The 72,089-nt window shown below is 35.2% G+C and overlaps 2 protein-coding genes and 1 non-coding gene across 3 annotated transcripts; 1 reads left to right on the top strand and 2 right to left on the bottom strand.

The window, feature by feature from the left end:
* Positions 1-24,228: 24,228 nt before the first annotated feature.
* Positions 24,229-24,335, bottom strand: LOC112416174 (small nucleolar RNA R71). Its single transcript, XR_003006481.1, has one exon. It is a non-coding gene; the product is annotated as a small nucleolar RNA R71 (small nucleolar RNA).
* An 8,390-nt stretch (positions 24,336-32,725) lies between these two features.
* Positions 32,726-42,841, bottom strand: LOC25496553 (methyl-CpG-binding domain-containing protein 4). The gene is made up of 2 exons (XM_024785624.2): positions 42,792-42,841; positions 32,726-33,214 (listed from the first exon to the last, which is right to left on the bottom strand). Exons 1-2 carry the CDS (start codon positions 42,825-42,827, stop codon positions 32,726-32,728), a joined length of 525 nt encoding a protein of 174 aa, XP_024641392.1. The 5' UTR covers positions 42,828-42,841.
* A 7,090-nt stretch (positions 42,842-49,931) lies between these two features.
* Positions 49,932-51,394, top strand: LOC11442881 (methyl-CpG-binding domain-containing protein 4). Its single transcript, XM_003619464.2, has 2 exons — positions 49,932-49,967; positions 50,773-51,394. The coding sequence occupies exons 1-2, from the start codon at positions 49,932-49,934 to the stop codon at positions 51,259-51,261; spliced, it is 525 nt and encodes a 174-aa protein (XP_003619512.1). The 3' UTR covers positions 51,262-51,394.
* Positions 51,395-72,089: the final 20,695 nt, after the last annotated feature.

Here is a 72,089-nt window from a genome sequence, read left to right as displayed (position 1 = left end):
ATATGTAGCTCATGTTCCTCCGCTTCCTGTAAGAGCTCCTCCAGTTGTCATGACTTATTCAACACCTATGATGCATACCATTCCACAAAATGAAGAACCCATCTTCCATTCAGGGAACATGGAGCCCGATGATAGAATGAATGACTTACGGGAAAAATATGATGAAATGCATCGAGAAATGAGGGCTCTCCGTGGGAAAGAAAAATTTGGAAAGACCGCTTATGATCTCTGTTTGGTGCCGAATGTCCAGATACCTCACAAGTTCAAGATCCCAGATTTTGAGAAGTATAAAGGGAACTCCTGCCCCGAGGAACATTTGAAAATGTACGTAAGAAGGATGTATGCATATGCTCGAGACGATCAGGTCCTCATTTGCTACTTTCAAGAAGGTCTGGCTGGTCCCACCTCAAAATGGTACACGAATCTAGAGAAAACGAGAATCCAAACTTTTCGTGATCTATGTGAAGCTTTTGTGGAGCAATACAGTTATAACATGGATATGGCGCCGGACCGAAGTGATCTTCAGGCTATGACTCAAGAGAGCAAGGAAACGTTCAAGGAGTATGCCCCGCGATGGAGGGATACCGCTGCCCAAGTCAGCCCGCGTGTAGAAGAGAAAGAAATGACCAAGCTCTTCTTAAAAACTCTCAATCAGTTCTACTACAAGAAGATGGTCGGAAGCACGCCCAAGAACTTTGCTGAGATGGTTGGTATGGGTGTACAATTGGAAGAAGGAGTCCGAGAAGGACGATTGGTCAACAATACCCAAGAAATTGCCGACTAGGTGGAGACAGGATCTCTCTTGCACCTTCCATCAAGGGGCACAAGGTCATGACGTTGAGCATGTTTCTCCTAGGAAATTGAAGTCCAGAAGCTGATCGACGACAATGTGTTGCATTTCGAGAAATTGAATCCGAGTGTGTAGCTGCAATTGGATCGACGTTTTGTCTTCTGCTATTCAATTTGTTTCCAGTGGTGTGTTTGTTCGTTTATTATCTTTTCAAAAAAAACATCCTTTCATCCCACCCAGGATGAAAGTGAACTAGTGTAGGGCTTTTTGTTTTAAGATTTGTCATCATTAATAAAAAGGTCGTTTTGATCCCGACTTTATTTTCTTGGAAAAATGGTAATACAAAAAAACCAAAAAAATTCTTCTTTAATCATTCTCAAATATCTGCATAATCATAACTTGTACTTACTTGTCAAAATCAATAATCAAATCATGCATTAATAAACCCGTTGAACACATTTACCATGTACTCTCTTCCAACTTTGAGTTCCTTGTATCCGAAGCTGAAAGAGACATGAATGAAGAGACTCATGACAAGATCTCTCGCCTACTGGGGCATCTAGCCATCAAAGCTACCAAACAAAAATCATGAAGATAATCCAGAAGATGGCACTCACTTACAAAGACTAGTTCGAGGTGCTACCATTCGCTTTGCTCGGATATCGTGCTTCAGTACACATTTCAACAGGGGCATCCCCCCTCTTTCCCTCAAGTATACAACAGGGAGGTGATGCTTCCCGCACGATCAAAGTCCCAACAATAGGAGTTATGTCAAAGTCCAAGCTTGAACAAACTTAAAATGCATGACGACCTTGTACAATCATGTCAAAAAAAGTTTGAAAACAAACTTCCAACAAGAAGGTTCGTCCCCGTGAAATTCAAGAATGAGACTTTGTGCTCAAAAGGATACTATATTTCCAATCAGACTCCAGGGGCAAGTGGACGCCTAACTATGAAGGATCGCGTGCAATAACTTCTCCAACTATGAATGACAAACTCGCACTTCCTATGAATGCCGGTGCGGTCAAGAAATACTTTGTCAAAAAATAATAAAGCTCGATAAGTCGCAAACCTTAAAGTACGGCTTAGGCAAAAATGAGCGTCTCGGTGGACTGAAAACCCAAAAGGGCGGTCCGGGCAAAAGTTAGAGACATGAACAAAAATGATTATCCTGATAGATTGAAAACCCGAAAGGGCGATCTATGCAAAAGTTAAGGATCAAAAAGACAAAGTAACTGCATCCGGCCAAGCACAATCCACTTGGGGCATCCAGCTGTCAAAAGACCTCCGACTCGAAGCATCTGCAGATCAAAGACTCGGAACAGGGGCATTCAAAGTTGTTAGGGAGAATAATGGTTACTGTGTTCAATGTACCCTCCCCATTACATTTACCATTTTTCCAAAATTTTCAAAAACTCCGTGGAGCCATGCCCTTGGCAGGTCACCACTCAATTCATCAAACTTGAGCCTGTGCCCATTTATTTGGAACTCTCATTTATTCTATTTGCATAATTAAAGCAAAAAAATTTCAAAATACAAAACTTTTTTTTACATCTCTTGAAAAGTGTGAACAACAAACACATTCTCTTTGAACTCGTGAGTAGGTGAAGTATACATCAGCATCCGCCTCGATAACGGTTACACTCCGGAAGAGAAACATGACTAAGTACTATGGAGAGGTCCTATACTTTGAACAAAATGCTGTCACAGTCAAAAGATACAAAAAAATAATACAAAGAAGCTCGCTAAGTTGAAAACCTGAAAAGGTGACTTAGGCAACAGAGAGCGTCCCGGTGGACTGAAAACCCGAAAGGGCGGTCCAGGCAAAAATTAGGGGCAAAACAAAAAAATATTCCCGGTGGACTGAAAACCCGAAAGGGCGGTCCAGGCAAAAATTAGGGATTTTTCAATAAAACAAAAGGCATGACTACTGAAGCATACCAATGGAAGGACACTCTGTGCCGGTTTACAAATGGCGACTTCTTCCAGACTTCTTTCATCAACAATGGGCTCACCCCCCAGGAGGCATCGGTGGCTACCTAGTGCCAGGTTCTTACACCATCAACGGCTCGATTTGCTCACAATAATATCATCTCCAAGGAAGGTTGCCGAGTGTTTGTAATGCAATGTCGGTCCGACTCCCATCTTACCTGTCTTGTCTCGGTTCATCGATTCACGTGTCATGTACATTCATATATCCATACATTCATACAATCATGCATTCACCAATATTTTCACATAATCATACGTTTATGCGTACGCGACATATGCATAACATCAATTCACACATAATTGCATCAGTCAAAGCTTACCATTGTGTCAAGCCGCAAGTTTCTACAAATGAGCGTCTTCCATTTCAACTTCAAATTCAAAAGTGTCATCCCCGGCGAAAAAGCCGTGCTAGTTATGTCACTAATCAATGTCAATTTCAATTTCAAATTCAAAAGTGTCATCCCCGGCGAAAAAGCCGTGCTAGTTATGTCACTAATCAATGTCAATTTCAATTTCAAATTCAAAAGTGTCATCCCCGGCGTAAAGCCGTGCTATTTATGTCACTAATCAATGTCTATTTCAATTTCAATTTCAAAGTGTCATACCCGGAAATAGCCGTGCTAGTTATGCCACTAATCAATTCCAAATTCCGAAAACGTCATCCCCAGCGTAGCTATTCCAGAGATGTCACCAATCAAACATTTCAAGCGACCAAGTTGCAACCAACGAACAGCTTGTGTCTTTATTTTAAGTAACCAGTTCCAACCAACGAACAGCTTATGTTTTTATTTTCAAGTAACCAGTTCCAACGAACGAACAACTTGTGTTTATTTTTTTTCCCTTCTTTATAACGAATGACCAGTTCCAACGAACGAACAACCTATATTCACCTTTATCAAGTCACCAGTCCACAAACGGACACTTGAGTTTACTTTTTATATTGTTTCAAGTCACCAGTCCACAAACGGACAATTGAGTTTACCTTTTATTTTGCTTCAAGTCACCAGTCCACAAACGGACGCTTGAGTTTACTCTTCATTCTCTCGCAAGTGTCATCCTCATTATGTCTAATCTATGTCATTTTGTCTTCATACAGCTATCTTACAGATAGTAGACAACCCTTTTCCCCAGTGAAACTGTATTCCCCTAGCAGAGTCGGATCCCTTTCTTCAAAGAATTTGGGTATCCCAGTGTTTTTATTCCAGCCAAGTCACCGTTGTCATCATGCATTCATAATTACATCATGAACATTCATAGTATCTTAGGTCAAAATTGGTGCACTTTTGTATTTAAGTCTCTTCGGCTCATCGAATCAAAGATTCCATCTTCAAATCTCCGAACGAAGAAACTTAAATAGGGGCATCTGTCATACCCCAATTTTTGACCCAAGATCCCACTGACACGCGCCATTTAACCCTGATCGGTCTCACGTTTCAATGAAAAATTCGGCAGGAAGGTATTTTAAAATACCTCATTTTGTTCCGAGTCGGGCCCTCTTATCTCAGTCTTTAAAATTATTTCCATCTTTTAAATTTTTATTTTAACTTTAGTCTAAATTTAATTTAATTTCTTTTTATTCCCATTAAATCCAAATTTCATTTTTTATTTTTGTTTTTATTTTTTTTTTATTTTTATCAAAAAAAAACCGAAAATGTAAATTTTATTTCCTTTTTATTTTATTATTTATTTCATTTTTTAAAAAAAATTTAAGAGATAAGTCCAAAAGTGTCAAAAAATCCAAAAAGTGGTCCAGATGCATAAACACGTTTTTTTCTTTTCAATCCAAAAAAAAACAGTATGTCACGCCAGTGCAAACGCGTTTCCCATGCTCATTCAATCCAAATCCAGTCGTGTTCTTCATCTCAATCCAAAGCCACATTTATCTGCTCTTTTAACAAACCCTAAACCCAAATCCCAGCACTATAAATTGCAACCTGCCAAACACAATCAAAAACACACAGGAACAATAGAGGAAACGGAATCGCAACACAGCATCAACACGCAGCAACACAACAAAACACACACGCACAGGAAGCAACACCACAACACAGAGAGAGGCGCACAACCCAACAAACACACACACACAGAAGCGACACAACCCCAAACACGCAGCAGCACAAGCCAAACACGAACCAGGAATCAAAACGAATTAACACAAAGCTGAACCGAAGCTGTAACCAAAGGTAGTTTTCCTCTTTTTTTTTAGATCTAGAAGCCTAGGCTTAGTGTTGGGAAATTTTAAGGCTAGAAACGGATAGAGAAGAGAAAATAGGTAGGAAAACCGAAAATTTAAAAAAAAAAGGGGAGATGTTTTGTCTCCGGCGCGGCGGCGCCACCACCCTAGGCCGGCGACCACCGCGCCGGAAAACTCATGCTGGTCGGAGAAGAAAGAAGGAGTAAGAGAGAGGAGAGAGCATATGAGGGAAAGAAAAAGGGAAGAGAGAGAAAGGGATGTAGGAAATGAGTGAAAAAACCGTTACACCCTTTATATAGCCCCCTGAACCGGTTTGGTTCTCCTGAACCGATTCAGGCCTGAACCAAACCGGTTTAAGCCCACTAAGCGCGCCCAAGCCTCTCCATGAAGCCCAATTCTTTTTTTACTTCCTGCACCCCCCCTGCTTACTACCTGCACCCCCATCATCTTTCTTTTTTTACCGTTTTCATGCGTTTTTAAATTTCCCTTGCATTTATTTTTTCTTTAGCATTTTTATTTTCTTTTATCTTATTATTTATCAGCATTCACATATTTATTTTATATCTTTTATTTACTTGCATTGATTTAGAATGTACAATAGGCATTGATGTAAATAATTTATTTATTTTTCTTGTCATTTATTTTCTGCAGACCTTAGAATGTAAATTGGCTTTTATGTAATAGTCGTAGGTGCATGTGTGTGTATGTCTCTTATCTGCTTTGTAGTTTAGGTCAAAGGTGGTGGTCCAATACCCCATGAGGTACCTACGTTTTTTTATTTTTATGCTCCGTTAGTTTAATTTTTTAGTCCAATTATTCAAAAACAACAAAAACATGCAAATAACAAAAATCACAAAAATATTTTCATAAACAAACCTTGATCCTAAATCAAGTGATCGTCTCTTTTTATTTTTATCAAATTTCAATCAACTTTAATTCAAATTTAAGTCATTTTCTTTAATATAAAAAACACAAACAAATTCTTATTTGCCACTAGGCTTTTCATTTTAAAACCTTTTTCAAAATTAATAAAAAACACTCAACAAATCAAACGTCAATTTCTACCCCGAACTACGAGGTTTTGATCCTTCACGGGTACGTAGGCAGAGGACCATGTCCTTTCAAACAATAAAAAATGTAGATAAATTAGGTCTCACTTTATTTTCTTTTTCATCACATTAATTCCTTCTTTTCAAAAGCAAGCAAGTTATAGCACGAAAATTAAATAAAAACCAAGAGGTTCCCGTAGAGTACTACGGACATAAAGGGTGCTAACACCTTCCCTTTATGTAACTAACCCCCGAACCCTAAATCTTTTCAAAATGGGGTAGTTTGAACTTTTTTCCCCTTTTCTTAAAAAATTAAATGTTCAGTCGTGAAATAATTAGTGAGTCAAAAGCTAATCAAATAGCCTTGATCTCCAAAAAATGACGCGACAACCACCTAAATACTTTTCTAAGTTATGAAGGGTTGATGATTCTTGGTGTTGGGGGGTTTCTGAAGTAATTGCTTCTGAAACTACTTCGGAGGCTTTTTGTGGAGATTGGTTATTTTGTGGGTTGGTTTCAGGAAATTGTATACTAACAGCTTCTGGAATTTGTGGTTGAAAAAAGTGATCATGAGGCAAATTGAATTTTTCATAGATTTTTATCCTCTATTTAGAGAATTCAATTTGTGTCTGCTCATAATCAATTGTTCCATAGGTTGTTAGTTTGGTAGGTTTGCGATTTAGTAGTTTTTCAATGTGTTGACTAAGGGGTTGGTCATCTGATTCAGTGGATGATGATGAGGGTGAAGAAGGAACGTCAGGAATCTGAGTATTGATATTAGCTTTTAAAGAAGTACCTGAAGAGTGAGCTTCTGGATGAGCTGCTTCTGGAGCTTTAGATGCTGGTTCTGATGAAGTAGCTCCTGAAGCCTGCTTGTCTTTCAAAGCTTGAGATAGCAGTTTTACTCCCTCCTGGACAGTTTCTTTTTCAACTTCAGCAGCTAAAGCAGCAAACTCAGCAGCCTTCTTAGGAGCAAGCTTATACCTTGCAGCCTTGAGTTGTTCCTCTCTTTTCTTCTGCTGTCTCAACTCCTTCCTCCTAGCCATCTCAGTTGCAGTATAATTTCTAGCATATTGCCATTATTCTTCTGTAGGAACAAACATTTGCATTACACTAGGCTTACTCTTAGCCTTCTTAGCACTTGGCTCTTCTTCCAATACTCCTGGCTGTTCAACATGATCTTCAGTGCTTCCTTCAGAAGTTTTCAGATTTCTTGTTCTCTTGTTTCTGATGGTTTGAAAAGCAGCTTCCCTAGCATCAGATTTCTTGATTTTCTGCTTCTGAACATCTTCTTCAGAAGCAGAGACAATTGTTTTGGATTTCTTGGGCTTTTCTGCTGCAACCTCAACCTTGGTTTCTTTTCTGGTCCTCTTGGAAGGTTTCCTTTTAGCCTCTTCTTCTTCCAAGTATTCTTCTTTTGAAAGGGGCCTGCTCTTTGATTTCCTGCTCTTGGCAACAGGAAGAACACCTCCAAACATCTGTTCAGGCACATCTTTCAGACTGATCTTCTCCCTTGTCCTTTCAAAATGATCTCTGATAAAGTTCATCTGAACATCCAGTGGATCTTGCTTACAGATGGGGGGAAAGTTGGGAATCAATGCTGATTTGGCATCAGATGCCTTCATATCTGTGGGTAGCTTCTTAAGGTCTTTTACATCAATCAGATGCATGGACCTCAGTGTTTCTCCATTAATAATCTTTCGTCTAACAGTTCCCAACTGTTCATCTGTGAAGAATTCTGCCTCCTTCAGCATCTTTGATGATACCTCCTTGATGAAGAATCTCAGAGAGTAGCCTTCCATAGGGTACCCAACACCTATTCTTCAACTGGCTCTCTCTGAGCTGTTGTACCATATGTCTGAAGATGTATCTGGGCACATTAGCCTTTACACCAGTTATGAAAAAGTGTAAGAGGATTTTGTGTTCCAGAGAAGGTTGATCACTACCACCACCTTTTGGTAGTAGGTTGTCATTTTGAATTTTCAGCATCACTTTGGTCTTGGCATTCATATCTGCATAGGCGAAGTCCTTGACCTTGTTGTAGAGTGTTTTATTCACAATATCATTCCAAGGGCTATCTTTGGGCTTAGTGATTCCAGCTTTATAATCTCCTTCTGCTGGTCTTCTGAGGACGAAAGCAATCACATCCTCATTGATCCATATAGGAATCCCCATGATGCTTGATCGTATCTGGGTTTTAGTAAATGGTTCCAAGCCCATTTCCTGTCTGGATTTTCCCTTGAGTTCTAGATAGAGAAGAACTTTTTCATCTTCTTCCATCTTAGCAGCATCTCTATCAAAGATACTGGCTCTAACCCAGAAATGTCGTACCAAAGTTTGATAAGTTGGACCGTTCAGAAAATTGAAGTAGCTTCCCAAGCCTTGCGCTTCGTAGAAACTTCCAATATCACAGTTGTGAGCGGCCAAAGAAATAAAATCCACTGGATTTTCTGATTGAATCTTCAAATCCCATTCCTCCAAGGACATGGTTCTTCCTTTAATCACGTAGGCAAGAGCCTCTTCTTGTTGCATGTTTGATGATGAACCAAGTGCAGAGCTTGAAGAAGCCATAAGATTGATTGAAGAAGAAAAGTGTTTCCAAGGTTTTTGGAGTTTCTTAGCAGAGAAGGTTTGAAGTGAAATGAGAGTGTGAGTTGTGAAGTGAGTAGTGTGTGTTTGTTTAAGTGTTTTTATCAAAAACGTTTGCAATTCAAATGAGACAAACAAACATAGCATTAATGACAAATTGGGGGCGTGTGTTAGTATGTTTAAAAGAAAATAAAACATCATTGCCCTTTTTGTTATACTCCAGTACAAATAGACCACGTCAGAAACTTTTCAGAAAACTAACCTTTGGGTAATGGGACAGCTGTTACAAAAAGTAACTGCAAACGATCCCACTAACCAGCTATTCAAAAGCAAAGAATACCGCTTCTGAAGTTTTAGTGCTAACGTCATCTTCAGAGGCACATTTTCCTCAGAACCTCAGTTAAGAGCTTCTGATGGACCAGATGCTTCTGAATGGACTTCAGAACCAAACTTCTTATTCAGAGGCAAGCAAATTTTCAATCAGACACAAAGTGCATGTTCAAATTTTTCTTAATAAAATCAAATCTTTCAACAGATAAAGGTTTTGTAAATATATCAGCCCATTGATGTTCAGTATCAATGAATTATATATCTAAAATTCCTTTTTGAACATAGTCTCTGATAAAATGGTGTTTGATCTCAATATGCTTGGCTCTAGAATGTAGAATTGGATTCTTAGACAAACAAATAGCAGCAGTATTATCACAAAAGATGGGAATACTGTTAGCATTAATCTGATAATCTTCCAACTGATGTTTCATCCAAAGTAGTTGTGTGCAACAACTTGCAGCTGAAATGTATAGCAATAGTTGTTTGTCTTTTGCTTGCCCAGGATATCAGATTCTCTCCCAGGAATTGACAATTTCCACTGGTTGATTTTCTTTCAATCCTGTCACCAGCATAATCAGCATCACAGAATCCAATCAACTTATAATCTAGGGATTTCCTATACAGGAGTCCAAGATTAGTTGTTCCTTTCAGATACCTGAAGATTCTCTTAACTGTAGTTAAATGAGATTCTCTAGGATCTGATTGAAATCTTGCACACAAGCATACATTGAATAAAATATCAGGTCTAGATGCAGTGAGGTATAACAGAGAACCAATCATACCTCTGTATAGCTTCTGGTCTACTACAGTTCCAGTATCTTCTTTGCTTAAGGTGCAGGTTGGATGCATTGGAGTGTTCATCACTTTACAATCTTCTAGCTTGAACTTCTTCAGAAGCTCCTTTGTATATTTTGTTTGATGAACATATACTCCTTCTTTACTTTGGTTGATTTGAATTCCAAGAAAGAATTTCAATTCTCCCATCATGCTCATTTCAAATTCATCCTGCATTAACTTAGAAAATTCTTTGCAAAGAGATGCATTAGTAGAACCAAATATTATATCATCAACATATATTTGCACAATCAAAATGTCTTTCTTGAGAGTCCTTCTGAAGAGTGTTGTGTCAACTTGTCCTCTTTCAAAATCATTTTTAATTAAGAAATTACTTAGCCTATCATACCAAGCTTTGGGAGCTTGTTTCAAGCCATATAGTGATTTCTTAAGTTTATAAACATGGTCAGGATGCTTAAGATCCTCAAACCCAGGAGGTTGTTTGACATACACTTCTTCTTCAATGACACCATTAAGAAAAGCACTTTTGACATCCATTTGATATAATATTATGCCATGATTAATTGCATAGGATAGAAGTAACCTGATTGCTTCCAATCTTGCAACTGGAGCAAATGTTTCAGTGTAATCAATGCCTTCTTGTTAACTGTAACCTTGTGCAACAAGTCTAGCTTTGTTTCTGGTTACTTCTCCTTGTTCATTCAGCTTGTTTCTGAATACCCATTTTGTTCCAATAATGTTCTTCTGACAAGGTTTGGGTACCAGATCCCACACATCATTTCTCTGAAACTGATTTAGCTCTTCTTGCATAGCTAATATCCATCCATCATCTGAGAGAGCTTCTTCAACAGTTTTAGGCTCAATTATTGAAAGCAAACCTATCAAAGATTCTTCTTGTCTGAAATGTGATCTTGTTCTTCTAGGACTATCTTTGCTTCCAATGATTAGCTCCTCAGGATGTGAAGATTTGTGCTTGAATTTTGGTTGAATAACCTGCTGAGTGTTATCTTGAATGTCCTCAGAAGCATTATCATTCTGTATTACTGGACTAGGTTCTGCTTCTAAAATAGACTCAGCTTCTGGAGTATGTTCAGCTTTTGGACTAGATTCAGCTTCTGAATGCTTTTCAGAATCAGAAGGTTGATCAGATTCTGATGCATCTTCATAATCAGTTGTACCTGCGTTACTTTCACTTTGCTCTGGAGTTTTACTTCCAGGCTCTCTATCATCAAATTTAACATGCATAGATTCTTCAACACAATGTGTTTCTGAATTATATACTCTGTACGCCTTTGACCTTTCAGAGTAACCTAAAAAGATTCCTCTTTGAGCCTTGGCATCAAATTTTTTCAGATTGTCTTTAGTGTTTAGAATGTAACAAGTACATCCAAACTGATGAAAGTAAGAGATATTGGGTCTTCTTCCTTTAAAGAGTTCATATGCAGTTTTCTCCAACATAGGTCTGATATAGATCCTATTTTGAATATAACATGAAGTATTAACTGCTTCTGCCCAGAAATGTTTAGCTAAATTGTTTTCATGGATCATGGTTCTGGCCATTTCTTGTAAGGTTCTGTTCTTTCTCTCTACAACTCCATTTTGTTGTGGAGTTCTAGGAGAGGAAAATTCATGGAGAATCCCATGTTTTTCACAAAAAGATTCAAATGGCTCATTTTCAAATTCTCCACCATGATCACTTCTGACTTTCAAAATTTTCAATTCTTTTTCAGATTGTATTTGAGTGCAGAAGCTGCTAAACACTTCACATGCATAGTCTTTACTTTTAATGAATTTTACCCAAGTCCATCTGTTGTAATCATCAACAATGACTAATCCATATTTACTTCCATATAAAGATGCAGTGTTAACTGGTCCAAAAAGATCAATATGGAGTAATTCTAAGGGTCTTGAGGTTGATACAATGTCTTTGGATTTGAAAGTACTTTTCACAATTTTCCCTTTCTGACATGCACCACAAAGTGCATCTGAATGATAATCAATGTTAGGCAATCCTTTGACAAGTTGTAACTTGCTAATTTTAGAAATTAATCTCCAATTTGCATGTCCCAACCTTCTATGCCATACCCACTTTTTATCATTCAATGACAGAAAAGGCAAACTACCTTCTGATCAGCCAGATCAGAGAAATTAATTTTATAGACATTCTCAACTCTCTTTCCCTTGAATGTAATGGATTGTTCATCCTTGTTGACTAGTGTGCAGTTGGTCTTACTGAACATTACATCATACCCATTGTCACAAAATTGACTAATGCTCAATAGGTTATGCTTCAGACCATCTACAAGCCACACATTATTAATTGAAATGGAGGAATTACCAATAGTGTACCTGTACCAATGATTTTTCCAGTTTGGTTGCCACCAAACTTCACTTCTCATCCATCTTTCATGGTAAGGGTAAGGAACAAAGCTTTCTCTCCAGTCATGTGCCTTGAACACCCGCTGTCTAGGTACCATGACCTTTGTTTCTCTCTTGCCCTTAGGCACACCTGCAGTTTTAACCAATTCGGATTTAGGTACCCATATCTTCATGGGTCCTTTTGGGTTAGTTCTGGAGGTTTTACTTTTCCTCCCTTGTACCTTGGGGTGAGTGCTGAGTAGCTTCTGATCATTCAATACTTTAGGTTTAACACCTTTGGGTATTGTTTTCTCAGAAGCAGTAGCTGCTTTGTTCTTCTGATCCTTTGGCTTTGGGATTTTAGATTCTGGTTTAATCAGATTCTGAGGAACAGGTTCTGATCTTTTCAGAATTTTAATCTTTTGAGTCTTAGGATCAGATTTTGTCATAACCTTAGACTTGAGTTTTTCTGGCTTTGATGTGATCTTAGCCTTCGAACCAGAAGCTTCAGGTTCTGACTGAACAGCAGTTACAGCATCTGTACCTTCAGGCACAAAGGTGGATTTTAATCCATCCTTGATACAATGACAGTAGCTCTTGAGACTGTATTCTTTGGATTTCTCCTCAGAATATCCAATCCCTTTGCCATTGTTTTTGTATATGCTGTAGATCATAGAAGCAACTTTGCTTCTGTCTATGCCAGCCATAATAAAATCATCCAAGGCAATCTCATGTTTGTTGTCTGAACCTTTATCACATTTTTCTTGTAGCTTTTGACAAAGAATCTTGAGTCTATCTTCATATGTTGTTGATATGAGGTTAAACCCTTTGAGTTCTTCTTCAGAAGCTTTCAGTTCCAATAGAGTTGTTTTTTGTTGTTTCATTAAATCAACATATTTTTCTTTTAAATCTGTCAACTCATTGGTTCTGTGTTCAAATAGTGATAAGAGTTCTTTTAGAGAATCAACAAGTTCTTGTCTAGGAATTTTGGAATATACCTCATTTTCATCTTCTGAATCTGATTCAGCTTCTGATACTACTTCTGATGATACTGTTGCCACTAACCCCATGGCTGCTTTTGCATCATCATCTGCTTCTTCTTTATCAGAACCAGGTTCACTGTCCAAATCTTCCCAGGTCGCCATTAAGCTCTTTTTGATTTGCTTTCTGAATTTACTAGAGCTGAAGCTTGATTTCTTGGGTTTGCTTTTAGACTTCTCCTTCTAAAGATCAGGGCAATCAGCAATGAAATGACCAGGCTTCTTATAGTTGAAGCACCCCTTCTGATCTTCTTTTTTGGAGTTCTTGTAGCCACCTCTCTTGCTCAAAAATTTCTTCTGCTTCCTTGCCAGATACTCAAGCTTGTTGGACAGCATAGCCATCTTCACAGATTGATCTTCATCAGAATCTCCATCAGGTGATTCTTCTTCAGATTCACTGGCTTTGTAGGCTTTAGAAGATTTTGAAGACTTTCCTTTAGATGGTAAAGCAATGGATTTACTCTTCTTAGAGGATTCATGCTAATTTAAACTCATTTCATGCACTTTGAGTGAACTAACAAGATCTTCAACACTTAAAGTGTTTAGATCCTTAGCTTCCTCAATAGTAGTTACTTTGGGTCTCCATCTAGAAGGCAAGCTTCTCAAAATCTTACTAACATGATCAGAAGCAACATAGCTTTTCTTCAGTATTTGCAATCCAGAAACTAAAGTTTGAAATCTTGAGTACATTTCTTCTATACTCTCATCATCCTTCATTCTGAAAAGTTCATACTGATGAACTAGCATCAAAGCTTTAGCCTCTTTCACCTTCTTGCTGCCTTCAAAGTTGGCGCATAGTGACGCAAACATAGCTTTCGCAGTGGATTTGTCACTCATCTTCATGTATTCGGTGCGAGGTATAGAAGCCACAATGATTCCTCTGATCTTGTGGTGTTTCTTATAAAGCTTCTTCTGAGCAAGAGTATGTATTCTTCTGTCCACAGCAGCTCCTTCTTCATCTAAATCCAAGTCATCAACTCCATCTTCCAGTATGTCCCATAGCTCTTCATCCAATCCCATGATAAAACTGTACATATTTGTTTTCCACCATGAAAACTCTTCTGGATCTCCATTAAACTTTGGAGCTTTTCCAGAGTCTGTTTTCTTGTCAGCAGTATCATAGTCATGTTTGACGCTTGTGTATTTTGTAGTAGTTGATTCCTCTCCTCCAGACATGTTTTTCTTTTGGATCTTGAACTGTCACACGGTTAAGTGCTTATGATAACAGAGCAAGCTCTGATACCAATTGAAGGTGAGAAAAACACAAGAAGGGGGGGGGGGGGGGGGGTTGAATTGTGTTTTCTTTTTCTCTCTTGAAAAATACTTCTTCTGATAAAACTTCAGAAGCAGTTTGTGAATGCTTCTGATGAAATGATCAGAATCAGATATGCAGCGGAAAAGATCAAAGCAGAGAAAAGAAAAGCAAGACACAAGCAGTTATCCTGGTTCCTTCCACAAATCGGAAGTAGTCCAGTCCCCCTTGCACTTCCAAGGAGATTTCACTATAATCACAAAGATTACAAATGCTCAATACTCTCTAAGTATGAGACTTCTCAAAAATGCTCAAGCACACACGCAAGAGTCTTCCAATGCTCAAGCACTAAGCAAGAGTCTTCTAATGCTCAAGCACGCAGGCAAGAGGCTTCTGATCAAACAAAAATACTATGAAATAAGTTTGACTTGAACACTTGATATACAATCAGTGGTGTTCACAATACAATACGTTAAAGACTCTAGACTTTTGAATTTCTAAGATGTATCAAATCAGTGCAGAAATTCAGTGTGCTTTGTAGAATCAAATTGACAGAGTTTTGGCGCTTTTTAACTTGTACATCTCTATCTACAATCTTCAAGTCTTCACTCCTTTATATAGAGGTGTGAAAGAGACGTTGAGATGATTTGCACGTCTAAAGAGTCGTTTGGAATCCTTTGATCATTCACCAGTAATCCTTTGCCTGATTTGGGTGTAGTCCTTTGAAGAATTAGCTTCAAATTCATTCCCATCTTGAAGGCACAAATTCTGCAGGCATAGCTGTTGTCTTGTCTTGTAGCGTGGACAAAACAGAGTAGTGGAGGTAGTGGTTGTACACTTGTACTTTGTCAACTCTGTTAACGAAGGACAAATACTCAGTGCTATCCAAATGACCGTTGATACCTCCCTTTCAATTCTTCGTTCTTCTTAGATAATGTTGAAATGAGAAACAGCTACTTTGGATCTTCAGTTTGAATTTACGGATAAAATGTAGCTTCTGGTGATGATATCGCTTCTGATGAAAACCTTGCTTCTGATGAGCTTCTGCTTCTGATGACGTCATCACTTCAGATGCACTTCAGCTTCAGGAGCACTTCAAGCTTCAGACGCAGTTTTCTTCAGATGCTATGAATTCCTTTGCTTTCCATTATTCTTCCAAGACCTATTGAAATAACTTGACTAGCATTTGGTCCTGTACACTTGAACAATTATTAGCAATAACCAATTGACAATTTTTAGTACCTTGTTATCATCAAAACTCATTAAGGTTCATTGTAAAACACATTTTGTTCCAACAACCGAAACATTTTTTTATGAGGAATATATCTGTACAACCAATCCTATACAACTTTGGTGACAACAACTTTTCTTCTCTTCTTATTGGATATAAACAATAGAGAGAGAAAGAAGAAGAGAGAATAAAAACACATGTGAGTATGAGAGAGAAGGTTGTTTCAAAAGTTGTTAAAAAGTGGTTGTATAAATATCATTTTTCTTTTTTTAAAGATGGCTTTACATGCAAATCATGGTTTCATCACTTGTTTTTAGAGATCTTCTGATTCTTTTTTCCATTGCAATGTGCATTTATAAGTTGAAAAATGCAAAACCATAATTTTTTGCATGAAAAGAAGTTTTGTATTGCATGTGTGTGTACAGTAGTCGTTACAATTTCTTGGACAGAGCGTGGCAAGGAAGGGAAAACTTCTCCAAAACTGGCACATATGTGTCATAAATAATTCCACGATAGAACCACATATCATTATTAAGATTAGGATCTCAACGACCGGCTAACAGAATCAAATTCTAAATGAATGCATATTTTCTGAATATCCATGCGTTTCATGTTTATTCGAATTATGTTAGTCAAAGCCATTTTGAAGTTTTTAAATTACTACATCTGTCTTCAATTATAAGACATTTTGAGTTCTTTCAGTCTTTTTTATAAGATCCCATTCATAATTATTTTTCCTTTTATTTTTTTAACTAAATAAGTGTTTACACATATTTTCCGTCTTATTTCGTTTGTTTTTGTGATTTCGTCGTCTTTGCATGAATGACTCTGGTTGTTTTTATTTCGCATTTTTGTGCGGTGTGTTTTTTATTTTCCGTCTTAGTGTTGTGTTTACTTTAATCAGGTTGAAATATTAGATTTGAACAATGCAGATCCGATCAATAACTTTGACGTCCGTTGCAGATCCGGAGATTCGCGTATTTCTGGGACTTGAATATAGTCATATTTGTAGGCATATATATTCTGCCGTTTTATACTATTAACATTGATGTTGTAAAATTGTTCGAAATTCATCCTTTTTGTTATCAACAACTTTGAATTTGTATTGTATTACTATACTATATCAATTTGAATAAATTAAAATCTATTACTTTTTGTCAAAAAATACATATATATATATATATATATATATATATATATATATATTACAAAGTTGCTTATTGGTATGATCTGCTTTATATTTTCAATAATATAAAAAAAAAAGAGCAGTCTACATGTTCTAGAAAAATACCAAAATTAGCAGGTTGAATGTTGTGATTAAAATTCAAACTTCATTTTTTATATGTAGGAGTTTCCGATAGTTATTTGTAAAAAAAAATAGTTAATGTCATTTTGTTTGCCTAACACACAAAAAAGATACGTGCATCTTTTTTGTTAGGTAAAATTACGCTTTTAGTCTCTTAACTTAATTTCAGGTAACAGTTTGGTCTTTTATCTTTTTTTCGTTTCAATTTGGTCCTTTTTGTCCATTTTAATATACATTTTCAAGCTTCAAATCTAATATTCTTATGCAAACATAGACGAGGATCATAGATTTGAAGACTCAAGGACCATAAGAAAATAAAATCATGAATTTTAAGCTTAAAAATTCATATGAAAATGGACAAAAAGGACCAAATTGAAATGAAAAAAAGATAAAAGATCAAACTGTTACCTGAAATTAAGTTAATGGACTAAAAATATAATTTTTCCTTATTGTTAATAATGTTAAGAAAAACATACTCCCTCCGTCCCGTCACTTTAAGAAAAAGTGTATAAGTGAAAGAAATAGCAAAATGATTTTGAGTGTCTTTGTTAAGTATTGGTGCATTCTTCTTTATCATAAATATAGTGAATTGAGAGTGGTGAAAATAATATTAATATGAGTTATAATTGAAAAAAAGTAATTAATATTGTATTTGAAAGTGAAATTGGTCAAATTTTTTGAGACATTATTTTTTTACAAATGACTCAGTTATTATGGAATGAAAGGAACACTACAATGAAACAACTAACGTTTGAACCAAATCTTAATTTTGCATCCCAACAAGTATGGAAAATCGTATCGTTTAATGGGTTATGTTTAAAAATGTCAACAGTAATAGGTTTACATTGACATCAACAATATTTTGACTTTTAAAAAATTTAATTCATCAATTTTTATCATTTTGCAATACAAATACCTACTCTTATCCTCTTAGTCAATACCTTAAGAACACTCTTTAGCAAATATTTTCCTTTGTTTAATTAAATATTTTCCTTTGTTTAATTAACTAATTAACTATTCAAATGCATATATATAAATAAGGTCATATAGCTGACGCTTAGAAAAATACTTTATTTCCTGAATTTATAATTTTTCTATTGGACAATAACCGAGATTAAAAATAGTCTATTTTGGTGATTTAGGTCACCATGTAGCCAGAAGATTAGTCATTGGTACTGGATAAGGGTTTGGGGAGAAAGGGGTTTGCTACTGCAACCAAGCAATTGGTGCATACGCTCTACGATGAAATCATACAATGAAAGAGCCGACATAATTTATTGTCTTTTATGTCGATTCATTTACAACTTTATTGATATAACTCTTTTGTCATAACCAAATGATTCATTTAGAATAATATCCAAGTATCAAAATGACAAATACAAAAGAGGCCTCCCCAATCTTTTTTAACGCTAAACTTCTATTAGTGTTTTTTGTTTTGTTTCACATAATAAACTTATATCATTATTGACTAAATAATATCCAAAATCATATATATGTCCCTTTTTAGAAGGAATATTGATAGCGATTTTTACAAGTGTACGAAATCGTACAAGTAGTAAATTTAAACGGTAACTTTGAGTGTCAAACTTGAGGGTCGCGTTACACTACCCCATAATATTAAAATAACTTATTTGAACAAATAGCTTCTATTTCTTTGATAGCAATCAGGAAAAGTAAGCAAATTAAATTTAGTTAGAACATTATAACAATAAAACTGTAAGGGATGAGTTTCACTAAATGACTATCATCAATTATCAACTCGAGTGTGACAATTGAATCATTACCTTATTCTCTGAATTACTCTTGCCCTAGATTCCACAGTGACATAATCATTTCTACAATATCCCCTAATTCCATAATGAGTCTAAGAATAGAATGTGACATAATCATTATTTCTATAAGGGTTAATTAAGTTTTTAGTCCTTATAAATATTCACAGTTTTGTTTTTAGTCCATACAAAATAAAATCACACTTTTTAGTCCTTCTGACATTTTCCTTAAGCATTTTAGGGACCAAAACTATTGATGGAAATATTTGAAAGGGACTAAAAGTGCTAATGGAAAAAATTATAGGGACTAAAAATTCTGATGGAAAATTTTATAAGGACTAAAGAGTGTGCTTGTAGAGAATAAAAACAAAACTGTGAATATTTATAGGAACTAAAAACTTAATTAACCCTTTCTATAATAACCTCTAATTCCTTAGTTAATTTAAGAATAGAATTAAGCATGAATGAACATGAATTCTTAATTGGTTTAAGGGGTTTGAATCTATTCCTAGGCTACAAAGGCAATAATTTCTTATCTCAAGCGTTTATAAATTAAACTTTTGATTCACAATATAAACCATGAATCAATTTATATATATGGTCAAACGATAAAAGCATTAAGAACTGAGATAAGAACTCTCGTGCTCGTTTGTCCGCTCTTTCTGCTACGATAACGCATGTAACTCATTAACAATATGTTTTTTCAACATCAATGTTAGTTTACTTTTTCTTGATATATCTTGGAGAAAATTATTAGAATTAAAATAAGGATCAAGCTTGATTAAAAAAACAAGGATCAAACTTGATAAAAAAATGTAAGATATGTAATTCATGCACTTCTCTAACATGGAGTTACTTAATATATATACTTAGTTTTGTGATGCATACTCATCTATCTATGAAGGATGAATATACATGGAACATGAGTGACATTTATGGGTGTGGGTTTGATGAAGACATTAAATCTTTCTTATCTCTAACACAATTTACATACCAGTACGCATATGCTCTATATAATAACAAAGCTTTGATAAAACATCCAAGTCTTGCAAAGGACGAAGACATTTCAAAAAGAATGAAAGAATGTTTACACATTAGTCATATCACTTATTCATAGTTTGCGATATTTTTTTATTGAAAAAGTCAATGTAACATAGCAAATTGACTGTTAATTAAACTGGGGCATATAAGTGATATTCTTGTTTGAGAAATCTTGGAGAAATATAATGAAAAGCCCATGCCTACAACCACCCCTTCCATTTTTTTCATTCACGTACCTACCTTTCCTATCGTAGGATTCAAATTTCTCTCCATCTCTCTCTCCCTCTCATTCTCCCTCTCCCTCCCTCTATCTCTCTCTCCCCCTCCCTCTTCTCCGTCTCTGTCTCCCCCCCCCCCCCACCCCCTCTCTCTCATGGGCACACATTACACAACCATACAACTGTCCTATCGACATATCTCTCAAATCGTTGTTCGATTTCTTAGCTACATGGCCATACAACCAATTATTCAGTGAAATTTTTAGAGAAATTTTTGTATATAAATTTTTTTTATTCTAATTAAGTTTGTCCAGGAATAATTTTGTTCTATGTTCGCTTTGGAATTTTTTTCTTGTACAAGACAATAAATACATTTTGTAAGTAAACGGAGATAAGATTTTATGATCATCACTTCTGGCATAACAATAATTGTATAGTCTTGTATGTATGATAACATGTCGAGCTATATAAACATTCCATGATACTAATTACTTCCATGTAATTGTATTTGAAGAAGCGTTTCTCTCATCTTATATCGTTAAAACAACTTCATCACTTGGCCTTTAATCCAAAATGATCATCAAAATCTAAGAGAAAAATATATTTAAATAAACATTAGTCACTTAACTTGATAGAAACAATTATATGTAAATAGTCCAAAAATTGTGTTATGCGAGCCAGTCAATAGATTATGCACCTCTATCTGCCAATTTTGGTCCCTTTTCCATGTTTCCCGGTGACATCCATTTGCTGCGTTTGGTTGAGAATGTTTAAAAATAAATAGAATAAAATGATTATTCAAGAAACAAAAAAATGAATACAATCTGCAAGGCATTTTGTTATTGCTAACTGATATAAATGTTGACTTAGCATCATTGTACCCTGGATCCTTCACGACTATAAAAAAAAACAACATCATCAATAGCAAATAGAAGGCCCTTTTAATTAAAAAATTAGAAAATTTAAAGTGTGAGATGGACTTGGGCACCGCCGTATCGAATAGAAAGATACAACTCCATCTATCATTTGTTTGCATGAAGAAATTGAAAGTTCCAATAAGCTATATCAAAATTCCAGAAAATGAAAAAGAGAAATCATTCAATTGTTTGTATAATTTATTTATTCGTAACTGTTGTAGTTTCTATCATGAAGCCGTGAAATTGAAACTGGAATATGAAGAAAATTCTTAAGAGATCCACAATTTCAACCTAATCCTCTTCATATTATCTTTAATTGAATTCGGGGGCACTGCTTATCATTTCCCAAATAATTATAAGACCTCATGATCATTTCAATGAACATATCACTCGCACTATTCATTCCTTGTTCATTTAAAGCATGCCTAAACTTATTAAAATTTGAAGATATATTTGAAATTGAATATAATTGTATGAGATAAATTTCTATGCATTGTGAGTATAACATTTTTTACACTTGCATCCAATCAAATCACATGATATAGTCCCATTTTTGTTTGTTAGTTCCCAAAATATCTCCATAAATACTTCATAAAAAATATCTACATAAATATTTATGTGTCAAGGTATAATGATTGGATGTTTGTGTAATATAATTTTACACTATCAGTGCAGTGCACCCAAATTAAAGCCTGATTATATATGGCAAAAGAACAATCAATGATAAGAAATGGATATCTAAAAACATTTTAACTTTAAACCAACAGGAAAATGGTCAAAGAATAAGTAAGTAATGGGGCAAATGATGGACAAAGCCTGATATCGAAGTCGGGGAAACATGGCCAATCATGCATTTCCATCATAGCGTTTAGTGTTTGGCTGCAGCCACAAAACGCTAAGCACATTGTTGGCTCTACAATGGTGTTTGCAACTTCTCTATATCTTTGGTAGAGAGATATTTGTCAACCTCGAATAGTGTACTCCTTCCTTCTGCGAACAACGACCATTTTCTAGTAGAACAAATAAATATTTGAAGCATGATATATATAAACAATCAATAAAAGTAGAAGTAAAATAAAAATGAAACAATAATGATATAATAGATTGGTAAAATAGAAAAATTGTATAATATAATTGAAGAATACCTTCATTTTCTATGCGGCTACTCCATCACATGTCGGTCCTTGAAAAAAAATGAAGAAAATGAGGACCAAACAATGAGACAAATAGAATAAAAGGAATAAATTACCATAACCAAAAAGAAGAAATGAGCCCCCTCTCGTTGCTGCCGGTGGCATTCTAACTACCGCGATCGCCCCTTGCGCTTATGTCATTGTGAGACGACCACTACATCCCCCTTTTGCCGATGCTTTATCTCACTGCCATAACCAAATTTAGGAAAAACACTAATGGTTGGATTTACAATTTGATGATAAGGCTCATGTATTATCTCAAGTATTTTTATCCCTAAAAGAAATCTCAAGTATTTTGATAAAAGTCAAGAATAAGAGGAAATCTAGGCAACTCTGATGAGTCATTTATATGCTATTTTAATATGCTTTTTAGTTTAGTTTTATTTAGATTTTATATAATTTTATATTAGTATTATTTCCTTTTTAAGATAGTTTACTTTAAATTGCAATTTATTATATTTCAGGGAAGAATATTGGATGGATTGAGTCTTGGAGCAAAAGAAAGGGATTTGGAGCAGATTGGACACGAAAATACGAAGATTGGGAAACAAAATATATCTCCCACAAGTCAGAAGCCTGGCACGGCCCGTGCTAGCCTTGGCACGGCCGTGCCACCCTCCAGAGACCTTTTGCTGCTTTTGCTTGGACTCCAAGCTATTCTATTTTGGGGCACAATCTACTGAGGAATATTCTTGGAATATACTTGCTTAGATTTTAAGTCAATTGTGTACTATAAATAGAGTAGCTAGCCATCACAAATATTCATCTTTACTTGGAATACAATAAGTGACAATTGCTTTTCTAAATAAAGTTCTTTTCCTTTCCTTTATTTTCCTGTCTTTTACTTTCATGCTTTCTCTCTTCTCCCCCATGTCTACGATGAACATGAGTGAGTAGACTTCTTCTTGTCTTGGGATTGTTGGATAAGTCTAAATGACATAATCCTAATCAAACCAAGCCCTAAGCCTTAATCTTATGTAACCCTAATTTCTTATCTGAATTCACCGTCTTAACATGGATTAACCATTATCAAACTGTGGAAACGAAAGTGGAGGGTTTGATAATTGTTCGTCCATTATTCCAAATATCAATTCATAAAACGAAAGTGGAGCTTTGATTTTCGAACAAGTGAATTCAGACAAGGATTGCAAAGTCAGCGAAATAGGCTTTGCAATCTTTGAGACATATAGTTTCGATCTTCAAGGGAACTAATAACAATCAAGTCAGCGAAATAGGCTTGGTTGTTAGAGGAACCAAAATCCAATAGTAATCAAGTCAGCGAAATAGGCTTGGTTGCTAGAGGAACTTAAGAGAAACTGTCTTGAGAAATTAGGTCTAACATAACATTATAAGCTTATGGTTTTGGTTTGAGAAGGACTTGTTATTTAGATGAAACCAACGATCCCAAGGCTCTTTTATTATATTGCTTTTTAACCGTTTAAAAACCCCTAACTTACAATTCTTTTCTCTCTTCTAATCATCTCCAAAGGTTAATTAAATTAAACTACTCCATGTCGGAACGATACTCTTTTATACTATTTCGGTAAGACCGTGCACTTGCGGTTTTATCTCATCAAGTTTTTGGCGCCGCTGCCGGGGAGTAAACTAATTTGATTAACTCTTTCCTTGTGATTAGAACTCTCTTCTCTTCCTCTTTTCTTCTACTTCTTTCTTTTGTTTTACCACTAACTTCTTGGGTTCTCGGTTTCTTATGCGAAGAAGTAAAAGTCTCGAAGAATTTATTCCTGAGATCGAAAGATTTTTGCATAAGAAAAAGAGAGAGGCACAGAATAATACTGCTATGGCTGAACGCACTCTCAAAGAGTATGCTACTCCTTCAACGGAAGAGCCACAAGCTATTATCGTGTACCCAACGGTTGCGGGTAATAACTTCGAGATCAAGCCTGCACTACTCAATTTAGTGCAGCAAAACCAGTTTTCTGGATCACCCACTGAGGATCCAAATCTCCATATTTCTTCCTTCCTTAGACTCAGTGGCACCATAAAAGAGAACCAAGAAGCCGTAAGACTTCATCTCTTTCCCTTTTCCTTAAGGGATAGAGCTAGCGCTTGGTTCCATTCCCTAGAAGTCGGTTCCATTACTTCATGGGACGATATGAGGCGAGCATTCCTCGCCCGATTTTTCCCCCCATCTAAAACAGCTAAGCTTAGAGACCAAATTACGCGTTTCAATCAAAAAGATGGGGAGTCTCTCTATGAGGCGTGGGAGCATTTCAAGGAAATGCTTAGACTTTGTCCCCACCATGGCCTAGAGAAGTGGCTTATAGTCCACACGTTTTATAATGGCTTGTCAGATACCACTAAAATGTCTGTTGATGCAGCTGCAGGTGGAGCTCTAATGAACAAAAACTACACGGAGGCTTATGCTTTGATTGAGGACATGGCTCAAAATCACTATCAATGGACCAACGAAAGAGCCGTCACCACTCCTACCCCCTCTAAGAAAGAGGCAGGTATACACGAAGTCTCTGAATATAACCACCTTGCTGCTAAGGTTGAGCAACTGAATTACGCTCAATACAAGCAAGGAATGAGGCCAAATCAAAATTTTTACAAAAATCCTCAAGGTTCCTATGGGCAAACAGCACCACCTGGCTATACAAACAACCAGAGAGTAGCTCAGAAATCTAGTTTGGAAATACTGTTGGAAAATTGCATGATGAATCAAAATAAACAACTTCAGGAGTTAAAAAACCAAACAGGATCTCTGAACGACTCTCTCTCCAAGCTCAATACCAAGGTTGATTCCATCGCCACGCACACCAAAATGCTTGAGACCCAAATCTCCCAAGTGGCCCAACAAGTGGCCATCTCTTCTTAAACACCAGGAGTCTTTCCTGGTCAAACTGAAACAAACCCCAAAGCCCATGTCAATGCCATTTCTCTTGGGGGCAATAAGTTAGAAGATACCATTACCAAAGCCAAAAGTGTCAAGGGAGAGAGTGTTAAGCTTCTAGGTGAGAAGGATGCGATAAAGACACTGCTTGATAAGAACAAGGCCCTTAACCCATTAAGGCTCACTAAGCTCAACTTGGAGGCCCAATTTGCTAAATTCTTAAACATACTTAAAAGGATTTGCATTAAGATTCCCTTTGGTGAAGCCTTGTCTCGTATGCCTCTATACACCAAGTTTTTAAAAGAAATTTTTTCAAAGAAAAAGGCTATGGATCACAAAGAGACAATAGCTTTAACTAGGGAAAGTAGTGCAATCGTCAAGAAGCAACCCCCAAAGCTTAGAGATCCAGGTAGTTTTGTCATCCCTTGTGTGATAGGGAAAGAAACCGTTGACAAGGCCTTGTGTGACTTAGGGGCTAGTGTAAGTTTGTTGCCCTTATCCCTCTTCAAAAGGATGGGAATAGGAGAGCTTAAACCTACCGAGATGATCTTGAAGTTAGCGGATCGTTCTACTATCCCTCTCGTTGGCTACATCGAGGACATACCTGTCAAAATAGAAGGGATATATATCCCGACTGATTTCGTGGTGGTTGACATAGAGGAGGACCATGATGTCCCTATAATCTTAGGACGACCCTTCCTAGCTACTGCAGGTGCTATAGTAGATGTTCAGAGTGGTAGGATAGTTTTTCAAGCGAGTGATGCGATGATTGGATTCGAGTTAGAAAATGTTATGAAAGGTCCCGCTCTTTATTCTTGTAACATGATTGAAGTACATAATGTGAAAGAATGTTTCCTAGCGTCAACTACACAATATGATCTCTTTGATCCTTTCTAAGGACACTTTCTTAACGTCAAGCTAATGACAATAAAAGAGCGCTTCGTGGGAGGCAACCCACGCATTTAACTGCTTTCGTTTTGTTTGTTTTTGTTGTTTTTAAGTTATTTTGTAGGTAATTGTCCGAAGGTGATTCAAGAAAACGAGAAAAATTTTGAGGCCCCATGTCCAGAACCTTGGCACGGCCCGTGCTCACACTGGCACGGCCGTGCCAGACCTTGCCTATCCAAAACCAGCAAAAATTCCAGAATGTTGGCACGGCCCGTGCTAAGGTTGGCACGGCCGTGCCCGACCCAGGTAGGCTATTTGCTCGTTTTTCCCTCATCTTCTTCCTTCACTCTCAAACACAAACATCTCTCTACCTTCACCTTCTCTCTAAAACCTCCATAACCATACAACCTCAAACCTCCACACCCACCCCAAATCTCACCAATTCCCAAAATTTCCCCACCCAATCAATCACAAACACCATTCCAATCATAATCCACCATTCAAAAACCAATTTCATCCATCCAAACAACATCACCCAAATTCGTAACCCTCATAAACCTAACCCAAAAACCTAAAATTCTTCACCAATCTCATAACCCAACCCCCAAAACTCACTTAAACCTTCACCACAACACTAATCCAACCTTTTCCACCAAAACAACCCTTACCCAAACCACCACACCAAAGGCAAGGTCAAGGCAATGACTTCAAAGAGAAGTGGAAAGGAAGTTGCAAGCTCATCCGGAGGACCTCCCCCAAAGAAGAAAGCACAAGCCAAAAATCATGGCATCATCTTCCGGGACAACAAGCAAAGGGATAGGTACAAACTTCTAATCTCTAAACCTCTACAACCTTGCAGGTACCCTGATAACCATGACATGAATAAGCTAGGTATTAAAGATAATGTGTTTAATCTGCTAGAAAGGTTAGGATGGGTTGATATGTTGAGACCTATGCGAGGGTATGAGAATTTCACCTATGAATTTTTAAGTTCTATTGTTTTTACGAAAGATAGGTTGAACTTTGATAACCCTAACCATAGAGTTTCTTTCCGGCTTTTGAATATTGATTACGAGATGTCTCTTCAGCACTTCTGTGATGAGATGGGCTTCGCAAATGCGGGGTTCATCCACGAATCTTGGGATCAAAATTTAAAATCGGTTGACTATCAACCCGCCGCCTTTTGGGAGCAAATCACCGGTCTTGACCAATTTAACACACGTGCCAACAAAGCTAGCAACATTCACAACCCCGTACTTAGGTACCTTCAAAGGGTTATGGCTTGCACCATTAGGGGACGGAAAGAACTAGGGAACACTAGGAATGATGAACTCTTCATGCTTTGGGCTATGCTGCACAACCAACCCATTAACACTTGTTTTTACTTGCTTGACTACCTTTCCCTTATAGGAAATAGGTCCGATAGTAGGGGAGAAATAGTAGTTGGTGGTATCATAACATACATAGCTGGGCGATTCGGTGTGAGTGAAGACCTAGGGATAAACAAGATCGAGGGTAACAATAGACTAAACATAGAAACTCTCATCTCTATGAATTTCATAAAAACTCGAGTCCCCTTTGTCTATACACTCCAACTCAATGTGCCCATCTTGATTTTATTGCCTAACCCATCTCGAACTAACACCGAGGTGGAAGCAAATTTGTTGTATGTTGATGATGACCCACAGGTGCACATAGAACAGCATAATGAAGAAACAGAGGGTGCACACTTGCATCAAGAAGAGGAAGGTGCTCAACTGCACCATGATGAGGAACACCATGACCCTAATGAAGGTGAAACAAATGAAGATGCAAGATGGGCATGGATGACTACCGAGGTCGAAAGAATAAGCACCGAGCAACAAAGGCAAGGTGTTGAACTCATGAGCATAAGACACGATGTCCAAAGGGGCAACTGCATATCCGAAGAAAATAACCAAATGCTTCGGAACATGATGCACCACTTTCACCTCCAAGGTCCTCCATATGGACCTCAATGATAAAAATGTGAGCTTTCCTCTTCCACTCTTCCCTTCTTTCTCTTTCTTCTTCTTCTTCTTCTTCTTCTTCTTCTACCTCTCCTTCTCTTTTATTTTTCTTTTATCTTGAATCATTGAGGACAATGCTTCTCCTAAGTTTGGGGGGAGCCTAATAAAGTGTCTTTAGTCGTAGTGTTTCCAAACTCCCTTGAACTTTATTCTTTTGTTTTGTTTTATTGTAAAAGGCATGGTTAAGTAGCTACTTTTTATTGAAAACATCATGACACAAAAATTTTCATTGTCTCCTCTTATTTTGTTGATTCTTGTACATAAAAGCAAACTCTTGTGTTTTAAGTCTTCTTGATATAACCACATCTTGTTTTAAAGTGAATAAAATCTTCCAATGAGAAAAACACAAAGTTGCTTCCCTTGAGTAAATGTATGAATAGGTATTTTAAGGAAACGCGTTCTAATCATAGTGGTGCATTAACCTTTAAAGACTCTCAAAGCGCCAGTAGTATAAGTGAGTATAAGGGAGATCATAAAAAGCCAAAAAGCCAAATAAATTCCAAGATCTCATCGCCGAATCTAGATTGGGGAAGGAGGTAGGCCCTCCGACTTCCTACGTGAAGGTGATTGTTATCTTGAGAAAAAACTTTAAAAAGCATCGTTGAAACTAGATTGGGGAAGGAGGTAGGCCCTCCGACTCCCTACGTGAAGACGATGTTTTAAGGGATACCATTGAATCTAGATTGGGGAAGGGGGTAGGCCCTCCGACCTCCTACGTGAAAATGTTGTTCCTTAAATAAAGAACTTAAAATATGCATATGGCAAAGAACAAAGATTCTCAAAAACTCCCATCTCTCTTATGTGAATTGTAGAAGGAATCTTTCTTGGTTGTTTAGTGCTAGGATTAGACCATGTTTCCTCATAATACCTATCTTATACAGGAGCAAGAAAAGGGTCGGACTTCACACACACACTCACTTGAAACTTGATCGTTGGATAGAATAAAGATTTCAAGAAATACTTGAGTTTGCAATTAGTGTACATTTTGGGATTTAAGCCCTTTTGCTGCTTTTGCTTGGACTCCAAGCTATTCTATTTTGGCGCACAATCTACTGAGGAATATTCTTGGAATATACTTGCTTAGATTTTAAGTCAATTGTGTACTATAAATAGAGTAGCTAGCCATCACAAATATTCATCTTTACTTGGAATACAATAAGTGACAATTGCTTTTCTAAATAAAGTTCTTTTCCTTTCCTTTATTTTCCTGTATTTTACTTTCAGCTTTCTCTCTTCTCCCCCATGTCTACGATGAACATGAGTGAGTAGACTTCTTCTTGTCTTGGGATTGTTGGATAAGTCTAAATGACATAATCCTAATCAAACCAAACCCTAAGCCTTAATCTTATGTAACCCTAATTTCTTATCTGAATTCACCGTCTTAACATGGATTAACCATTATCAAACTGTGGAAACGAAAGTGGAGGGTTTGATAATTGTTCGTCCATTATTCCAAATATCAATTCATAAAACGAAAGTGGAGCTTTGATATTCGAACAAGTGAATTCAGACAAGGATTGCAAAGTCAGCGAAATAGGCTTTGCAATCTTTGAGACATATAGTTTCGATCTTCAAGGGAACTAATAACAATCAAGTCAGCGAAATAGGCTTGGTTGTTAGAGGAACCAAAATCCAATAGTAATCAAGTCAGCGAAATAGGCTTGGTTGCTAGAGGAACTTAAGAGAAACTGTCTTGAGAAATTAGGTCTAACATAACATTATAAGCTTATGGTTTTGGTTTGAGAAGGACTTGTTATTTAGATGAAACCAACGATCCCAAGGCTCTTTTATTATATTGCTTTTTAACCGTTTAAAAACCCCCAACTTACAATTCTTTTCTCTCTTCTAATCATCTCCAAAGGTTAATTAAATTAAACTACTCCCTGTCGGAACGATACTCTTTTATACTACTTCGGTAAGACCGTGCACTTGCGGTTTTATCTCATCAAACTCGAAGCATGCATACATGCATACAATCATAGTAATTTTCTTCTTTCTATATGGGTTGAAGCATCAGTATAATTCTCCTCTCTTTACATTTTTTCATTATATAGGTTGCTATATGGGAACCAACAAAGAGATTAAGGAACCGAATAACAAACAAATAGTGAAATATAAAGGAAATATTGTTTTTTGAAAGTTGCAAGAAGTTACCCAAAACTATCGAAGGTATTATTGGAAAGTAAAATAGGCCATACCAAAAAGACGGATTGCCTTCATTGCTGCAAATTAAAAGTATAAACAACATGATAACAGGATGAAAAAAATCCTAGATATCAATATTTCTCCTCTATATATTAGAACATGTGAAAGTTAATAAAAGAAAATCAAAAGAAGAAAAAGATAACTCAATAGTATCTATGAAAGAAAAATTGTTAATGAAAATTGCTACAATTAATGAATGTTTGTAGCAATTATGTGTTTATGAAATCAGATAATGAGAAGTAGTTAATGAAAATTTTGTGTGAAGAGAGGACAATGAAAAGTAAGTAACCGTAATTAAACTTGTGGTGAGAAGTTAACAGTATGTAAAACAAAACTTCAAAGGACAATTTAGTATTTAAAAAAATAGGCTACACCAAACAAAAGTATTGCCTTTATTAATAGGTATACACTAGTCAAATCTGGACTCGACCCTCGATCCAAAACCTCACGAAAAACCTTCATAGCACCATCCATATCACCCCTCCAAACAAAACGACCCAAAACAACAACTTCATTAGAAACCAAACCCATCTCAGGCATCTCATCCAAAACCTTAACAACAACTTCAACCTCATTCCCTTTACACAACGCCTTAAGAAAAATATTACAACTAACAACATTCGGCAAAACCTTAAACCTCTCTCCACAATTCTTAAACACCAAAAAAGCCAATCTATAACGTTTATTCTGAACCAATGAATTCAACAATGCATTAACTGATCTAACCAAAGGTCAAATCCAAAACGATTCGATCCTCAGAAAAGTCTTGAGAGCCCGTACGGGCTTTCCAGCTAATCTATAACCGTGAATAACGTTCATGCAATCGGTTCTATATAAACTTATGTATTATGCAAGGTTCATCTGTAAACGCCAAACACGTTCACTATGTATTATAAAACAGAAATATATTGTAGAATTTACACCTTATTAATGTTGATCAAATATATCCATCCAACCATATCTTAAAAATTGAAAAAAATTGTTAAACTTTTACAGTAATATTATTTAAAAAAAGTTGTTCAAAACCCCTTTATAATTTCGATTTTCATGCCGCTAAATTTATGCCTGTTGTTGAAGTTGCAAATGAATTTCTGTTAATGTTCATACCGCTAATAATGACTTTTCATTTTTTTCCTACAAAAGATTTTTTTTGAACAAGCAAAAATGGATTATATTAACACTGCCACAGTAGTCTCCACAACATAAAGTGTGCCGAAAAGATAACTAGAAAAGAAGAGTTCACAGGTCTTACAAAAAGAATCTATCCAATGCCTAAACACGACAGAGGATTAGACCACCACATGTGTCACCAAAAACAAAAGAGCCTTTTTGGCTTTCAACCACCACAACGAGTGATATTTTACTTTGTCTAAAATCTGCACTAAAGAGCATTCTTTCTATTTAAATAATCTAGCATTTCTTTCATTCCATAAAACCCAAATAGTAAGAAGCCAAATAAGTTGCACAAAGGACCTCCTCGACTTCAAGCCACATGTATAATTAATAAACTGAATAAAATGGGCAGAAATGTCATCATGGTCTACACCATCGAAACAAATCAGGACCGTACTAAAGGCCACAGTGACCCGAAGCAAGAGCACAACAAAAACAAATGACGAGCATCCTCCACCTGACCGCAACAAGAAACACACTAACATGCCTCAACATCAATAACTCCCCACGCCCTCAAATTTGATTTGGTATGTCTTAAAAGTACTTGTTGATCGTTTTAGTTTTCAATATTTTTACTTTTACTTTCATAATTAAAATTAGACAATGTATCGTAGTAAATTATTTCATGTCAATGTTTACACTTTTTTTTACTATATCTAGCGGTTTATGTTATTTTCATTGTCACAATTGAATCCTTTTTTTTTTTCATCAAGGGGAAAATATAAGAACTAAGCAATCCATTGTCTAAATGTTCTCGTGAACTTAGCTCAATTGGTAGGAATAATGCATAATATATACAAATTTCTGTGTTCAAACCCCGACCACCACAAAAAAAAAAAATTGTTATCTAAATACATCAAAGATATCTGCAAGCAGAGTGATAATTAATCGAGAAGGATGAGACATCCATATCTTTAAGAAATCAACATTGTTAGCACAAAACTAGGTCAACTAGTAAGCACATTTATTGTCTTCACTCAAAGTATGATTAAAGGAGACCACCCAAGAAAGAGAAGAAAGCCTCTTAACGAGAGAGAGCAAGTTTGCATAAGGATGAAAGTCATTCTTATTAGTATCCACAATAATATCCAAAGTTGTCTGAGAGTAAGACTCTATGATGTGTCACAATCGAATTCTTTTTTAAGTAAGCAAATCTACCCTAAAAAAAAGTACACACAGATCTAATAGTTTTCAACTGGTCATACCTACTATTAACCATTAACAATAAAAATTATAAAATTGACCCACAAACCAACTTATTTAACTTTTTTTTTTTTATAAAGATAGAGTACAACATGTATTTCGTTTACAACATAAAGAGCCTGCATATATATGTTTAGGTTACAATTACAATGGACCACCAGAACTAAAGTTAAATTTGTTTAAATACCACTGAATTGGTTTTCCCTAACACATTATCTAGAAATGATAAATTACAACAACAACAGCATCAACAACAACATCATGCAACAACCTTATGATGATATTTCTCAAACTTCATCTTTAGATATCTTAGCTTTTTTATTCGCAGAATTCTTTTGTTGCACAATATATTCTGGGACTGTGTCTTGCATAACCATTGGGGATAAAAATTCAAATTCTGAAGCCGATATACCACTTGGTTGTGGATGATCTTTAAGATATGTTACTATCTCATTGCGGGTTCTCAGTTTTTTACCAGTAGGTGTGATGTAGCAAGAGTCCAATTTAGAGTAATCCTTTCTAAGCACCAAGGTTCTCTTGAAACCTTGTGGAGTCTTTGGAATGTTAGGCTTGTAAATAGCCCATGTCCGAGAAGAATCATATTCGATATCAGCAGGATCATCACAACTACAATTAGCCTTTTTGCTACAGTCAAAAGGCTCTTGACTGATTTTATGACGGATCTCCTCAAACTCCTCCTGTGTATCAATCACTCTCCATTTCATGCAATGTTTGCATTGTGCCGCATATATATCATCCTGGGTCATCACTGTTCGCTGTCACAATAATTCACCATCAGTTTATAAAGCAGTAGAAGTTCAATTCCTAGATTAAGCCCAATAAAGACTTAATAATCCATAATATTAATAAAAAACCAAGTCCCATGTTAAAAAGTGATAAGCTTTGAATAAGGTTAATTAAGAATGACACACTACACCTTATAAGCCGATTTTGGGATGAGTTAGACTCAATATAAAAACCTAATATGATATTAGAGTCTATCCAGACAGGTCATGTAACACCCCGTTTCCCAAAATCAATTAAAATAATAGTAATGCATCAATAATCAGAGTAATCACAATGGGCATGCCACATTTCTTCATTTAAAATCTTCTAAATAGAGTGTATATAAAAATCTATTTAATCAAACTTCATTCATAAATTGTCATTAAACTCGCAGCGGATTTATTTGCAACATCAATAAGTCTCCAATAAATATTCTTGGCATAAGAGCCATTTCAACATAAAATTCAATCACCAAAGGGCTACATCAGCAATATTTCAAAATTGATACATAGGAAAGAATTCAAGCAATAAAATCCCATCCCACGTATCAGAGCCCTAGACACTGTGAGCCACCACCTACTACTCAGGATCACCTGCAAGTTACCCATAGGAAGGGCAACATTTTCAAGCAGAAGGGGTGAGATTCTCAAACAATAATAATAATATATAATAACACAAATGAATCTAACACCCTATCATCTTAATCATTCATCAATTATAGTATAGCATCATTAGCAACTTCAACATCCAACAGTAATAAAAACAGTAAACAAACGACTCATGCAACAACCCGACTTCACCTCTAAGACTCATGCAGGACATGACAACTCCACTAAGACTCCTCAACAAATGCAACTATGCATGTGGTACCATAACAGAGCCGAAGCCCTCATCGTTATAGAATGGTTAAAGCATTCTTTTATCAGGACATGAGTCCTCATCGTTAACATCGTTTTGAACAACATAGTGTTCCATCGTTTTGAACGACAAAGCGTTCCAGAACCGAAGTCCTCATCGTTTTTATGCTTATGCAACTGACTCCACTTGTGTATATCTGCATACAACTCAACGACAAATGCATATGTACTTATATGACTCACCACCTTTTTCATGCAACATGTACATTCACTTGATTCAAGTACATCAACATCTTCAAATTCATAAAATAACCAACTAATTAACATCGTGAGTTTTAAGTAGGATTTCATGTCTATACAAAGTTACACAAGCTAAGAGAAACACCTAGAAGTACTCAAAAGGGTCCCCTAGTGTACGAAGCAGGATTCAGAAAAGGCTGTCTAACACTCAGTTCGCTTAAGCAACGGCTAGTTCGCTTAAGCGACCAGCTTACAGTAGGTCTGGGTTCAGTTCGCTTACGGGTCGCTCACGGCTCGCTTAAGCGAATTCTTGGCAGAATCAAACTTAATTTTCGCTTACCAGCTCGCTCACTGTTCGCTTAAGCGAACGGGTAAAATCACATTCTGGGTAGTTCACGTGAATGTTCGCTTAAGCGACGGATGCTTCGCTTAAGCGACCAATCATCTGGGCAGGGTAAAAGCTACGATTTTCAGACTTCTCCTCACTCCAAAAACCCAATTTTAATCCCCTGATCACCCAAAACGTTTTCCTGAAATGTTTACGAGTCCTATACACAACCAGGCATCAAGGAACGGAAAAACTAAACATCAACAACATCAATTCTATTCATTCAAGCATTCATGCAAGGCTTCTAAAATTCATTCATCATATTCTATTTTCATTCCAATTACGATCAGCATCAACAACATAGATTAAGAAAACATACTAAACATCAAAGTACAACAATATAAACCTGATCCTTATACCTTTTCTTTCAAAATCATCCTTAACCCTAAATTTCCCAATTTTACCTTAAGAACAGTTCAATTGATTAATTTTTCAGAAATTATATATTATGACTATTGAAAGATGATCCCACCCTTACCTTAGAATTGCAAAGACAAAAGCACAGCAAATCAGTTCCTAAGTTCTTCTCTCTTGGTCTTCTCTCCTTGCCTTAGCTTTTCTCCTCTCCAACTTGTTTTTACGTTAAACTGTTTTTTCTCACTTTCTTTGTTAACTCACCAAAACTATAACTTCTCCTTTTTCATTAAAACCTCCCTTATTACTATTAATTTCTAATTACTCCCCAACCTCCTAAATAATTCCATTATTCATATTATTCTATTTATATTAAATAAATTATATAAATAAATACTACACACCACACATATATCACATATATTAATTAAAAACACAAAAAAGACTCTAACTAATTCTAAAAATAATAAAATAACGACTAGGGCGTTACAACTCTCCCCAACTTAGAGAATTTCGTCCTCGAAATCTTACCTCAAACAAACAACTCAGGATACGATTCTTGCATCTTACTTTCCAATTCCCAAGTCAAACTTTCACCAGTTGCTCCACCCCAAACAACTCTTACAAGAGGTATCTCTTTACCCCTCAAAGACTTCACCTTTCGATCATCAATCCTCAAAGGTAAGGTCTCCACCGTCAGGTTATCTCTAAATTGCACATCGTCTCTTGGAATGACATGCGAAGGATCTGGCACATACTTCCGCAATTGCGACACATGAAATACGTCATGCAAATTCGAAAGATGAGGTGGCAAACCAACTCTATACGCCACAGTTCCAACTCTCTCTAAAATCTGGTAAGGACCAATGAACTTTGGAGTCAACTTCCTCAACTTCAATGCACGTCCCACACCCGTCATAGGAGTAACCCTCAGAAACACATGGTCACCTTCCTGAAATTCAAGGTCCTTCCTACACTTGTCATGATAGCTCTTTTGTCGACTCTGCGACGCTTTCATCTTCTCCCTAATCACCTTGACTTTCTCCGTAGTTTCATGAACCAATTCCGGCCCCAACACAACACTTTCTCCCAACTCGAACCAGCATAAAGGAGTCCTGCACCTCCGACCATACAAAGCTTCGAACGGTGCCATACCAATACTCGAATGGTAACTATTGTTGTATGTAAATTCTATCAATGGTAGGTGACTGTCCCAAACTCCACCCTGCTCAAGTACACATATTCTTAGTAAATCCTCTAATGATTGGATCGTCCTTTCCGACTGACCATCTTTCTGCGGATGATAAGCCGAACTCAATTTCAATTTCGAACCCAACGCATCTTGTAAACTCTTCCAAAATCTTGAAGTAAACCTTGGGTCTCTATCTGACACTATACTTGACGGAACTCCATGCAACTTAACAATATTCTGAATGTAGATCTCCGCCAACTGAGCTACTGGATAATTGATATTGATCGGAATGAAGTGCGCCGACTTCGTCAACCTGTCTACCACAACCCATATCGAATCATGCCCTCTCGGAGTATTAGGTAAACTTGTCACAAAATCCATAGAAATGCTATCCCATTTCCACTCTGGTACATCCAACGGTGTCAACAAACCTGCAGGCCTCTGATGTTCAACCTTAGACTTCTGACAAGTCAAACACGCATACACAAACCGAGCGACTTCCTTCTTCAAACCAGACCACCAAAACAGCTTCTTCAAGTCATGATACATTTTTGTAGCTCCCAGATGAATACTCAAGTTGCTCTTATGACTTTCTTCCAAAATCAACTTCTTCAATTCTTCATTGTCAAGAATACAAACTCTGCCTCTAAATCTCAACACACCTTGTTCATCAACCTTGAAATCACTATTCTCTGCTTGATTACTAGCAACCATTAAATCCACAAACTTAACATCAACTTGTTGTGCTTCTCTGATACTATTCAAGAAATCACTATTGATCTTCAGCATACCCAACTGCACACTTTGAGATGACAATTCACACACGAGACTTAAATCTCTAAACTGTTCGAGCAATTCAAACTCCTTTACCATTAAGGCCGACATGTGCAACGTCTTCCTACTCAACGCATCTGCAACTACATTAGCTTTACCCGGATGGTAATTCAAGCCAAAATCATAATCTTTTAATAACTCAAGTCATCTCCTCTGCCTCATGTTCAATTCTTTTTGGTCAAACAGATATTTCAAACTTTTGTGGTCACTAAACACTTCAAATCTTGAACCATACAAATAGTGTCTCCAAATCTTCAAAACAAACACCACCGCAGCCAGCTCCAAATCATGCGTAGGATAATTCTTTTCATGAACCCTCAGTTGCCTAGAAGCATATGCTACCACCTTTCCATCTTGCATCAACACACCTCCTAAACCAAACTTGGAAGCATCACAATAAACTACAAAAGGTTCTTCCGGCTTTGGCAAAATTAAAATAGGAGCAGTTATCAATCTTTGCTTCAACTCGTTGAAACTCCTCTCACACTGAGCATCCCATACAAAAGATTTCCCTTTACAAGTCAACTGAGTCAACGGAAGTGCCAACTTTGCAAATCCTTCTATGAACCTACGGTAATAACCAGCCAAACCCAAGAAACTTCTGATTTCAGTCACCGACTTCGGAGTTTCCCACTGAGATACTGCATCAACTTTCGAAGGATCAACCGCGATACCATCACCAGAAATAACATGGCCTAGAAAACTCACTTCACTTAACCAGAACTCGCACTTCGACAACTTGGCATACAACTTTCTCTCCTTCAAAATCTGCAACACAATCTTCAGGTGTTCTGCATGCTCCTCTTCAGTTTTAGAATAAATCTAAATATCATCTATAAATACCACCACAAATTTATCCAGAAAAGCATGGAAAATTCGGTTCATATACTCCATGAACACACCAGGCGCGTTAGTAACACCGAAAGGCATCACTTTGTATTCGTAATGACCATATCGTGTCCTAAAGGCCGTCTTCTGCATATCTTCATCCTTCACTTTAATTTGATGGTAACCCGACCTCAGGTCAATCTTACTAAAAACTTTAGCACCTACCAACTGGTCCATCAAGTCATCAATCCGCGGAAGTGGATACCTATTCTTTATTGTAACTTTGTTCAACTGACGATAGTCAATGCACAACCTCATACTACCATCCTTCTTCTTCACCAATAACACAAGCGCTCCCCACGGTGAAACACTGGGTCTTACAAACTTCTTATCAAGCAAGTCCTCCAACTGTTTCTTCAACTCGGCTAATTCAGAAGCAGACATACGATATGGTGCCATCGACACTGGTTTCGTTCCCGGAACAGGATCAATCGAGAACTCAACTTCTCTTTCTGGTGGCACATCAGGGATCTCATCTGGAAAAACTTCAGGGAATTCATTCACCACTGGTAGCCTGTCAATTACAGCTTGATTCTCTAACGACAAAGATGCCATCAAAGAAAACATAAGAATTCCATCCCGTTCCAACTGCTTCAGCTGTTTAGTAGCTAGAAACTCTGCTCCACTCTCCTCTTCCGCAGAAGAAAAGTGCACCGTCTTGTTAAAACAATTTATACAGACTCGGTTATACTCTAACCAATTCATCCCGAAAATAACATCCATTCCCAACAACGGTAGACACACTAAGTCGACTTCAAAATCTCTACCAAACATAGACAACGGACACCTTAAACACACAAGAGAAGTAGTTACTGAACCCTTGGCTGGAGTTTCAACAACCATTTCCCCTTTCATATCAGATACGATTAGGCCCAACTTATAAGCACATTCTAAAGCAATGAAACAATGCGTAGCACCAGTGATAAGTCGATCCTCGTTGGTAGTCTGAGTACCAGTCAAAGCGAATACCTTCCCTCCAGTTCTGACCTTCTTAGGTTGCATGCACTGCGAGCTAATGTGGCCCTCATCGCCACAATTGAAACAAACGATATCTCCACGCTTGCATTCAGCCAACATATGACCCTTCTGACCGCATCTGAAACATTTCTTCTCATCTTGGGTGCAAGCATTACTCTTGTGGCCCTTCACACCACATTTGTAACAAACAACATCAACAGGAGCATTTCTCCCCTTAGGCTGCCTCTCATCATTCAATCTTTGTTTGCCTTTGTTAGTAGGAGCACTGTAGGGCTTCGGGCGACTACTCTGACCCTTATTCCTTTTCTCGCTCATCACCTTATAATGAGCCTTTGTATCCTCCTCATAAATTCTACAGCTACTCACCAATTCTGAGAAAATTCTGATCTTCTGATATCCAATGGCTCTCTTGATGTCAGCTCTCAAACCATTTTCAAATTTAATACATTTGGAGAACTCAGCTGTCTCCGCAGTGTAGTGAGGATAAAACTTTGCAAGTTCCGTGAACTTGGCAGCATACTCTGTGACAGACATGTCACCCTGCTTCAACTCCAGAAATTCTATTTCTTTCTTCCCTCGGACATCTTCCGGAAAGTATCTATTCAGGAATTCCCTCCTGAATACAGTCCATGTTACCACCGCTCCGTCTTGTTCCAACATAGGTAAAAGGCCTACCCACCAATCATCTACCTCCTCAGCCAGCATGTGTGTCCCGAACCGCACCTTTTGCACCTCAGAGCACTGCATGACTCTGAAGATCCTCTCTACTTCCTTCAGCCATGTCTGGGCTCCATCGGGGTCATACCTTCCCTTGAATGCTGGTGGATGGTTTCTCAGGAAAGTCTCCAACATTCTCACTTCACCGTTAGCAGCAGCTGGTTGCTGTCCTACAGCTTGAGCAACAGCCTCAAGTGCAGCAGCGATAGCAGCATCGTTACGACCGACCATCTCAAGGTTCTACATAAGAAATAGCAATCATAAAACAACAAAGACAACTTTAGAGTTAACACTCTATCCTAGGTGGCTCAACACGACTCTACTACACGGTCGGACGGACCAACCTGCTCTGATACCAATTGTAACACCCCGTTTCCCAAAATCAATTAAAATAATAGTAATGCATCAATAAGCAGAGTAATCACAACGGGCATGCCACATTTCTTCATTTAAAATCTTCTAAATAGAGTGTATATAAAAATCTATTTAATCAAACGTCATTCATAAATTGTCATTAAACTCGCAGCGGATTTATTTGCAACATCAATAAGTCTCCAATAAATATTCTTGGCATAAGAGCCATTTCAACATAAAATTCAATCACCAAAGAGCTACATCAGCAATATTTCAAAATTGATACATAGGAAAGAATTCAAGCAATAAAATCCCATCCCACGTATCAGAGCCCTAGACCCTGTGAGCCACCACCTACTACTCAGGATCACCTGCAAGTTACCCATAGGAAGGGCAACATTTTCAAGCAGAAAGGGTGAGATTCTCAAACAATAATAATAATATATAATAACACAAATGAATCTAACACCCTATCATCTTAATCATTCATCAATTATAGTATAGCATCATTAGCAACTTCAACATCCAACAGTAATAAAAACAGTAAACAAACGACTCATGCAACAACCCGACTTCACCTCTAAGACTCATGCAGGACATGACAACTCCACTAAGACTCCTCAACAAATGTAACTATGCATGTGGTACCATAACAGAGCCGAAGCCCTCATCGTTATAGAATGGTTAAAGCATTCTTTTATCAGGACATGAGTCCTCATCGTTAACATCGTTTTGAACAACATAGTGTTCCATCGTTTTGAACGACAAAGCGTTCCAGAACCGAAGTCCTCATCGTTTTTATGCTTATGCAACTGACTCCACTTGTGTATATCTGCATACAACTCAACGACAAATGCATATGTACTTATATGACTCACCACCTTTTTCATGCAACATGTACATTCACTTGATTCAAGTACATCAACATCTTCAAATTCATAAAATAACCAACTAATTAACATCGTGAGTTTTAAGTAGGATTTCATGTCTATACAAAGTTACACAAGCTAAGAGAAACACCTAGAAGTACTCAAAAGGGTCCCCTAGTGTACGAAGCAAGATTCAGAAAAGGCTGTCTAACACTCAGTTTGCTTAAGCGACGGCTAGTTCACTTAAGCGACCAGCTTATAGTAGGTATTGGTTCAGTTCGCTTACGGGTCGCTCACGGCTCGCTTAAGCGAATTCTTGGCAGAATCAAACTTAATTTTCGCTTACCAGCTCGCTCACTGTTCGTTTAAGCGAACGGGTAAAATCACATTATGGGTAGTTCACGTGAATGTTCGCTTAAGCGACGGATGCTTCGCTTAAGCGACCAATCATCTGGGCAGGGTAAAAGCTACGATTTTCAGACTTCTCCTCACTCCAAAAACCCAATTTTAATCCCCTGATCACCCAAAACGTTTTCCTGAAATGTTTACGAGTCCTATACACAACCAGACATCAAGGAACGGAAAAACTAAACATCAACAACATCAATTCTATTCATTCAAGCATTCATGCAAGGCTTCCAAAATTCATTCATCATATTCTATTTTCATTCCAATTACGATCAGCATCAACAATATAGATTAAGAAAACATACTAAACATCAAAGTACAACAATATAAACCTGATCCTTATACCTTTTCTTTCAAAATCATCCTTAACCCTAAATTTCCCAATTTTACCTTAAGAACAGTTCAATTGATTAATTTTTCATAAATTATATATTATGACTATTGAAAGATGATCCCACCCTTACCTTAGAATTGCAAAGACAAAAGCACAGCAAATGAGTTCCTAAGTTCTTCTCTCTTGGTCTTCTCTCCTTGCCTTAGCTTTTCTCATCTCCAACTTGTTTTTACGTTAAACTGTTTTTTCTCACTTTCTTTGTTAACTCACCAAAACTATAACTTCTCCTTTTTCATTAAAACCTCCCTTATTACTATTAATTTCTAATTACTCCCCAACCTCCTAAATAATTCCATTATTCATATTATTCTATTTATATTAAATAAATTATATAAATAAATACTACACACCACACATATATCACATATATTAATTAAAAACACACAAAAGACTCTAACTAATTCTAAAAATAATAAAATAACGACTAGGGCGTTACAGGTCACCCACCAAATTATCCGTGCAATATTTAAACATGGTAGTTCCTCTTCCAACTCATGTGTTTTACAAAGCCCTATGATTTGTCCAGATAATCCGGACGTACAGTTTGGAAATCCAGACAAATCAAATGGTTGGAAGAGAAACAATTTCACAACATATGAAAACTTTCATTCAATTCAACATTTATTGCAGATCTGATTGATATTAACCACCCACAATTAACAACATAACAATTTAAACACAAACAAGGGTTGATTGATAGAGCAAATTCCACTCTATCTTGATTTAACAAAACAATTCAACCCATTCTTGATTTAACAAAACAATTCAACCCATTCAAAACAGAAAATTAACACATAATCTTTCTAGTTTCTCACAAGATCCAGTTGAAAGACAAAATTGCACACACAAAAAACACTTTTTTTCTTACGCCCATAGGGTTCGGAATTAAATTCAAAATCACTTATAATTAGAGGATCTAAATCCCTCTGATTCAATTAACAAGTTACAATAAACCCTAAAACGAAAAAAGAACATCATGCTAGAACAGTTAACAAGAATGGATCAAGAAAAATAGTTGAAAATTAAGGGATGACAACCCTAAAAAAAAAAAAAAAGAGGAATTGAGTGTTGAAAATAATAGTGAGTAACAATACCTTGCTAGAAGAAGTTGGAGTTTTGGAGCCTGACATTGATTCAACAAACAAATTTCTCTCGCTCGGAGTGTTTAGATTTATGAATTATTGAATGAAATAATATTTGATTGCTTTTAACACTATTATTTGATGGCACAAAATTCCATAGTCAATAACTTTTCAAAAGAATTTTACCAAAAACTTTTTTATTAAAAAGAGAGAAAAAGAAGGTTGTCACAAAAGTTATCACCAAATAGTGATACAAATATCATTACTTTTATATTATTGATGTCATTAATAAAGATAAGAATTTATATTCTATTTGATATATTTTGTTAGACTTATGATATTTGCAATTCAAAAACATCTAGTATATATATTTATCATCAACGTCAACATTTCTTAGAAGAACCGTTCATAATTTACAAAGCATTGGCAAAATTAAAAGAGTGAAAAGGAGAGTAAATTTGTTTTAAATCTTATTTGTGATTGAAGCACGTTTGATCAACCCAAACGTGACCAAACATATTTAACATAGAAAGAACAATTAGTACCACAAGAATCCAATTTATTAATAACAAAAACCAAAAAGTATTTTAAAGATTTAAATGTCAAGCAACTTATAATCATACAAAATAAAATAAAACAACAAAACATTCCTGCAAAAAGAAATCCTAAAACAATAGGATCAACTCCTAAAGCAATTGTTTGATTTCCTTGACTTTCACAAGAATATTGGTCAAGAGTGTGTTCAGATCAGCCACAACTTCTACAGTTGTCATCATAGTTCCATCTTGACCAGAAACCGAACTTTGGCAAGCTAGCTAGAGTCAACAAAAAACCAGCTCTTGAATTTTAATTTAGCTTTTTAGTAGAACACACAAAACTAAAGGGAGAATGTCTAATCTGGTTGAATCATGACCCTTGATTGCAACATTCATTGATTTAACATCTGATGGTCGGATACGACAAGTGTACCAAATCGTTTACCAAGTAATAAAGTGATAAGCAGAGTATCGTATCTACATGGATTTTCGTTTCGTCCAAAAAGTTAAGGGTTAGAAAGCTTGCAATTTTTATTTGTTTGCAACAGAGCGAGTTTACCTGTTTTTGGTTGCAGAAAGGTATGCAGCGGTTAAGATTCTTCGAATCCCCTCTGTATATATGTTGTTGGATAATAAATAATATAAATGTCGAGTTTATTTATCTTAGGTAGACTATATAAGTGATGAGGCCGTTGGGAGTTTCCTAAATAGGTAGGGCACCACCTGACCCAATGGGCATCATCCACTGGGTACCTAATTAGGCCTTTCCCTCTGATAGCTAACTGCACCTGTTGATTGCACGATGATCCTTACGTGCGGGGTCTTGCTAATTCAAAGGTAATTGAAACATAAACTTTATATTGACTTTCTAGTGTTTCCCAAGGCAATGAAGGCCATGGTTCCCTTAGGTCTTCCCATCTATGAATCTTAGGACACTCATAGCACATTCTCTCTACGATTACTAGTATTTCTACAAATGGGAAACCCTAATCTATGTCTACCTTTCTAAGGGTTTCAAGAGAATGGTCTTATTAGGTTATAGCCTTAAGTCGGACAGCTAGGTGCTTGTTTCTGTAATTACTAACTAGTTAATTCCTTGCTTCGGTAATGCACCCCACGACCCAATGGGTATCATCCATTGGGTACCTACGTCTAGGGTCAGCAATTCCTATGGTATCTTTTGCTAATTAATAATCACTTACTTCCTAGACAAATAGTTATCAATAAAAAGATATAAATATCAAGATATAAGCATCTAGTTAGTGATATCAATATTAGGCCCTGTCACAACCTAAGTAGCTAATCTAGGGTTGCACCTCTCACAAAAATAAAACTATATCCTAATAAAACTTAATAGCAATCAAAAGAATAAATAAATAAAATAAACGGCATATTATATTAAATAAATATCAAACAAAATATACAAAGGCTCATCAACCTAAAAAGATTTAATTACAAATGGTAACTAAAAACAAATTACTAAAGATAAAAACATACCCTAGAAAATCAAGGAGAAGATAGAAACTCTCCCAAAGCTCCAAAGTTGCCTTCGTCTTGAACTTCCATAATTCTGAAAGAGAAATTCTTAATGAGGAAGGCTGGTATTTATAGTGAGAGTTTCTACCTGGGTTTGGGCTAAAAGTGTGGGCTTTACCCATGACGGAAGGAGGAAAAGACAGTTGCGCCCCGACTTTTTGCATGCATGAGGTGCATAAGAAATACCCAATGCGCATGAGAGACAAGCTCAAAGCATGCCCTAGGCGCATGGTGCATGGTCTAGGCGCACAGCTTGTCAAATCATGCCCTAGGCATGTTTCCAATGCACTAGGCGCATTTTGGCATCCTTTCGGGCCCAATCTCCGATTTTCTGTCGTTTTTAGGTCTTCGTCTTCAAATAACTTACCTCGGTACTTTGGGAACAGAATTCCTCCCATTTGTAAGTCTTCTAAGGCCTCTTGAATCTTTATTCTTGTCTCGAATCTTCACAATTCTTCAGTTGTTCTTGATTTGCCGATTTGCATGATTTCTTCGTGAATTTCTTCAAAAACTCCCTAAAATTGTTGCGTTTCGGAAAAACTAGAATTACAGACTCAAATATAAAAAATATTACAAAAGTCTTAAAATCATAGGCAATCGTGCTAACACTCCTCTTTTTTGCTACTAAATCCTACTAAAATAAACTGAAAAATCATGCTAACAATAACGTAAGATGACCTATCATCAGATTCCTCTGCTGCATAGAATAATTTCCCATATATTTTACATGTTATTCTAAAAATCCCAAATTTGCTGGTAAGCATGCACCACTTTCACGAGCTTGCTCACAAATGTCACAATTGGCGGACTCTGCTTATGTGTTCGACAGGGAGTGTTCCACTGAAGTGAAATGTTGCTCGATGTTCAGCGCTTCTAAGAGTACCCTTGTCTTTTTGTCAGCAAATTGGGTGCCATTGTTGGTTCCTAGAAACTGGGGTACTGTTGGATATTTGTATATTGGCTTCACTTTTGCCTAAAAGAAATATTCATGTGGGATGTTGAACACGATGTGTCAACATCCTAGCATGGTTTAGTTGACTTGCACCTTGCCTTGTTTTACGCATGCGCTTTTTTATTTAAGGAATCCACACTTTTATTCTTGTTGGTCAAGTTGCGTGTTTTTAGGACAGGATCAGATCGTTTGTGATTTCCTAAGATTGTGTTATCTACTTAGGAAAGTTTTGGAGGTGATCAGGATGTTCCTAATAATGTTCCTACATATTAGGAGTTTCCTTTTCTGGTTGTGTTGTTCGTGAAATGGATGACTAGATGGTTCTGTTGTTCGTGAAATGGAAGACCCGTATTATTGGAAGACCTAGAGAATTATTCAAGCCGTCATTTTGAAGAAGAGATCATATGAGGTTTTGAGTCTGTTATTTGTGAGCCTTTCGTGTATCATTTTGATGCATGTTTAGGACTGTGTTTGAGTTGTAAATTGTGCACTACTCTGAAGCTTTTAAGCAAAGAGTTAGGTAGTTTGTAAACTGCACCAAAGCTGTGAAGTACAATGTTTAGTTGTAATTTGAGAATCACAGAGGATGTGATCAGTTGTAAGGGAGTGAGATGGGATCTCAAATCTAGGAGTTCCTAGGTTGAAGTAAGTACGGGTAGGTCCTAGGTCATATAGTGCAAACGAGGGGTTTCCTGAGAGCTATTGAATAAGAACTACACTAGTTGATTTCCTTCCTGGCTTGGTAGCCCCTAAAGTAGGTGACGTTGCACCGAACTGGGTTCACAAACTCATTGTGCCATTTTCTTTCATGTCTGTTACTTTTGTTATCCTTGTTATCTGTTAGCTTGATGTTCTGATCTTTTTATTCAACATCTAATTATCTGTGAAACTGGTGTTCGAACATCATGTAGAACATCTTAAGTCTAACGTGCCAGAATTTCAGGTACGCCAAAATGGAATAGGATGTTCTATTTAAAGAAATTGATAGTTTTTTTCCACCGTTATCTGGGCCATCGCCTCCACTTTGATCCACTTGATAAAGTAGTCTACGACAACGACCAGGAATTTCACTTGACCAAACCCTTTCTTGAAGGGTTCCATAATGTCCATCACCCATCTTTCGAAAGGCCAAGGTGTGGTGAGGGCGCCAAGTTATGAATAGGGACCGTTGAAAACATCTATCTGCCTTTGGCATTTGTCGCACTTTATTACGTATTCCATGGCGTCGTATTTCATTGTAAGCCAGAAGTAACCTGCTCTATGTTCTTTCCTGGCTAGAGAGTGTCCCCTAAGATGTTGTCCAGCGATGCCTTCGTGAACATCTGCCAACGCATAGCCCACCTCACTAGGAACGAGACACTTCAAGAGCGGGGGTAAAGAACCCTCTCTTGAACAGTCATCCTTCAATAATGGTGTGTGATGGTCGAAATAGGCAAGTGTACCAAATCAATTACCAAGTAATAAAGTGATAAGTGAGTCATAAAGATTTTTCGTTTTGTCCAAATAATCCGCGTTACTTATTTTAAGTTTGACGATAAAATAAAAAGATAAGGGTTAAGAGATTTGCAATATTTATTTGTTTCCAACCGAGCAAGTTACCTGTTTTTTGGTGCAGAAATGTAACAGTGGTTAGAGGATTCTTTGAATCACCCCTATTTAGTTTTTAGATATTAAATTAACATACATGTAAAATCTAGTTATTCTAAGTTAACTATCAACGTGATGAGGTCGTGGGACATTTCTACCCTAATCGGTCGTCAAGTTGCACATACTGATCGCACGATGATCTTTACGTGTGGGGTCCTTACTCTCCAGTTGATTAAAGGTTACCCCGCTGATGGCTGACTGCACCTGCTAGTTACACGCTGATCTTGACATGTGTGGCCTTGTTAATTCAAAGGTAATTGAAGCATGAACTTAAATTTGCCTTCCATTTTTCCCTAAGGCAATAAAGGTCACACTAAGGTTATACGAGCGCTACCGTATATGATCCTGCTGATATCAAATATGATTCTTCTCGGACATAGGTCATTTACAAGCCTAACATTCCAAAGACTCCACAAGGTTTGAAGTGAATCTTAGTGCTTATAAAGGATTACTCTAAATTGGACTCTAACTACATCACACCTATAGGTAAAAATCTGAGAACTCGCAATGAGATAGCAACATATCTTAAAGGTTTGCAGACTCTTTATGTTGTAACCTAATTACATGATGTACTATATCTTTATAAAATAAATACAAGTTGTATTTTTTATAAAAAGAAAATATAATTTATAGTTATGTGGTGATAGGGAGCCCCTAATATGCACCTTTCAAAAATAGGTCCAACCATGGACCTTTTAGTTCAACTTGCTGTACTAGGTAATGCACCCGGTTGATCAAGAAATAAAATTAAAATAGAAAAATGCTACCTTTTTTCTTTGCTTGTTACAAGAGAATGCCCTTTACTGTGCCTCCATTTCCACGGTCACCATCTCTTTGTAATTCCCCAACACGCACACATATTTAATTTGCAAGTTAAAGTGAAGTAAGGAATGCAATGGAAATAGTGCTACAAATGGGTATTAACAGTTTCTTCAAATTAGATCTGATTTCTTCAAAAAAGGGTATTGATGGTTTATTGTTTCCAACATGTTTGATTTAAGAAAATGTAAGTTTTAATTAGATCTGATTTACCAAGTTTTCGGTAGAAATAAAACAAACGAGCATTTAACAGTTAAAAATTGTGAAAAAATGAATTAATTTTGACAGTAAGCATAAACCCACCGGTGACCGAAGAATGGAAGACGGTGGAGAAACTGCATTTCTTTTGTTTTGTTTTTTTCTTCAGTTTTTTGGGAGAGCAAAGAAACTGAATAATATATAATATGTTGCATATTATTAATTAATTAATAGTTAATTAAACATAGAAACAGGTATATCACAATCAAGAAAGGTACTTGGACTGAGGATTACGTGAAGATGATATAGCACGTGGAGAAGAAGCAGATAAAAAGAGTATAGCGAAAAAAATAAAAAAAAAATTGTAACAAGCTATGGCAGGTTAAGTTGGAGAGGTCCATGTTTGGACCTTTAAAAAAGAGGTCCATATTAGAGGGACCTGTGGTGTTAAATGTTAGAAATACTATAAAAAAAACTGCAAATAAAATAACATTAATTTTTATTTAACTGCATTAGTTATAATTCAAACATGAATGGCATCCTCTTCTAAAAAAACATGCTTGGCTACCTCAATTTGTTCATTCCACAGTTATTTTACTTATTTGGACTAGAGTTCTTTTTTTGTTCTTGAAACTAAAACTTGTCTACTATTTTTATTACAAACGTGAAATAGGTTGGTTTGTGGGTCAATTTTATACTTTTTATTGTTAAAGGTTAATAACAGATATGACCAGTTTCCTTCAACAACAAAAAAAACAGATATGACCAGTTGAAAACTATTAGATTTGAGTATTTAGAAAAGAATTCGATTGTGACACATCATAAAATCTAACTCTCGAACAGCTTTGGATATTATTGTGGATATTAATAAGAATGACTTTCATCCTCATGCAAACTTGTTCTCCCTCATTAAGAGGCACGCTTCTCTTTCTTGAGTGTTCTCTTATAATCATACTTTGAGAGAAGACAATTAATGTGCTGACTAGTTGACCTAGTTTGGTGCTAACAATGTTGATTCCTTAGTTAAATATCACTCTGCTTGTGGATATAGATTTTAAGGTATTTAGATAACAGATTGCTTTGTTCTTTCATTTTTCCCTTGATAAAGAAAAAAAATTGATTGTGACAATGAAAATAACATAAACCGCTAGGTAGATGTGTAAATATTAGCATAGTAAATAAAAAAGTGTAAAAAGTAAAAATATTGAAAACTAACAGTAGTAGCTTGGGATAATTAATAGAATGGTGGTGTATTAGTAATCTTGAGGGTTTTAATGAAGTAATTTTGTAGCAACATTTTAATGAGATGAGAAGTTATTAGGCCCATTAAGATGAGGGAAACCTAGCCCATTAAGTGAGACTATATATGTATAACTCTAGCAAGAAATTAGGGTTGAGCACTCATTTCACAAACTTCACAAAAGGTGGTTGGTCAGAGAATAGAGAGATTTGTTTGCTAAATCAATGGCAGGCTCCAAAACTCCAACTTCTTCTAGCAAGGTACCATTACTAACTATTATTTTCAACACTCGATTCCTCTATTTTTTTTTTTTTTTTAGGGTATTCTCATTCTTTAATTTTCAACTATTTTTCTTGATCCATTCTTGTTAACTCTTCTGCGATGATGTTCTTTTTTAGTTTTAGGGTTTACAATTACTCGTTAATTGAATCAGAGGGATTTAGATCCTCTAATTATAGGTGCTTTTGAATTTAATTCTAATGCCTAGGGGCGTAAGAAAAACAAAAGTTTTTTTTTTGTGCAGATTTTTCTTTCACCTGAATCTTGTGAGAAACAAGAAAAAATTATGCGTTAATGTCATAATCAATGTTTAATTAATGTTGAATTGAATGAAATCTTATAGATTTATCTTTCATAACAACAAGAAAAAATGCAAGCTTATAGAATCAATGTTGAATTGAATGAAAATTTTCATATTTGTTGTTAAAAAATTTCTCTTCCTACCCGTTGATTTGTCTGGATTTCAAAATTGTACAAGTAAAAAAGGGTTATTTTTGCACGTCCAGATTATCCATGTTTAATTCTTGCACGGATAATTTGGTGGGTGACCTGATTGGATAGACTGTGATATCATATTAGGCTTTTATATTTAGTCTAACTCATCCCAGAACCGGCTTATAAGGTGTCATCATTCTTCATAAACCTTTTTTTTTTGCCAGATCTTATCACTTCTAAACATGGGACTTGGGTTTTTATCAATAGTATAGATTATTAAGTCTTTATTGGGTTTAATCTAAAAGCTGAACTTCTGCTGCTTTATTAACTGATGGTGAATTATTGTGACAGAGACCAGTGATATCCCAGAATGATATATATGTGGCACAATGCAAACTTTGCATGAAATTTAGAGAGATTGACACACAAGAGGAGTTTGAGGAGATCCTTCATAAAATCAAACAAGAGCCTTTTGATTGTAGCAAAAAGGCTAATTGTAGCTGTGATGATCCTGCTGATATAGAATATGATTCTTCTCGGACATGGGTCAAATACAAGCCTAACATTCCAAAGACTCCAAAAGGGTTCAAGAGAATCTCAGTGCTTAGAGATGATTACTCTAAATTGGACTCTTACTACATAACACCTACAGGTAAACAACTGAGATCCCGCAATGAGATAGCATCATATCTTAAAGATCTTCCACAACCCAGTGGTGTATCTACTTTGGATTTTGATTTTTCATCCCCAAAGGTCATGCAAGACACCGTCCCAGAATTTATTGTGAAACCGAAAGATTTTGCGAACAAAAAAGCCAAGATAGCTAAAGATGAGGTTTGAGAAATGTCATCACAAGGTTGCTGCATTTTGTTGTTCTTGATGCTAATTATGGTTGGTTTGTTTGTAATATATTATTTCTAGATATTGTATTATGGAAAACCAATTCAGTGGTATTGAAATAAATTTAACTTTAGTTATGGTGGTCCATTGTAATTGTAACCTAAACAGATATTTGCAGGCTCTTTATGTTGTAACCTAAATACATATTGTACTCTATCTTTAAAAAATAAATAGAAGTTGCATTTTTTATAAAAAAAAAAAATATATAATTTATAGCTATGTGGTGATAAATGTTAGAAATACTATAAAAAAAAAGCAGTAAATAAAATAACATTGATTTTTATTTAACTTCATTAGTTATAATTCAAACATGAATGGCATCCTCTTCAAAAAAAAAACATGCTTGGCAACCTCAATTAGTTTATTCAACTGTTAATTTTACTTCATTTTGATTGGAGTTTTTTTTTGCTCTTGAAAGAAAAAATTGTCTACTATTTTTGTTACAAAAGTGAAATAGGTTGGTTTATAGGTCAATTTTATACTTTTTATTGTTAAAGGTTAAGTAGACTTTCCACCCGTGCTGCCGCACGGGTCATATACATTGTAGATATAGTAGACAAAAACAAATCTCAATGCATATCAAAGAGAATGAAATATGTGGTCCCAAATATATGCAGATGTTGGAATTCGAACCTCAGACACCACGCTTATTCACCAAAAAAATATTAATTTTTATCAATCGTGTGTTACTTCATTCTTTTGTTAAAATTATATGTCAATATTATATTATTGGTATGTTACTTCATATTTTTCTTTTTTTTTTTTGAAAAAATGTTACTTCATTCTTTTGTAAAAATTATATGTTAATGTTATATTATGTACCTAAAAATAGTTCATTCTTAACCTGAACATGTAAAATGTTTTATTTAAATAATTTTCCTTTTATCGAATATTTGGCCTTTACCGTAAATGATACCCTTTAACTGTTTGTTGAAATGTTTCTTCCACCTGTTTATATAGATTGCAAAATTCAGGTGCATTTTGTGGTAAATATTTAACAAAGAGAGTTCAGTTCTAATTTGGATGAAAAGTGTAATATTAACAAAAAAAAATGTTGCTATAATCTTTCAAAACCCTTTTATTCCAATAGGGCGATTTGTTTTGTTGAAGAAATAGGGCGATTTGTTTTGAAGAAATAGGGGAAATAAAGCGATGCCGATTTGCTTTGTTCATGAAAATAGGAGATTAGGTGTGAGCATTAGGGTTAAAATGGTAAAATTATGCAACAGGGTTTAGGTTAAAATTAGGGCTCATGAAAATATGAGATTAGGTGTGAGCATTAGGGTTGTTCATGAAAATATAAGATTAGGTGTGAGCATTAGGGTTAAAACGGTAAAATTATGCAACAGGGTTTAGGTTAAAATTAGGGCTCATGAAAATATGAGATTAGGTGTGAGCATTAGGGTTGTTCATGAAAATATAAGATTAGGTGTGAGCATTAGGGTTAAAACGGTAAAATTATGCAACAGGGTTTAGGTTAAAATTAGGGCTCATGAAAATATGAGATTAGGTGTGAGCATTAGGGTTGTTCATGAAAATATAAGATTAGGTGTGAGCATTAGGGTTAAAACGGTAAAATTATGCAATAGGATTTAGGTTAAAATTAGGGCTTACGGGTTACCTTTAATACTCCCTCCGTTTCAAAATACATGTCTATTTTGGAGAAATTGCAGTAACCAAGGACAAGCTAGTTTGACACAAAAGTTCCTATTATACCTTTGTCTTTGATTTCCTCCATTTTACATTTATTTACCCCATCTCATAATTACTCCCAATACCAATACCAAAATTAATTAAATTCATAGGAAAATAATTAGGAGTGGTTAGTTACGATGGATTAGAGTGCAATAGTCATGGGAAAATAATTTCTTGGGAGAGTGCATGAGTAAATCTACTTAAAATTGGGTCAATATTTATTAGTGGAAAATAATTATTGTGGAGAAAATCTAGAATCCAATTAATTGGTAGACAAGGGTAAAATAGACAAAATGTATCCTTAAACTATGAAATGGACATGTATTTTGAAACAAAAAATTTCTCTAAAATGGACATGTATTTTGAAACGGAGGGAGTATATAAGAAGATTAGGTAAGAGCAATAGGATTGTTCATGAAAATAGGAGATTAGGTGTGAACATTAGGGTTAAAACAGTAAAATTATGCAATAGGGTTTAGGTTAAAATTAGGGCTTACTTGTTAACTTTAATATATAAGAAGATTAGGAGAGAGCATTAGGATTGTTCATGAAAATAGGAGATTAGGTGTGAACATTAGGGTTAAAATAGTAAAATTATGCAATAGGGTTTAGGTTAAAATTAGGGCTTACATGTTAACTTTAATATATAAGAAGATTGTTCATGAAAATAGGAGATTAGGTGTGAACATTAGGGTTAAAACAGTAAAATTATGCAATAGGATTTAGGTTAAATTTAGGGCTTACTTGTTAACTTTAATATATAAGAAGATTAGGAGAGAGCATTAGGATTGTTCATGAAAATAGGAGATTAGGTGTGAACATTAGAGTTAAAACAGTAAAATTATGCAATAAGGTTTAGGTTAAAATTAGGGCTTACTTGTTAACTTTAATATATAAGAAGATAGCATATTTGACCAGTTGAAAACTATCAGACTTGCGTTTACTTTTTTTAGGGTAGTTTTGCGTACTTAGAAAAGAATTCGTTTGTGACACATCATAGAATCTTACTTTCAGACAGCTTTGGATATTATTGCGGATACTAATAAGAATGACTTTCATCCTCATGCAAACTAGTTCTCTCTCTCGTTAAGAGGCTCTTTTCTCTTTCTTGGGAGGTCTCCTTTAATCATACTTTAAGAGAAGACAGTGAATGTGATGACTAGTTGACCTAGTTTTTTTTTTCTAACAATGTTGATTCTTTGAAAATGTGGATGTCTCATCCTCCTTTTTATCTACCAAAGTTGTTACTAGGTTGAGTCACGGCAGACTATCAACCACGGCACCTTCGGGATAAAACAAGCCCAGCTACAACTATGCGGTTAACTACTACACCGTAGAAAACCTTTCGAGATTTACACCCTCAAATATCGTACTAAAAACACTATTTAATACTGAAACCACTTTAATATGGTATTGTTACCACTTTGTTATGGTTATGAGACCCCTCAACTACGGTGTTACCATCATTCTAACTTTAAGTTCTCCAAAATATCAATATGGTACTACGACCACTCAAATATGGTGATACCACCATTTCGACTTTTTAATTTCTCCTCAAAAATATTGGAAGAATATTTGTATACATTTAAGATCATTCTTAATTCGTACAAAACATTATTGTTCCAAAAGGGACTATGATCCTAAAGTACTCTTTATTCTGAAGGGACATACATTATAGAAGGGACTATGTTTTTAAAACCTTTCTTAATTCTGAAGGGACATTATACTGAATAGGGACTAAGATCTTAAAAACACTCTTATTTTCGAAGGGACAGAAAAAGGAGATTAGGAGAAGAATAGATCGTCAACACAAGCTGGAGGGAGAAGAGAGAAAGAGTTCTCTACAACTCAATATAAACTCTTTGGTGTAATTTTTGAACTGAGTGGAGTCCTCTATTTATATAGAGATTTTGTAACTGTTTTAGCAAAAATTACGACATCAGATACTCTAATTGATAAGATAAAAAGGTAAATTATCCATTAATCAGTTCAACAACATTGGTGGATAAGATCAAAAACACAGAAATCCACAAAATATGAGGAAACAAACTCATTGGATTTGAATGAAGGAAATATAAGAAATTTAATTGAATTCTTATTCTTATTCTTATCACAACCACTATAAGCTAAATGTTTGGCAAGTGATATTCACGAATAAAAATAATAATTACTATTATTTTTATCATAATCAAGTATTTAAAATTAAATACCGCAATTTAAACACTACTAATGTGTGTGTTCTATTTTACGTGGGACCCCCACACTCTATTTTTTAATTCACATAACATTCGATTAAAGTATAATTACCTAGTGTTTAATCTTCCAATTTTTCTTCCAACATCACACCAATGATCCAAATCCCCCACTTGAATTTAAAAAATGGTTTCAATTCAAATAAATTTTATTGATGATTAGAAGAAAGTTCAGTTGTAAAGATTTGATTTTTATCGGTTGAAAAAGAATAATAAAAAGCGCCTTGGGATTATTAGTTCATCTTGGTGACAAACCCTTCACAAAACAAACCCTAAACCTAAACTTTATATTGGACCTACTTCCTAAAGACAAGTTTCTCTTAAGCGTATCAAAGTTTCTCGCGAAATCATTGAGTGTGTTCCTGTAGCAACCATGCCTATTCTCATGGTTGATTGATATTAGAATCCTTGAAGAACGAAACTTTATTTGTCTCAAAGTTTGTTAGACTATTCTCATGTTTCACAATCCTTGTCTAATTTCACTTGTTCCGATATCAAAAATTTTCTTTCGATGCTTCGCTTTGATATTTGTCATGATGAATTAACAAATACTAACCCTCCGTTGTTGCTTTATGAGTTTGGTATTCGTTAATTCATTATAAAAACGGTGAAATTAGATTAAAAAGTAGATTTATATAAAATTAGGGTTCGAGGTTTGGTTTGATTAGGATTAGTTCATTAGACTCATCCAACAATCCCAAGACAAGAAGAGTCTACTCACTCATGTTCATAGTAGACATAGAATAGAAAAAGAAGAACATAAATAAAATAACAAGAAAGTAAAATAAGAACTTTTATGAAGAAAGACAATTGTCACTATTGAATTCCAAGAACAAAAGATGAATTGTTATGATAGCTAGCTACTCTATTATAGTTTACAATGACTTAAGACCTATGAAATATATCACTAGAATGTTCCACAAGAAACCACGAGCTTTTAGGTCAGAAGTAAACTAACAGGTAGCTTGTCCTTGAAGCAGAAGCAACAAAAGAGCATCCTGAAGCTTGGCATGGCCATGTGGTTGGTGGCACGGACCGTGCCAAGTCTCTGACTTGGGAGAGACATATTTTTATCCTCAATCTTCGTATTTTAAGCACGAATCAACACCAAATCCTCTTTCTTTTGCTCCAAGACTGAATCTTTAGAATATTTGTTCCTGAAATTGAATAACTTACAATTGAAGTAAAATAGTTCTAATAAGGAAATAAGATTAAATAAAACAAACTCAAATATAAATAAAACAGACTCAAATATTATATTAAAAACACTAATTATTGACTCATCAGTATTCTAAAAACCCGTGCATTTATGGCCCTGCACGTCTATCCCAGTTTTAATGAATCCTCCAGGTATTCTGCCTGTATGAACCGGCCTCAATTGCACATTCGTATAGGTGAGTCTTTCAAGAGTAATCATGTAGCTATGTACTCCACTCAACATATAGTATAGATCTCATTAAGAGTTTCTATTATCTCATCCTTCTGTCACAGCAAGAATCATGCTTTCTTACTTTTATCATAAAGTGTTCTATCACTTGTGAATTGTTATTATCCATTGAACCTATCTCTTGGGATCTCCAGTCATGTAGGTCGGATTACCATCACTTGTGATCTTTAGATATTAGTCCCATCCAATTGGATGTGTTTAGGACTTTCTTAATTATTCCTTTTGTCAAAGGATCAAATAATTCTTCATCAGTACGTACTTGATCTAATTTACCCGTTCCTTTTGAGAGTAGCTTAGCTCTCTAATCCTTTATGTGTTCGTGCCTAAATTATCGTCTCTTTCTATTGTAGTAACGATTCTCAGTTTATGTAATAGATGCAATACTATCACAATGAATTAACACTTCTGACAACGGTGTTACCCACTACGGGTTCTCAACTAGCAAGCATCTTATCAACATGCTTATTTACTAGTTTTCTCTGGTGTTCTTATCCTAGATATATTATATAGTGGACTAAGTCAATATCATTTGTTTCAACAAACAACTCCTCCAATGATGTTCAATGTGTAGCCTATAACACCCTAAACTCTAAAAGCGATAAATTACACTAATGATACGGCATATCAAGAATTTAGATGTTACTTCTTCAATAAAACATCAAGCATGCGTAAATAACAATTTTCTCAAAACATCGCATCAAAATAAAACAACATCACAACTGTGTTTTAATAAAGCATCTCCAAGTAGCCATGTCTCAAAATCATAATACATGACAAATATAAAATCTCATCTCAACAACAGAGTCATAAAAAAAAAAACAAATAGTCATAAGACTCAAAACATATAGACGTCCTAATCAGAGCTGACACAATAGACTCCAAAAAAAAATGTTAAACGAGGTAGCTCCAAGCTATCCTCAAGCAACTCACCAAAGCACACAATCTATTCCTGCACACCGTCTATCCATCCACACGGATAAGGAAGACGGTCAACCAAATGACCACTGGGGTTAGTTCATAATTCACAATTAAACATAATCAATGAAAATAAATGATACAATTAAATTCAATTGATTAAACAACTCAATCACGTCAATTTGTCAATAAGTATACAAATATAGATTACCACACATTTCCTGGATATTCAAATGTCCACCAACATTCACCAAGTATATAATCCAACAAGTATATAAATCAACCATACAATTGTTCACTGGGCACATAACAATTACGACACTTGTCAAGTTATGAAATGCGCCTAAACACGACTTCTATATGCATGTGGTACCGGTCACCTCAAGGTCGTCAACTTAGATACAATTGTATCCTAAACACCGTCGTTGAATAAAAAATATTCTTATCACCTTTATTGGATATAAACATCATAAATCACCTTCATTGGATATGAATATCCTAAGACTTATGATGCATGAGCATATGACACACTATGTATATGTTCAACAACAACAATCGCCAATTATTTTCACCTTCATTTTGCATGTATGCATTCACCATCAATATCACCTTCATTAGCATGTAATAATTCAACAACACCATTCATCATCATCATAACAACATTCGATTCAAAATTCAAAAAGTGTAAAATCACATATAACACCTAAGATGGACTATTATCCAAAACTCAACATTTCACATATTAGACACTCAATCATCATCAATTCATTCTCATTCTATCATATAAACACGAATTCAAAGTCTCCTATAAGTTATCCAACAATAAAACATTAGTTGGACAAAGTTCGTCTAAGTTTATGAAAAATAGCATTTTTCGACAAACTCTCTAAAACTAAATTAAACAAATTAAAACGCCTCAACCGAGTATACACACAAACCACATATAAGTAAAATAGTGTGTACACGTACATTTCATAGGCCAAAGCCGATAAATACCCAAAATTCCCAAGTTCGTATCATTTTATCATTTTCCAAGTTATTCAACAAAACAAATCAAACAAGTTCGAAAGCTTCAAATAAGTATATACAGAAGTCACATATGAGTGCATTAGCGTATACATACACGTCCTATAGGCCAATTCAATTCAATCCCAAATTTTCACAAAGTTTGTATCATTTTTCCGTTTTTCAAAGAATTCAAGTTTTCAAAGAAAAATCAAGTTAAAGTTCATGATTCCCATTCAAAACATTTTTATAAATCATAACAATACTAGACAACCCTAGTCATACCCCTTTTCCCTTGAGAAATCGAGCTTTTCGAAAATTTCATGTTCTTGAATCATTTTCAAAAAGTTTATGATACAATTCACAAAACCAAGTTCAATCCAATTCAATTGATGTTTCCAAAGGTTTAGAAGGTTTAAATACAATTAATAACATCAAAAGAATTAGTTTGGACGATCCGGAGCGATCCCCATTGCTCGGAACACCCAAAACATAGGGTTTTGTTCCTGTGCAACTCGCCCTAGCGAGCTCCATCTCGCCAGGCGAGTTACACCAGAACAGGTAGCCTGTAAGATTCAAATTTGAGAGACGACCAATCGTCACTTGACAACAACGTTATCCTGGAGTGTGTTAAGTTACTTCTAAAGTATTTATCTTTGAGTCGGGTGTGATGGAATGAAGGAGGATTTATCTCTTGAAGTGCCCCCAATGAGAATCAAAGGCATCTTAGCAATTATGAAGAAATAAAGGAAAGTCATAAGAGATTTCTCTAATGTCAGTTTCGAGGACGAAACTATTTTAGGTGGGTTGCCTATAATAGCCGGATTTTTATCATATTTTTATACATAAATATTTTATCATAATTTAGCAAGAAAATAGATTATTCTTACGATTTAGTTAGTGATGACATTGTGTTTGATAATTTTTTCTACATTGTCAATTCAACTCTCTTAATTAATTATTTGATGTCTTAGTTTATTTTGTTTATTTTGGCAATATACCAGAATAGTAAGTTTATTATATTATAAGAATAATGGATACTTTATTATCATTTGGAGTGATCTCTTATTCCTTAAAGTTAATCTGAACGCAAAATTTTGCCCTTGATTTAACCTAATTTTTTCGCATGACTTTACTATTTTAACCCTAAATTTAATTTCTAAAAGTTAACCCGTGACACAATATTAACCCTAGATTTAACCTAATTTTTCATGTGACTTTACTATATTAATCATAGATTTAATTTATGCAAAACATCATCTCTTATTTCTAAATGTTAACCCGTGACTCAATATTAACCCTAGATTTAACCTAATTTTTTCGCTAGACTTTACTATATTAACTCTAGATTTAATTTATGCAAAATATCATCTCTTATTTCAAAATGTTAACCCGTTACGCAATATTAACCCTTGATTTAACCTAATTTTTTATAAACTGATTTTTCCCTCCACACTTTTGCATTTAATGTTTATCTAAAGTAAAATAAAATTATGTTCCTAATTATAAGCTGTTGTTTTGGAAAGGAATAACCGTTAACCCGTCTCGCTATACTTAACCTAATCTCTTACTTATAAATGTTAACCCGTCTCGCTATATTTAACCTATTATGTTACGTTACTTATAAATGTTAATCCATCTCGCTATACTTAGCCTAATTTTTCCCTCACACTTTTGCATTTAATGTTTATCTCAAGTGAAATAAAATTATGTTCTTAATTATATGCTATTTTTCTGGAAATCTCTTACTTATAAATGTTAACCCGTTTCGCTATACTTAACCTAATTTTAACCTAATTTTTTCCTCCACACTTTTGCTTTTAATGTTTATCTAAAGTAAAATAAAATTATGTTCCTAATTATAAGCTGTTTTTTGGAAAGGAATAATTGTTAACTCGTCTCGCTGTACTTAACTTAATCTCTTACTTATAAATGTTAACCCATCTCGCTATACTTATCCTATTATGTTACGTTACTTATAAATGTTAATTCGTCTCGCTATACTTAGGTACTGTTGGCCAGTCTTTTTTCGGTCTAAAATCTACTTTAAAACAAAGTTAAAATAAAGCTCTTTTAGAAAAAATGTAAAGCTGTTTGGTTTCTTTATTTTTTATAGTTCTAAAGTTATTTTTAAGTTAAAAGTTGTGTGGCAAAATATTGTACAAAACTTTAATTTTCTTTTTTTGTGGTGTTCGGGGTTCGAACCCGCGACCTTGCATATATTTATACATTGTCTATATCAACTGAGCTAAGCTAGATGATAATTTGTTTTTTTCTTTTCCAATTATATTGTATAACAATTTTGTTATAAGAATATCATATTTTTTGTGTCATTTAAAAAGATACGAATTTATATTATTGATATTAAATTTGTTACATTGTTGGTGTCATTGAAAAAGATATGTTTAGTTTTTTTAATAAGAAAAAGATATGCATAGTTTGTTACAATATAAATGTGTAAAATATATATAAGTATAATTTTTTAGGCATCTATACTAGTACTTTTAATTAAAATCAAAATTTTATAAAAATAATAATTGTACGCATTACACAACACTGAAAAAATTATACGCATTAGCGTAACAAAAAAAACAGACATACAGACATAAAATATTACTCTAAACGCTAACGTGTGTGTGTGTATTTGTGAGGTTGAAGAAAGGGAATAAAAATATTTGTGAGTTTGTCATAATTAAACGATATTAAAATTAAATATATAAATGATAAAAAGATAATAAAATTCCTTCAAAAATAGATAATAAAATTAAATTGATCCTCCTTTAAAAAAATTATATGGACCAGCTCAAAAAAAATTAAATGGAAAAAAAAACAAATTGAAATATAATATTAAAAAATAAAAGATAAAGTTGCCTACGTGAGTTAAAGATAAGTGTTTGTGAAATAAATTACAAAGAAGTAGTTTTTTGAAGTAGCATTCAACAACTTTTGGTTAAAACTCTTTCCATTCAATTTTATGCATTCTAAAAAAAACTATTTTTTTTCGAAGGTACTTTATTGATATTGTGTTTGGCCTAGCTTCTCCTTAAAAATGTAGAAAAGCTGAAAAAAAGCCGGGTCAATTGGTACATTAACCTAATTTTTCCCTCACACTTTTGCATTTAATGTTTATCTAAAGTAAAATAAAATTATGTTCCTAATTATATGCTATTTTGTTGGAAATCTCTTACTTATAATTGTTAACCCGTCTCGCTATACATAAATTTAAAAATAAAAAAATAATAAAAATATTACGAATAAACGTTAAAGTGACACATGGCATAAAAAACCTTACTTTATATATATATATATATATATATATATATATATATACTATTGATATCATATAAATCATTTTTATAAATCAATAAAGGTTAAGTCTAGTAGAAGATGATAAACTATTATAATATAGTGAATCAAAGTACAAATTTTTGTTGTCAAATATATCTATATATATTTAGTGTCCGACTTTACCTAAAATATAATTGTTTTGTGCGGATGGGTCTACAAGAAAAAGACATTTTCTATAAATTTTTAACCAAATCTAAAATCATTTAATATGTTATTTAGATGCTTCAAATTAACGTTTTAAACACTTTATTTATGATGATATTTTTTAAATTTATATTTCGTATATATATAAAATTTGACAAATATAATGCACATGATTTGACACACACTCTCTCTATATAATCGCAAGAGAGTGTGTGTGTGTGTGTATATATATATATATGGGGTTTGCTTAAGGTCGTCCCTAAGAATTCGGAGGATCGGCTCTCAGAATGAAAAGAGGTCAGTGATAATCAAAACGTATTTTTTTAAGAAAAGCAATGATCTATTTATATTTTTTTAAAGATAAATATAAAGTGACGGTACACCCAAATGTGAAAATGGTTACCATATACATAAGGAATCCCCACCTAACACCAAAAGCAAGATGACCTAATTCTAATAGGCCTAAAAGGCTAAAACAAGGGGACGGAAAATGGCTGGGGGTATTAAAAAAAAATTGAAGGGCAGTAGTACTAGTGGGTATTAAAAAAAAATTTGAGGCCCATAATTGAGGGAGGCCCAGCTCTGTTGAGCTGTTTGCACCCCCTTAGGGCCGGGCCTGTTTGCTAACTTAGACTAATAAAAAACATGAAGGTCCAAGTTAGCAAAAATGCACATTTTTATTTGGACAAAAATAACATTCATCATTATTATTTAAAACTAATAGCTTGAGGGTTACATTAATAATTTTCATTAAAACATATTTATTAATTTGAATCAATTTGCTAACTTAAACCCACTTTTATATTTTAACAAATAGTTTGAGGGATATTTACTAAACTATCCCTTACTTTAAATTGGTTTACAATAGTGGATAGTAGTTTTTTTTTTTTTTTTTTTCAAATGAAAATGTGCACTTTTGCTAACTTGTCAGCTTCAACATTTCCAATCTCACACCATCCGGTGTCAACTCACTAACCAAACTCAAGTCTCAAAACTGCTCAATCAATTCCAACTCTTTAATCATCAAAGCAGACATATGCAAAGTCTTTCTATTCAAAGCATCGGTAACTACATTAGCCTTCCCGGGATGATAACTCAACTGAAAATCAAAGTCTTTAAGATATTTCAATCATCTCCTCTGCCTCATATTCAACTCTTTCTGATCGAAGAAGTACTTCAAACTCTTGTGGTCACTGAATACTTCAAACTTAGAACCATATAGATATAGATAGTGCCTGCAAATCTTCAATGCATACACAACGGCCGCCAATTCCAAATCATGAGTCGGATAATTCTTCTCATGCACTTTCAACTGCCTTGAAGCATAAGCCACAACCTGACGATTCTGCATAAGCACACCACCCAAACCCATCTTAGAAGCATCACAATACACAACAAAGGATTCCTTCGAATTCAGCAAAATCAACACTGGAGTTGAATTCAACCTCTTCTTCAACTCTTGGAAACTCTTCTCACACTTGGCATCCCAAACATAAGCTTGCCCCTTCCGAGTCAACTGCGTCAATGGCAACGCCAACTTAGAGAATCCCTCAATGAACCTCCGATAGTAACCGGCCAAACCCAAAAAGCTTCTAATCTCAAAAACAGACTTAGGAGACTCCCACTGCAACACTGCATCAACCTTAGAAGGATCCACAGAAATACCACCCTTAGAAATCACATGACCAAGAAAACTCGCTTCCTTCAACCAAAACTCACACTTAGACAACTTAGCACATAACTGGTTCTCCTTCAAGACCTGCAACACAATCCTCAAAAGAAAACAACCAATTCATACAAAAAATCACATCTATATGCTTCAACGGAAGACAAACAGGATCCAACTCAAAATCAACATTACCAAAATTAACAGGACACTTAACACAAACCACAACCAACTGAGCCTCTGCAGCCAAAGATACCTTCCCTTGCCAGACTAACACAAACCACTAACCGATAAGAAAACAGCACAACAAAGCAAATGCCGAAGGTACTATGCTACCATTCACACACAACAGGGAAATAAAACGAGTATTAGTCTAGACAAGACTGACCACGGCTCTGATACCAACTTGTAACACTCCTATTTCTATTAAAGCAATTAAACATGTGAATAATACATTTATTCAGGAAATAGAGGCTACACCACATTCAAAATTCAAAAACCAATAGACATGTATATAAACCTCAACAGTTGTAGCGGAATATAAACCAGAGTAATCAACATATACATGTTATGAAGCAATAAATTACATCACAAAGATGCATTTCAAAAATCCCAAACAACCGGGAATCTCCAACAAAACAAAATCCAAAAATAACCTAATCTAGACCGACACAACAAGCCTAGATCAGAGCCGACTCAACACCGATATCGGAGAAAGCTCCCGATATCACCAAGCACAGCTCACCAAGCACTACTCCTGCAAAACGTCTACCCATCCATACAGACGGGTAGGCGGTTAAAACCACTGGGGGTAAGTATTACATTATCATAATCCAAATAACAGTTATCATGAATAATTCAATTAACATCATGCATTTGATCAATAATAATCACACATTAATACTTATATCACACCTCAATATCTCACATCAATCGTCATCAATCATGTGAACAATTATCGATTCACAAATATTCATTCACAATCACCAATCACATTTATCATGAATAATCATTAATCTCATTTCATGAACAATCACCAATCACATATATCAAATAAGACTCATGTCATGATATGCACTTATTGACACATAAATGCATGTGGTACCAAATATCCAAAAGGTCGTCACCTTCGATGGAACAAATCACATCGTATGTAAGGGTTCACACCCGCCTTACATAATCTCCGAAGTAAAAGAGCTCAACCCTTTTACAACTACACGACTATGATGCATGGACATGTAACAAGACTAGATAATTCGACAACAATCACAATTTCTCCACAATATATAGGACAACACCCAATTATATTGTTCATTTCCACATCATTTGCATTATCAAGAAAACATGCCCATTCACAATTAAATCATAGTATTCATCATCACATATCAACATGATTATCAATAATCATCAATGTCATTCAACATCAACTATCACATTTAGTTTCACCAATTCAAACATTCCTTACATTCTAGTAAGATAGCATACACATCTCATGATAAACATCATATCCAATACAATCATTCATTCATACAACTTCACTTAGTCATACAAGAATAATCACAACCATTCATAAGGTAATTTACTCAAGAAAACATCTCCGATCAAAACCCATATCAAGTTTGGAAAAGTTCACGGCTCATAGAAAAAGTTATGATAACTTTTCACAAAAATCCACATGACCCATGTGTAGTAATTTGATCATAACTCAAGTTCTAAAAATCATTTGGAGGTCAAACCAAAGTCATTAGAAAGCTAACTTAATTACCTAAAACTTTCATGTTTACACCAAAATCCAATTCAAAGCAGAAAGCGGTGAAAAATAGTGAAATATGAAGAATCTGATTCATAAAAATCGTGTCACATTTTTTTGGAAATCGTGACACGTTTTTATATCCAGAACCATTGAACGTTCTGCCAAGAAATCGTGGCACGATTTTGATAGTATCATGTCAAAAAATCAGCTTTTCCAAAAAGTGCGTTTTCCACCATTTCGCGCGTAAAATTCAAACCGTTAATCGGATTTTGATGTCGTTTTCGCCTATACGCTCCGGACACTTGACTCTAACATAATCTATAGAAATTTCATGTTTCAACCATCCCAAAAGTCATCTTCCAAAACCTCACATAATCACTTATTGGCGAAAACGCTTAAACATCGACATTTCACACGAAAAAACCGTTTTCTCCCAAACGACTCAACTAACATAACCACAACATGAAAACAGAAATGCTCCTAGGTTCAATTCATCCAACAATAACAAAATTTCAGTCAACAACCATATATATCAAAAGTTTATTTTGGTCCTTCACATGAACACTTAACTCAACTTCACCAATTTCACAAAACCACCAACAACAATCCATTTCTCAACAACAAACCATGAATCATGCAAACCCAAGCCATGTATCATCATCAACAATATGACTAAACAACAACAACAACCACTAACCATGAAACATATCACAATTCATCAACAATCATGCATAATTCACTAATTGAGCATAGTTTTAAACTACCCATTTTCATACATCATGAACTTGCAATTTCATCATCAACAATTCATTTAACATCAAATTAACATATTCAAACATATCTCTACAACATAAGCACGAATTTCAAAGATTGGATTCATGATAATCACTTATTCTCATAATCAATTATGCATAGAACAAGAGAAAAAGAATTAACTAAATGATTATGATAAAAACTAACCCCCTTACCTTAATTATCTCCAACTATTAGCTCTAGCTTCACTTTTGCTCCTATGATTCTTCAAACCCTTGAATTCTTCAAGTTCCTCTTCTCTCTAACCCTTGTTCTTCTCTTCTCCAACTTTCTCTCTCTACCTCTCTATAGAAAATATCTTATGAAATGAATGAAGTGATATTTTCCTAAGACAACTCCTTAGGTATGACCCTTAATGGGCTTAACCTAGTTTCTAGTGGGCTTAACCCATTTCTATTCAAACAAAAAATATTTCTACACTTCAAACGATATTTAACTAATAACGGTAAAATGTCACTAACGGTCACTAAACGGTAAAATCTCAATTTACTCTAGTAACTTAATGAAATAACTATTCTCACTAATCACTAAAAGTAATTCCCACCAAAATTATAATTTTACCCGTTCTCACAAATGACCAAAATACCCTTGAGTCTAAAACGACTAAAATACCCTTCTAACACGGAAACCCATGAAAATGCACTCAATGATGATCAATCACACATGAACACATAAAACACATAATAAAAGTAATTAAAATAAATCTAGCTAAAAATCGGGCTGTTACAGCATCCACCATACGGCTTCCCAAATCCATGACCTTTGCCTTTCTTGTCACTCAAAGCCTTATAGTGATTCACCTTAGCCTTCTCGGCGTCATCAAACATACGATACTTGTGTACCAAAGTATAAAAATCTCGGATCTCATGAAAACGTATGTACTGATAAATCTCGGGCCTCAAACGACTCTCAAACTTCTCACATTTTGAAACCATAGCATCCTCAACATTAATATACGAACAAAACCTTGATAGCTCCTTAAACTTAGTCGTGTACTACGCAACATACATGCTCTCCTGCTTCAACTGTATGAACTCAACTTCTTTCTTGTTCCTCAAGTCTTTCGGAAAGTACTTCCTCATAAATTCACTCTTGAATTTTCCCCAAGACACGACTTCTCCACCAGCCTCAAGTCTCCTCTTAGATCCAGCCCACCAATACTCATCCTCTTCGGGAAACATATGTGTAGCCAATCTAACTTTTTTGTAGTCGTTGGTCACCATAGCACAGAAGTTCCTCTCCACACCTTGCATCCAGGTTTGTGCTCCATCTGGGTCAAACCTCCCTTTGAATGTTGGTGGATTGTTTCGCATGAAACAATCTAGCCTCCATTCCTCAGCTTCACCATGATCATGATGACCATGCCCACCATTCCCCTAAGCTTGCGCTAAAACTTGAGCCATCACAATCAAGGCCTCTGCGATTGTAGCATCATTCCTACCACCAACCATGTCAATTCTACACAAAACTAAACCAACAAATAAGAACAACAAAACAACATAACAAGCATCGAAGGTAAATCAATATCATTCGCATAAAAACACGAAAAATCACCTAGTTTTGGTCCGAACAAGACCCACATGGCTATGATACCACATTGTAATGCAAATAATACATATCATGCAAAGGAATTAGATGCTACTTCTTCTATAAGTTCAACACTCATAAATAATTTTTCAAAACATCGCAGCGGAAAATAATATCATCACATCAACATCTAAATAAAACATCTCCATGTAGCCATGTCACATAATCAAAATACATTACTAAAATAAAACTACCATCTCAACATACTAAGTGAATAAAAGAATCTCACCTAGTCATACGATGTCAATAAACAGACAAACACCCCTAAATCAGAGCCCGACTCTAAGACTCCAAAATTAAACGATGTAGCTCCAAAGTTAACCTTCAGCAACTCACCAAGCAAAGCAAACTATTCCTGCATGTCGCCTACCCATCCATACGAATAAGGTAGGAGGTCAACCAAACGACCAATGGGGGTTAGTTTTCATTTCACATATAAAGTAATTTAATTGAAAGTAATGGCATAATTAATTCAATGATTTAAACAACACTAAATTAAATCATTTACAGCAACTCAACATCATTAATAATCATCAAGTATATGAGTATAATGAAATACAAGTACATTTTCACGCTTCACATATTCACCAAATTTCGCTAAGCATTTCAAGTCACCAAGTTTCACCAAATCAAGTATTCACCAATAACATAAGCAAACATGACATATTTCACCAATTATCAAATGTATGTTATGCGTTTACACACGACTCTATTTGCATGTGGTACCGGTTCGATTTTCGCTAGAATTAATTTTTGTTTTATTATGTGTGTTTGTATATGCTTATGTGTGATTAATTGCATATGTGTGTATTTTATTCGGGACTAGTGGATTTTGACTTGAGAAGGGCATTTTAGTCATTTTAGAATCGAGGGTATTTTGGCCATTCGGTGAGCAAGGGTAAAATAGTCATTTTATGTGGAGAGTTATTTTTGGTGTTTTAAGTGAGAGTAAATTATTTTTACTAAGTTACTAATGAGTTGAGGTAATTATTTAGAGACGATAATTATTCGTTATTTTGATGGTTTAAGTGTACGTAGTAACTTGGTGAATTAGTTGGTAAGAGTGTTGAGCCCATTAAGACAATTAGAGACTAAACCCAATTATGTGGAGAGTATAAAAATACTACACTTGTGAGAAAATTAGGTCATTCACTCATTTCACAAAAACATTTTGAGCTAAAGGGAGAGAGAGAGAGCTTGGGATTGGTGGCTTAGAGATAAATTGTGGTTACGTTTTGGAATCTTGAAGAACTAGAGGTAAGGGGGATGGTTTCTCTTCATCAATTAATCATAATCTCTTATTTTTCAATTACAGGTTTAAGTGCTTTTGTGAATATTGTGACTTTTTGTGGTTTTGAAAGATAAAGTTCCTGCTCCTATTTCATGTGAAATCGTGGGTATGATAAACTTCATGAAATTGTTGTGTTAAGAGCTCAAACACCATGGTTGTTGTTGTCGTTGACTTGTTTTGAATTTTTTTGATTAATTGAGTGTGAATCATGAATTGGTGATTGATTGTTGTTGAAATATGTTTGAATTCACATCATTAATGTTTGTTTATCATTAATGTTTGTTTATGTTTGTATGTTTATGGGATTTGAATTGGTGCGGTTGTTTTTGAAGTTTGAATGAAAAATGAGAAAATGGTGGTTTTTGGTGAAAATGAACTAGATGATGAATTTGAGGTGAATTGATGTTATGATTAGATGTTTGTTTGTGTTTTGAATGCCTTTTTATGTTTGTAAACTAGTGTGTAAGTCTTGGTATCGAATTTGGGGTCAAGGGGATCAAAATTGGGAATTTTGGGTGAAAAAGAATGTGTTACCGTAAGAGAACAACCTGAACAGTGGATCTCTTCTGGAGAAATTCTGATTTAGCGATCCGGGCTGTCCAAACTGATTCATTTGATGTATTTGAACCTTCTAATCCTTTGGAAACATCAATTGAGTTAGATTGAACTTGGTTTTGTGAATCGTATCTTAATCCTTTTGAAAATGTCAAGGAATTGAGATTTTCCGAAAACACGTTTTCTCAACGAAAAAGGGTAAGATTAGGATTGTGTATTGTAACCCTTATTTTTTAAAATGTTTTGAAGGGTGTGTGTGCTTTAACATGGTTTTACTTTGAAAATTGAAATTCTTTTGAAAAAGGGTAAAGAGAGACAAACTTTAGTGAATTTTGGAATTTTTTGGAGTTAGCCTATGAAACGTATTTGTATATACTACTGCACTCATATGTGAATTGTGTGTATACTCGGTTGAGGCGTTTCAATTTGTTTACTTTTGACGGAATAATCTGAAAATGCTAGTTTTCACAAACTTAGACGAACTTTGTCAAATTAAGACTTTATGGTCGAATAACTTGTAGGAGACTTTGAATTCATGTTTATACGTTAGAATGTGAATAAATTGATTACTCTTGGGGTGTTTAATATAATGTATATCATAATATGGATAGATGTCCATCTTTCAGGTGAAATAAGAACTTGAAAACTTGTTGTTACTTTGAGGTGAATGTTGTTGATGGTTATTTATGGTGATGAATTCTTACATGGAAATTGGCGATGATGTTGGTGATGTTTGTATTTATGGAAGGTGTCAGTGTTTATGTTCGTGAATTGTTGTATGAATGTATGCATTGTCGAGTCATATGTTATGCATTCATGAGTGTCCAGAGACGGTGTTTAGAGGTGATGTTTATGATACAATTTCGTATCAAGAGGCGATGTTTTGAGGTGACGACCTTGACGATGAATGGTACCACATGCATATAGTGTCGTGTCTAGACGCATTGCATAACTTGACGAATGTTATACTTGTCATGTGCTTGGTGAATGGTGTACTTGGTAAACAATTGCATCGGTGATTTGTATACTTGATGAAAATTTGGTGAATATGTGAGTAGGTGAATTACTATTGTGTGCAAGTATACTTGTAAGCATTGATGAATATTATTTTCGCTAAGTTGTGTAAATAATATGAGATTAATTATGTCGTTTACCTTCATTTGATTATGTTTAATTATGGATTGTAAACTAACCCTCAATGGTCATTTGGTTGACCGCCTACCTTATTCCTATTGATGGGTAGAAGGCAATCAGGACTAGTTTGCTTATCTTGGTGAGTTTCTTGATGATAGCTTTAGAGCTACCTCGTTTGTTTTGTAGTCTTTAGAGTCGGGCTCTGATTAGGGGTGTCTGTCTGTTTATTTTATTATGTATGTTGGAGATTTTGAGACTATGTATTGATGATGATTTGAGTTGTATGATGACATGACTACTTGGTGATTTATTTTATTATGGATGACTGTTGAGATGATTATTCAACTGATAAGATATTATTATTATTATTCACCTGTGATATACGTTGAAACATTATTTACGCAACTATGGTGAATTATTGAAGATGTAACATCTAGATCCTTGTTGAATTTATATTATTAGCGTAATTCATAGCTTTAACGGTTTAGGGTGTTACACTGGTCGTCATCAAGGTCGCCACCTCAAGATACAAATGTATCATAGTCGTCGTCGTTTTGAATAAAAAGCATTCGGGTCTTCTTCGTTGGATATAAATATCCTAGTCGTCTTCATTGGATATAAATATCCTACTTGTCACTTCCGATGCATGAACATATGACGGTAAATTATCCACATCTTGACATTCAATATATTAAACACCCAATCATCTTTTCTTATTTTATCATATCATCATGAACATAAAGCAAATTAAATTGCAAGCAATCCGGTCGATAAACCACTTTTCAACAAAGTTTGTCTATTTTCACCACTTTCTACATTTTTTTAAGTATTTCAACAAAACAATGTAAACATGATCAAACACCTCAACCAAGCTTATACACTACTCACATATGATGACAGTAGCTTATGCATATAGGCAGCATAGACCAATCCTAATTAATTCCAAAATTTCACAAAGTTCGTATCACATTTCAAAAGAATTTCGATTTTCAAAGCATCTCAACCAAGCAAAACCATGTTAAAGCTCATGAATACTATCCAATTTTTTTTTTATAAATCAAGGTTACAGTAAACAACACTAATCCTAATCCCCATTTTTAATCCACTTTGACCCATATTCGTCCCCAAAACTTGTACATTAGTTTATATACATAAAAATGCAA

The sequence above is a fragment of the Medicago truncatula genome, chromosome 6 (assembly GCF_003473485.1).
Source record: "Medicago truncatula cultivar Jemalong A17 chromosome 6, MtrunA17r5.0-ANR, whole genome shotgun sequence".
In the NCBI taxonomy this organism is placed as follows: Eukaryota; Viridiplantae; Streptophyta; class Magnoliopsida; order Fabales; family Fabaceae; genus Medicago; species Medicago truncatula.
The sequence above is the reverse complement of the archived record's forward strand: the minus strand, read 5'-3'. Positions and strand labels throughout refer to the sequence as shown.

Bases quoted from the DNA above. Each gene is read 5' to 3' on its own strand.
- LOC25496553 (XM_024785624.2), bottom strand. From the start codon at position 42,827: ATGTCAGGCTCCAAAACTCCAACTTCTTCTAGCAAG. The intron at 33,215-42,791 runs GTATTGTTACTC...TTATTGTGACAG, and splicing joins CTCCAACTTCTTCTAGCAAG to CGAACAGTGATGACCCAGGA.
- LOC11442881 (XM_003619464.2), top strand. From the start codon at position 49,932: ATGGCAGGCTCCAAAACTCCAACTTCTTCTAGCAAG. The intron at 49,968-50,772 runs GTACCATTACTA...TTATTGTGACAG, and splicing joins CTCCAACTTCTTCTAGCAAG to AGACCAGTGATATCCCAGAA.